Raw genomic sequence first — 71,683 nt, forward strand, 5'->3', positions numbered from 1 at the left:
CAGGTCGAGGCTGCTGCAACCCCGGAGAGGAACGGACGGGTCGGTTCCCCTTTATAACCCCGAAGAGCCGAGCGAACGCACGGCCCTTGTTCCGCGGTTTTTTCTTTTTTATATTTAAAAAAAAATTAAAATTTCAAAAATATATGTCGGTTTTGGAAAATTTCGAAAATATACCCCGGTCGCCCTATGGGGGCGACAGGGCTGAAATGTAATTTTTTTTCTTCAAATTTGCAACGAAGTCCCTGGAGAAAAAAAAGAGGGGGCCTGTCGCCCCCCAAGTGGGCGACAGGCCAGTGGGCCCGCCAGGAGGGCCGGTCGCCCCTCCTGCGGGCGACAGGGGGGCCACACTGGCCCGCCAGGAGGGCCGGTCGCCCCTCCTGCGGGCGACAGGGGGGCCTGTCGCCCCTCCACGGGCGACCGGGTCAGGCTCCCTATATAAGGCCTCCCCTCATTCCCTCCCCTCATTCCCTTCTCTCATTTGACGTCAAAAAATCCAAAAAAATCCAGAAAAAAGAGAGGGGTGAGAAGAAGGGAAGCGGCGAAGCTCTGCCGAATTCCGCACTTGTGATCTACCGGTAACTTTCGTATAAATTCGTTGATATTGTATAACAATTTAATTTAATTAGCAGATTAGCTGAATTAGATTTGGTGCTTTAGAACACTGGTTTAGTATTACAATTTGAGTACTATTACAGACTTTTTTAAATAAAATAATTATACATTAGAATAGAATTATGATAGTACCTTATTGATATTGCAGTATAAGACAATAGAATTATAACAGTACCTATATTTTCACGCATCGATTTGGTATACGATATGTGCATTGCTTAAATTATGGTTTGTTATTTGGCGCACCACACTATAGCGCCAATGTCTTCGTCAGGATCAACCTACATTCCGTGGAGCAAGTGTAAAGCCACCGTACCCAAAAGAATTAATGTGCCAATGTGGTTCTGCGGTTCGTTATGCAAGTTCATGCAATCTGAGGTTTTAGGAGATGACTACGGCATGAGGTTCTTTATGTGTGAGAACTACGAATATGATCCACCTAAGCGATATGGCAAAGACCGGGCCAAGGTAGCAGGATAACATACGCTATTTTTCTATATGACCTAACATTGAATTATGATTCTAACTTGTGTTGAACAAAGTCTCCTCCGCCTCTTTGTGATTTTATGCAGTGGTTCGACACCGTGCAGTCGCAGCAGGCAAAGGACATTGTGGAACAAAAAGCAAGATGGGCTGCAGAACGTTGGCGCCGAATGAAGCACGAGGAGCAGCAAGAGGAGAAGCGCAACAAAGAGCAAGAAGAGATCCGCAAGAGGATGGAGGAGGTGGATCGTAAGGCAGGCGGCCGAACGTGAAGCTGACAGGGAGAGAAAGCGAGAGAGGGCACGCCGTGCGAAGGAAGCCGGGTCCGAAGCAATTAGGAAGGGCAAATATCCTAGGTGCACTCAGTAGAGTAGTACCATGTAATCCCGGCATTTTACATTCCATAAGGCATGGTAGGTTTAGATGCAACGAGAAATTATCTTGTCGCGTGCACATGCCACTGTAATTAGTTGTTTATGTTTTAAGTTAAGAGCTTAACTCTGTGTGTTGTAGCCTTTACCATTAATTTGCAGTTGTAGCCGGGAGTCTATGAAATCTTTGAACTTTTTCTTAATATTTTCGGAGCTTTTGATGTCACTAGAATACTAAAAAACACACATTAATATAACGATAAGAATTAAGAACTAAGAAATACATCAGGGTCTGCTGCTAAAAAGCTCAGCACGGCGATCACAGGTTTCCCAAATGTCGCATTGTTTGCCCAGACATACGTGACAAAAGACGACAACCTAATAGCAGTGCTCTTCCAACATTTCAAAAAGATGTGACAACACGGCAACCACACCAGCTCACCTTCAAAGCAGTCTCTCTGGCGAGGACGACGGACCTGTCATTCTACAGCGAAGGTCTGTGGCGTGTAGTGGGGAAGGCGGCATCTAGGCGCGATCGACCGAGCGGCAGTAATGCAGTGCTGTGAGTCTGCATGCACAGAGATGCATCGAGTAGTGAAATTATGACGATTAGGCCGGTGCCCTGCAGTGTTCCGGGCGATGGGATATGTCGGGGCAGTGCAATAATCACGAGTGAGCGCTGTAAAGCGTGCAAGTGCTGAAGTCATGAGCAGTGAGACGTCGTGTCGTTGTTTAAAGTGGGAGGAGTGAGCGGTGTTGAGCGTGCGAGGGTACAAATCAAGAGCAACGAGAGGTCGTGTCCGTGTTTAAAGTGGTACGAGTGAGCGCTGTGGAGCGTGCGAATACTATAGGCTTTTCATGTTCATTTACACTCCACACTCCGGTTATCAGACCTTTGTGCGCCTATAAATACTCACCAATTTGTGAACTCCCAGCACCACTCAAACACCAAAGCTCATTGTATACCCAATGTCTGGAGGTGGGTCTAGCGGGAAGAATTACTATAGTTTTGGGAAAGGAAAAGGGGGAAGAAAGGGAGACCTCATAATATGGGAGGGGCCTCTTGTACCTGATTTCTTTCCGGAACCAGTGTTTGAGTTTCCGCCACCGCACAAGAGTGAATTTACCAATGAAACTCCTCTTCGACAATACGATAACCGTAGAGAACAGTGGCCAAAATGCAGACATGGTGAGGACTGCTTAGTGCAGATGTGCACCGACGGGATGGATGGCGGTCGGCGTTTCTTTAAATGTCCACACACATGGGTAATACTTGGTTGTTTCATTTCTTTATCTTCAATGAGACACCTTACCTGGAATTTGTTTTGCAGTCTTCCGATGCTCCAGAAAACTGTGGTTTTACTAGGTGGATAGATCCTGCACCAATTGATTCTGTTCAGGAGTTCATCGAGTACCTCCAGATAAAGATCTTTGATCTGGAATGTAAGGTGAACCATTATGAGGAAGTGAGCGAGGGTAACAAAGACGACGAAGTTGATGATACCAGCAATGCAGCCGGTTCACAGGATGAACCATGCACTATTTCTTACTGCAACTGCCCTTGTCACAAGAAGAAGGGCCATGCGCCTCCGGCACCACCGCCTGCACCACCTGCAATGGGTGGATACTGCGGAGAAGGCTCAACGCAGTTTGCTACGTGGGGGTACGGCTACTAGGACTACCCTAGTGCTAGTGACATGCTGCATCATTGTGTTTATTCTGTTTTTTTTAAATTACCTAAGGCATGTTAGGTTAGTCCGAAATCTGTTTACCGTAGTTTGCAACGGGTTCTGACATGCCACTGCATGTGTGATGTGTGTTTCATTATCGTTGTATTATGATGTAAAATTTGGTGGTTCACATTATTACTTCTCGTCACCCCTCTCTTTTTTTCTGAATTTTTAGTCTCAAATGACAAAGGGAATGGCGGCGAATGGTGGCCAGGGTTTAAGCAATAACGGAAGCAGCAGCAATTAGTGGATTCATGTTGAGTTCCTCGTGTCAAAAAAAAAAGAAATGGTTAAGGATAAAATCAACCAAGAAATTATTACTTCGAACTTCTAAGCTCTATTGGTAGAAGTAACTAATAAGTACAAATAAATGATAATCGAAATCGTCCGAATTGCTTCGAGATCTCGTTTTTAGTTTCTAATCATTATAGGTTTGTGAAATCTGCATCTAGCAGACATCCGCGCTGACAAAAAAGTTTATAGTTCGAAATCACATGAAAAGTAGTTTCTCTAGTGTCATCCTTTAGAAGCCGCATCGCCCACCAAAATTGACATCCGACACCTTCCGTAAATTTCATGATAATTCGAACTCGATTTCCAAATCCTTCTGCAAATATATCACAATAAATCTTCAGACGCTGGAGGAATTTTATGAAATTCAATAGGCTTTGTTGGCCAGGCTAAAACACAGGACCGTTGGGGGGGCGACTGGCCCCCCTCTTTTTTTTCTCCAGGGACTTCGTTGCAAATTTGAAGAAAAAAAAATTACATTTCAGCCATGTCGCCCCCATAGGGCGACCAGGGTATATTTTTGAAATTTTCCAAAACCGACATATATTTTTTTTAAATTTTAATTTTTTTTAAATATAAAAAAGAAAAAACCGCCCTTGTTCCTATAAAAAAAAACGCACGGCCCAGACAGGACGGCCCACGAAAGCAAGAACGGCCCAGACTACTGCCCAAGGGAGGCCACGGCACTCCTTTTTCGGATTGAGTGCCAAATCATCAGAAACTGTCTCGCTAGTGCTTTCAGTGCTTCTGGGTTTGCTGTCTACTGCTGTTCTCGCCTCAGAGCATACTTCACCTTTCAATCAGAGAGCTCCCAGTTGTTGATGGAAGGTTAATTTAAACTGTTTGAAAGGTATGCTCACTCAGAACTTGCTTGGCCCAACCTCTCTGATTTATTTTTTCCTTGCTTATTAAATTCTCATGTTCTCATCGGTCGACAACCACAAGCAAAGGTTCAACGCATTTGGCTTGTTACTCTTTAAAATAAATGTGTTCATTTTTTTCCCCCGTTTTTCCTTTGACGTATGTAATTCAGAACTTTTTTTTTGTAACAGACATGTCATTTTGGGGTTCTTGCATCAGCCTTCACTTCCTGGAGTTTTAGATCTATATATGTCACGTATAGAAGAAGCCATGCTCAACTTATTTTATTTTTAGATTAAAGTCCATCACCGGTCCCTAAACTTGTGTCGTTGTGTCATCCCGGTCCCTAAACTCACAAATCGACCGTTCAGGTCCTCAAACTTGTCCATCTGTGACATCTCGGTCCATAAACTTGTTCCACTGTATCATCCCGGACCCTAAACTAGAAAATCAAATGATTACGTCCTCAAATTTATTCAATCATGTCATTCTAGACCCTAAACTTGATTTTGAGTCTCATATGAGTCAAACAATACGATTTAAAATCTATATATCAAAAAATAATTCATAACTTTTTCATATAAACTTGAACGAAGATAAACTTTATGTCAAAATGGTAGCCCTCGGCGTAATCTATAATTTTGTAGTTTAAATATTTTTGAATTAAAACTGTTTAGGGTCTCAAAATATTGTTGTAAGTTTATAGATTTTGAAATTTAAAAGTTAAAATTAAATTTTGGGACTCTAAACAATTTTAATTCAAAAAAATTTCAACTATAAAGTTGTAGATCGTGTCGAGAGATACAATTTTGATATAAAGTTTGTCTTCATTCGAGTTCATATGGAAAAGTTATAAATTATTTTTTGATATAGAGGTTATAGATCGTCCGGTTTGGACTTAGATGAGACTCAAAACCAAATTTAGGGACTGAAATGACACGACTGTACAAGTTTGAGGATCTAAACAGATGGTTTATAAGTCTAGGGACCGGAATGACACGATCAAACAAGTTTGATGACCTAGATGATCGATTTACGAGTTCAGGGACCGGGATGACACAATCGAATAAGTTTAAGGACCGGTGACGCACTTTACTCTTATTTTTAAGAATAGAGTTTTCTTACTGTATAACTCAAAATTCGTTATGTTTTTGTAAGCTCTATAAGCCGATGGTCTTTTCCAATGATTTTCCATGAACAGGGCATATAATCAGAACTAAACAATGAATCATGAAGTGTCGGAAAACAATTATATTAGTCTAAATGCATTGATATATTTACAGTATCGTTCTGAGAGGTGATTTATTCTACATGGATATAGATAATATTGGATATCCATCCGTGTGCACATTTATTTCTTATAAGCAGTAGAATCCAGATCAGGAAAATTTAAGACGACAGAAAGTGGATACCTCCATTTTAGTATTCATTTGAAAAACAAGCAAGGATATCCATATAAATTTTTAGTGGATAAAAATATCAGCATAACTAAAATATCTTCGGTCTATTTTCCAACCTTCATTTGTTCATTGTATAAAATATAATTGTCAAAACAGAGATCATGCTATATATATCATTTCTTTGAATCTAATAAAGATGCATCCAGTAGCATTGAGATATCAAAACAATAGCTAGCTAGTGATATGGGAGGGTGCATATGCCAAAATGAATCCCAGGTTGTGATTTAGTGACTTTATTATCACAGAAATTGGATATGTTCACATTTATTTAAAAGTGCCTCAAGATTAGGTACAAGGATTCGAATACTAGAGTGAATAATCTAAACCAGAAACATATCTCATATATTTATCTGATAATGGTGTAAGATATCAAAACACACAGCAAGGGTGCATTGACATAATAAATAATAAATACACGGCCTAAGTCATGTCCCGGCCTCTATATAACCAGGGACAAACAAAGCAACAAGCATACTGGAACAGAACAGAACAATCCACAAGCACTCCAACATTGTTCTTCTCTCCAGATGGCCGTCGTCGTCAAGAGCAACGCAACGAGGGTGGCTTTGTGCGCTGCTCTTTGCATTCTTGTGATGGCGTCTTCAGCCCTCTCCAACCTCGTAGTGGGTATGTGTCTATCTGACTGCTCTCATGCTTTTCATGTGATGGCTTGTCTTGCTTCCAGGATGCATGGCTTGCTAATTGAGTGAGATCGATCGATGTGGGTTGGTCGCTTGAACTTTGCAGTCAAGACGGATTGTTTCCACATGGACCCATGCACTTTCAGGAAGTGCGCCGATGAGTGTCTGCACAGGGCCAGAACGGAAGACAAGCCCGTGAAGAATAGCTGCGACACGCCCAAGGAGTGCTGCTGCAGATACTACGAGTGGCATCCCTCTCCTCCGCCGCCGCACCACGCCGGAGTAGCTGCCGCCGCAGAGGGTGACGACGGTGGGTTCCTTGGTTGAGAAACCGGAGACGCCGAGGCTAGGATTTCATGGATGCAGCCGATATCCGAATGCAGAATGCTCTTGCGTGTAATGCGTTCCATGATATAGCATGTTTGTATCCAAATAAACCTAATGAAATAAATGTGTACTCTTTTTTCCTTTTATCCTTCTAGGTAGTGCTTATTTCACCCTCAAACTCCGTGCCGACGAATGTTTATCCATGGTTTTGCCTACGATAAGAAATTCCAGACGTGGTCACGGTCAACCTCCACCCTAAACCACCCCCCGCGCCCCCTCCACTCTTCCCCCGCCGCCCCATACGGCGGCGGCGGCCAGGTAGCAGCGGGAGGGTGGTGCGCAGGAGAGCAGCATCGGCGATTTTTTTAAATATTTTTAACAGGCATCACCGCAGGAGGGCATAAGTCAATGAAGAATATAAGTATTAGAAAATAATTTTAATGAGTATAAATATAAGTTTTTGGTTAAGTCAAGGTATCATATCTATAGCATGGTCTAGTGAGGATATTTATTCTATGGGAATACAGATAATATACTTTATATATACATATATAATTACATGTGGATACTTAAAGGTATTATATCTATAGCATGGTCTATGAGGAGATTTATTCTATGGGAATACAGATAATATACTTCATGTATACATAATTACATGTGCATATATACTTATTTTAATTTGGATATGGATTCGAAGTCAGATCATGATAAATTAATTCAGATATATCCATTGTAGAACCGCATACGAATACGAATATTCCTATTCATGTTTTAGAGGATATGAATATCAGATATTTCGAATATCTAGCCAATATCTATTTTGGATATGAGAGGGTGTTTATGGATGCAAGAATGAAATCCTCCCATGGCCTAATATCTGCCTCTGCCTCTATATAACCATGAGCACACAAAGCAATAAGCTGCATACTGCAACAGGATAGCTGCAAGTCATAACAATATTACGGCACTCGTCAAGTGCAACGCAGCTAAGACTTCGTGTGCTGCTCTTTGCATTGTTCTTGTGATAATGTGTTCGACCCTCTCAGCCTGCGAGGAAGGTATATACATCTAACTAACTTTGTACATTATACCATGCACTAGCACACACAAGAACCCATCACTGTCGGGTCCAAAACAGCATCACTATTGGTTCGGAGACTGTTGGATTAACCCACCACCGCCGGGTTTAAAACCGGCGGTGATGCCTTTTTCACAAAAAAATGAGCATGCTCCGCTCTGCCGGTGCCACCCACACTCGTGCCTCGCCCGCTCGCCAGCAGCCGTGCGAGCCACTCCCACCCGTGCATGCACTCGTCGGCGGCCGAGTGCGCCACCTGTCTACTCACGCTTTCCTGCGCCACACACACTCCGCGAGTGGAGGGGAGGTGACCGCAGGGAGGAAGAGGAGGAGGAGGAGGAGGGGCGTGGCAGAGAGGGGGAGAGCCGGTAGCGGCGACGAGGAGGAGGGGAGGCGGCGGGGAAGGGCAAGAGCTGGCGGCATCAGGAAGGAGGGTGAGGTGTGGCTGGGAGGAGCAGGAGGAGAAGGAGGGAGGAAGCGGCAAGGGAGAGGGAGAGGGAGGGGAGCCAGCGATGGGGAGGAGGGGGGAGTAGGAAGGGGAGGGGATATGTTGGGGAGAGGAGGTGGCGGGGAAGATAAGACCGAGCGAGAGAAATAGAATGAGAAGGTGAAGGGTATTGAGAGAGAAAGACAGTGAAATAGGGTAGCCATGGCATCACCGGCTGTTCGTAATACGAACCAGTTGTGACATCCACAATCACGGCCGGTTTCAAAGGAACCTGACGGTGATAGACTATAATACCACCGCCGGTTCGGCTCAAACCGGCGGTGATGGGGCATTTGCAATGATAGATTTGTAGTAGCGATGGCTCCATTCATATAGGGCTTAACTTACTAATACTAGGTGAGATGTGGATGGCATGCAGATGACACGCTATGTGATGTTTTGAACCCATGCACTTATGCAAAATGCTCCGAAGAATGTACCGCGAAGGGTCAAAAGAATAACAGAATTGTAGAGAAGGTGAGATGTGAGGATCATCTTAATCCTATGGAGTGTTGCTGCACATTTCGTCGCCGACAACTTCTGCCACAAGTCAACGGTGATGTTGGAATTGTTGCTTGCAAAAGAGGATGATAACGGATTGACTGGTTAAATAGTTTAGAAATGGATGCTGATGGCTAGATTCATTTCATGGATACAGCCAATACCAGAATCCTTACTTTACAAGCAACGCGTCCATGATTTGTTTCTGCCCAACTCTAATAAAATAATTGCATCTTTTTTTCCTGCTGGTGTTTCACTCCCAAAAATTCATGCAAGTAAAAAATATTGCATCCATCATTTATTTTACAACAAAAAAAAAATCAGAATACAGCAAATTTGATAATACAAGTCTAAGCAAACACCAATTATGATTCAATCAAGAACCATTCAAACACTACTCGCACGGGGCTATCACCACCGGTTCTAAAACTCCATCACTGCCGGTTTTGAACTCCGTTGGATTAGGGTCGACGGTGATGACCAGTTGGATCAGGGTCGACTGTGATGGAATGAGCCATCACCTTCGGGTTCATAAATGGCAGTCACTAATAGAAATTTGCTAATCTCTGCTATGACGATTTCCTAGTGATGTACAGAGATTGTGTCACAAAACATGGTCTATCAATGACAAAATTTAGGGGTACCCGTTAAAAAAAATAAAAACCACGATCACTAGGCCAACGGTTATTACATTGTCCACCATTAACTTGCAGTGTCACCAAAGATAATAGCCGAGTGTGTACTGTCGACAAGTCGAGCACTCTTGGTTGAGCATTCCCCGTTTTGCCAATGGCCAGTCAGTAACTCAATGGCTAACGGTAAATTGCCGATGGTTGAAAGTCGCCTACAGTTGATCAAGATGCCGACTAGATAAGAATTGTCAGCAGGATTTCTTACCACACACAATTTTCTTAACAGTTTGTTTAACCTGCTGGGAAATGTATTACCAATAGTACTTTAATGGATGGGGGGCTTAAGCATGGTTGGATACACATATACCCTGTTCGCTTACATAGCCGTTTAGCCCGTGTACACGCTACACAGTGATTTATTGTGTCCATTTAATCGGTTGTTTATCCAGTTTAATTACCATTTTGTCCATTTAAATGGCCATTTAGCCTGAATAAATAGCTAAATAGTAAGTGACCGTTTAGTTTGTTTAAACGTCACTACTATAAAAAAGTATTAACCGTGACCTTCAAAAATAGCCTTGAAGGCGAGCAGCAATTATAACCGCCTCGGATAATACTTTGATTAACCGAGGCGGTTACGAAAAACCGCCTTGCAAAATCTATCAATCGAGGTGAACGTTATTAGTAACCCGCCTCCAAAAATGGAGGCATTTTTGGAGGCGGACCTCCTAAATGGCCCGTCTCGGGGAAAAAGGCCGAGGCCCAAAAGATCCAGGAGTAGCCCGACAGGCCTGTTCAAGTATAAATTGGAAGTTAGGGTTTCCTTTTACATCGCGCCACAAATCCCTCCCTCAGCCTCTTCCACCACTGCCAGTGCGCCGCACCCTGCCTCTTCCTCGTCGCCGCGTTGGCCCCCTTGCCGCTGCGTCAGGCCTTCCTCGCCGCCGCCTCGAGCAGCTGCATCAGGCCTTCCTCGCCGCCGCCACGTCGAGCCTCCTCAGGGCTCGCAGATCTGGCCTCGGGGCTCGCAGATCTGGCCTCTGGCTAGAGGATCTAGTCGGATCAGCAGAAGAGTCGCAGATCTGGCCTCGGGGCTCGCAGATCTGGCCTCTGGCTAGAGGATCTAGTCGGATCAGCAGAAGAGCTACGGCGCCGGCAGCGGCCTCCCCTGTGGATGTGCTCGTCGGGCCTGTCCATGAGTTTTCCATATTTTTGTTTTTTCTACACGATTAACCGAGGCCGGCGCGCAACCGCCTCGGAAAACAGGTCATTTACTGTGACCTTGCCTCCGAGGCGGTTGCGAAAAATACCTCGGTTAATCATTTTTGCCCGTATCAATTAAGAATTGTGTAGTTGTGTGGGCCGACCTAATAGGTTATTTCATCAAACCTTGAATTTTGTATACTGTGTTAGAGCAAGACTAATGGTCTCAGACAGCTGCTGGCTGTAAAAGTGTCACATTGCCATGCATAGTGGTGGATCCCACTAGCATTTATTGGACAACAGTGAGAGCAGAAGGGCTTGCGCCAGTCACATTGCCATGCATAGTGGTGGATCCCACTAGCATTTATTGGACAACAGTGAGAGCAGAAGGGCTTGCGCCAGCTCCCAACGTGCGTTTCGCCGGCCACCCGCACCATTCTCTCTCCTGCATTCTCTCTCTTCCGAGTAGAATTTCGGTGGCTCTACACCAACCCATAATATCAGACCGACCCAGTGAAATCTGCTGTGGATAGCGTCCTCTACTAATCTGCACTCGATAGAGAAGATCTCGCGGGAGTACCCGCACGACGGTTCATTCCAGATTCCAGAACCATCACGAAACCGCCAGATCCGGCACGCCGCGAAGCAAGCAACCCAACCTGAGACGTGCTCGGCCGGGTGACGGAGCGCGACCAGGGTTCACCAAACCGGTGGGAACCGGTCTGGTTTGACCGGCTACCGGTCAAACCGGTCCGGTCCGGTTCCGGTTTGGTCCGGTATGAAACCGGTCCATATTCAAAATTCAAATTTGAATTCAAAAAAATGAAAAATTCTCAAAAAATCCTAAAAATACTTCAAGGTGCGACGAATCTAATGGTGTCAAATTTTCTCAAAAATTCGTTCATTTAGTATGGTTTGCGGAATTTAGAAGTTAAATCAAAAAAGAAAAAGAAAAAAAGCGACGGCCCATTAAGGCCCATCGTGCGGCAACGCGCTTTTTACCTCGCCCCTAGACACCCGCAGCCTCAGTCGCGCCTCCCTCATCCGCTCCCCCCTCATTCACTCCTGTCCGCCGCCAGAAAGCGCCGTCCGCCGCCCGACCCCGGCCAGCCGCTCGCGGAGCTCGGCTAACCGGTCTGCTCCACCGGTAAGCCGGACCGGTAGCAGATCTACCGGTCCCGACCGGTTAGCCGCCCGGGTAGGTCGGTTTACCGGCCCGGAGAGGCGGTAAACCGCCAACGAGCGGCGGTAAGCCGCGGGCAGGTAAGGTTTTTTTTGCCCTAGGATTTAGGTGTATTTAGATTATTTGTTTTATGATTTAGGTGTATGACTTAGGTATATTTAGAATGTAGGTAAAATTTATTTGTATTACATGATTTTTTGCACTATGTAGTTGGTTTTAGGTAGATTTGATTTAGGTGTATTAGATGATTTTTGACACTATGACTTAGGAGTTAGAATATTAGATGATATGTTTTTATTGTCCATGTATGCAGATAGACAATGGCAGGCAGAGATGTTGTATGGGAATACGGTGAAAATCTTTATCCCGGATGGCGATGCAACTATTGTCATACGCAGAAAGGAGGAGGTGGTGCGACTAGATTGAAACAAAATTTGGTTGGGCGCGGGGCAGAGGTGGTCCATTGTAGGAATGTGCCACCTGATGTGCGGGACTTCTTTCAGCGTGAGTTGGACAGGGCAAAGAAGGCAACTGCTGACCGGGCCCGAGAGAGGTAGAGACGGGAGAAGGCTGCAGCGGAGGGAAACTATCCCGGTGATGAAGAAGATGAGGAGGCTCAGGTGCAGCGTGCCATGGATCTATCGAGAGCGGAAGCAGAGTTCCGACGGGGGGTGGAACAGAGAGGAGGTGCATATGAGCGTGGAGGGGGTAGTGGTTCGACGAGGGGGAATGTTATGCAGTGGATGTTTCGAAGGTCCACTTCGCAGAGAGAGAGTCCTGTGGTGGAGGACTATAACTTGGCAGCTGGTGGGAGAAGAGGAATGACGCAACTAAGGATTGATACAGGCTCCTGGACGCAGAAGGGTAAGAATGCAAAGGAAGCTATTGGTAAAGCTTGGTCAAAGTTTTTCCATATTGCAGGAGTACCTGGAAGACAGGCTGACAGTCCATACTTTGTCAGCGCGGTCAGGGAGACACAGAAGTGGGGTAAGTCTCCTTTAATTGGAATGATACCTATGAGCTTACATTCTTGTATCTCATGATTTTCATATGGTTGCAGGTGAAGGTATCGCATCACCCACTGGATGGAATATTGATGGCAAGTACCTTGATCAGAACGAGCAAGACTTGAAGTTGAGGTACGTAAAGTTTCAGAAAGACTGGCCTTTATTTGGTGTCACGTTGATGTGTGATTCATGGACTGGCCCGACGAGAATGAGTGTCATCAACTTTTTGATATATTGCAATGGGGTCACGTGGTTCCATAAATCTATTGATGCGAGTGGAAGAACTCAAGATGCTGCATATTTGTTCAAGGTACTCACTAAACATGTTCCATTCACATTGAATATGTTACTAAATAATATGTCTTTGTTTGCAGGAGATTCGAAAGGTGCTAGAAGAGATTGGACCGGAGAATGTCGTGCACGTAGTCACTGACAACGGCTCGAACTACAAGAAAGCATGCAAGGAACTTCTAATTGAGGTGTATGAAGACATAGCTTGGACACCTTGTCTAGCACACACCGTCAAATTGATGTTGAAGGATATAGCTCGAAGGCCTAAACATGGTGTTATGATCAAGCAGTGCAAGCGAATTTCAAATTGGTTACACAATCATGGTCAGTTGAATACAATGATGAGAGACGCAATTGGTGGTGAGTTGGTCAAGTGGAATGCCACTCGATTTAGAACCAACTACATGTTCCTAGAGAGCATCTATCGGAAACGTGATCGTTTCATGCAGTGGATGACATCTACTGAGTTCCAACACAGCAAATGGCGAATACCGAAGATGGTACATTTACTCATGCAAGTTTTGCAAGTATGGAGTGGTGGGATGCATTGAAATATATCATCGACACGGTTCAACCAATATACAAGTTCCTCCGCTTCGCTGATCAGGACAAGAACCCGAACATTTGCAAAGTCGTGATGGTCTACCAGACTATGAAACAGGAGCTGCGGTCTTTCTTTGGAACAAATGTTTCCACACTGAAGGAGTATATTCAGGTGGTGGACGACAGGTTAGGTGATGTGTTCATAGGCACGTATGTGGGTCCAAGTAAGCACACACGAGTCATCTATTTTTAAACTCTATTGACCTGATGCTTATATGAAGTGATTTAAATTTTGCAGCTGCTGTCCTAAATCCGAGGTATGCATATACGATGGATCCAACTCAACAAATGTTTCGTGGACTCAAGGATACATTTCAGCGCATGACGGGTATCCAGAGCACCGTGCAGGTATTGCAGGAGTTTGACGTGTTTCGGCAGAAGGTTGGCGAGTATGGCAGTGAAATGACAATGCGGATGGCGATGGACCCAAAGACATCCCCATGTAAGAGTTACTCCGTACGACATTGTTGTTTTATCTATTCAAATATATTGCTTACATATTCGGTTGCACATGCAACGTCCTGGTGGATGATGTTCGGAATTGGAGTACCTTGCTATGAGGCTTGTTTCACAATGTTGTTCGTCCAGTGGATGCGAACGGAATTGGAGTACTTTTGCCTTGATGCATACAAAGGTTCGCACTCGGTTGTCGCACAAAAAACTTAACAAGCTTGTCTATGTCAACTACAACCTTCGTCTCCGACTTGAGGAGGTCCCCGGCCCACCGATGCATGAAGAAGGTGATTTCATTTGCCAGCTGACCCATCTTTCTTTCTATGATGAGAATAATCCGGTGCGGGAATGGATGGAATATGGTAGATCTAACCGGGCTCCAGTTCTGGACAAGAATGATGATGACGGCGACATCCCTCTCCCGTCCCATATTGTCATAGATCAAATAAACGTGTCAGATCTACGTGAGGCTACGGGGGATGATTCCATCAGCGATTGGGCACGTAAAAATGTGGATGACACTCATCTAGGGAAGATGAAGTTGCAGAAGGGGCCTACGAAGGGTCACTCGAAGCGTCCAAAAGGCAAAAGAACAACAAAGGTGAGCAGCGACACTGAGACTGATGATGACGAAGGTGAGCGTAGTCCTCCGTATCAAGAGTCCAAGGATAGCAGCTCGGCCGATGATGATAATGATAGTGACGGTGCTGATGCTGGTGGTGGTGCTGGTGGTGCTGCTAGTGGTAGTGGTGGTGCTCGTGGTGTTCATTTTACAGGTATACATTGCATATATAAATGCACACATATTTCTAATTATGAGTATTGATTACTAATTATGATATATGGTTGATTGTAGGGGAGACTCAGTTCACACATGCTACTCAGGACACCGACCATGGAGCACCGCAATCGCAGAGGAGAACAGGTGGACCGACGGACAACGACACTCCACAGTACTCTTCTTCCTCCTACAGCGATTTCAGGCACTCTTTTCACTACCCATTCCTGACATCAGCATGCAACCACCGACGAGATGAGTGTACGAATGGGAAGACCCCCATTTTTACACTATGTTAGTTCATGAATGGCAGACAACATCGGCGTGGACGGGCCAAACTTGGCAACACTATAAGACTGACCTTCTTAGAGTGCGAGGTATCGCTTTGATGTCCACCGCCGAATACCAAACCGCGTCACAAATGGGGGTCTTCCCATACCTACGTTGAACTTTTATTTCATGTGTATAAGTGTATGACTCCGTATTTATATGCACACTTATTACTATTGTATTTGTATGCATAATTATAAATTATTACTTTGGTATACCGGTACCGGAGGCCGACGGTTTGGCCGGTCCGATGGGAAATTAAAACCGTGAGCGCGACACGCCACCGACCAACAACAACAAAAGAAAAACGCACCCCTCCCTCCCGACCCGACGCGTCACCAAAAAAGACCACGAGCGCTCCCCCCATCCGTCCAGGGCCCGAGCCCGAGATATTTTCCGCCTCCGCTCGCCCACCTGTCCTCCCCCACCGACCCCGCGCCGAGCCGCCGCACGGGGGCACACGCCCACCGCCTCTTCCCTCCCCCTCCCCTCCCCTCCCCCACCCCGCCCGCTTTTAGCTAGCCGCACGCAAGCAAGGCCAGATTACACACAACTGGCCCACCTCCCGTCCACCCACCTCCTCCCCCGCGCACACACACCCATCGATCGAAAAAAAAAGGAAAAAGCTCACACCAAATCCACCCCCATCCCTTCCCCTCCGCCCCCGCCGCCGCCGCCGCGCAGATCCGCCGCCGCCATGGCGACCTCCCGCACCTCCTGGGCCGACGTCGCCGACGCCGAGCCCGCCCCGCCGCCTCCCGTCACCACCACCGCCCCCGCCCCCGCCCCGCCGCCTCCCGTCACCACCACCGCCCCCGCCCCCGCCCCGCCGCCTCCCGTCACCGCCCCCGCCCCCGCCCCCGCGGCCTCCAACGGCCCCGCCCGCTCCTCCTACGTCCCGCCCCACCTCCGCAACCGCTCCGCCTCCTCCCCGGCCCCGCCCTCCGCCGCGGCCCCGCCCTCCCGCCCCGCTCCCGGCGGCGGCTTCGGGGGCCGCCCCCGCGGCGGGCCCCGCTGGGACCGCGAGCCGGACCCCTTCGCCAACTCCGATCCCCTAGCCCCCGCCGACGCCGCCCCCGCCGACGGCGCCACCTTCGAGGACCAGCAGAACACGGGCATCAACTTCGACGCCTACGAGGACATCCCCGTCGAGACCTCGGGCCGCGACGTGCCCGCGCCCGTCGCCACCTTCGCCGAGATCGACCTCGGCGCCGCGCTCAACGACAACATCCGCCGCTGCCGCTACGTGCGCCCCACCCCCGTGCAGCGCCACGCCATCCCGATCTCCCTCGCGGGCCGGGACCTCATGGCCTGCGCGCAGACCGGGTCCGGCAAGACCGCCGCCTTCTGCTTCCCCATCATCAGCGGCATCATGAGGGGCCCGCCCGCGGGGAGGCCGCAGCGCGGCGGCATGGGGTCCAGGACGGCCTACCCGTCCGCGCTCATCCTGTCGCCCACCAGGGAGCTCTCCATGCAGGTTACCGTCTCCTCCTTGTTGTGATGGTGGTGTAGGAAGGATATGCTAAGCTAGTTTTCCCCAGATTCATCCGGGTTGCTGATGCTGTGTTCCGATTTTGTGGGCAGATTCATGAAGAGGCCAGGAAATTTTCGTACCAGACTGGTGTTAGGGTAGTTGTTGCATACGGAGGAGCGCCGATTCATCAGCAGGTCTGTTTCTTTCTTTTCGGTGGTGGATTTAACAGGATGATTTATGGATAGACTATCTATCTACACTCTTCTTTAATTAATAGCTCATTTGGTTAGGCTGAAGCTTGCCTGGCATAGCATACATTTGTCTAGACTAACCCTGGGTACAGAATTTTGAGATTTACATTGAAAAACTTGTGCTGCTATATTGAAAAACTCGTCAAGGCATGGATCATAGTAGTTCCCCGGACTTGTTATGACGCAAGATATTTTCCACCATATATTCTCTGGAATCGCTAAACTATCACCGCAACTTATTTCCTTGGATTCTATCGCATCCTAAAGTTGTATTCTGTCTTTGCAGTTAAGAGATCTTGAGAGGGGTGTTGACATTCTTGTGGCTACCCCTGGCCGTTTGGTTGACTTGTTGGAAAGGGCAAGAGTGTCATTGCAGTCAATTAGATACCTTGCCCTTGATGAGGCCGATAGAATGCTTGATATGGGTTTCGAACCACAAGTCAGAAGAATTGTTGAGCAAATGGACATGCCACCACCGGGTGTCCGGCAGACAATGCTGTTTAGTGCCACATTCCCAAAAGAAATCCAGGTTAGCTGTTGTTTCTTTGTTAACATTAGATGTTGAACCGAAACATCTTCTTAATATGATTCCCCGCTTCATGTACTCTGATGTTCTGATAAGAAATTTGTGGTCCTTGTTGTGCTTCTGTACTATTTCTTGTTACAGTATTTGCATGTTTGCATGTACTAAGAAATTCTGTGTGTGATTGAGTGTTGTGGGAACTTAGGCAAAGCAACTTGTTTGTAGTTTTGTGACCCGATGTGCTATATGGTTTCTTGTTAGTTTAATATGTTGTTTATGAATGTTGAATTGACGATCTGATACTGCCATACTTGTATAGCTGAAACTTTTCGTATGTTATCTAATTTTATATGCCTATTCTATTATTATGTTCAATCTACAAGCATTTCTATCATAGTATGGTATACGGTATACCATGATTATCTTGGCATTGTATATATGTGAATTTTTTTTATCCTTGTCTGCACTCAGCCCATGTTTTGATTGAAAACTTGAAAAGAAAAAAAAAATAGCATGTACATTGGATTATCCTTTGCTAGCCAGTACTTATTCCAAATTAGTTTTCTTCTTCAAACATCTTTTTTTTTTCTTGTTTGAACTTCTCTTTCCTGGAGATAATCATCGGGACTTGTTTAACTTTATCAAGCTGCTTGCTGTGCTGATTAATTGTATCTGCACTTGATATTTGAACTTCCTTGGATGTTTTTTATTTATTCTAATGGCAAAGTTGTTCCACTCTTACATTCGTAATGATATCGATATTACTCCAATGAATACAGAGAATGGCATCAGACTTCCTGGAGAACTACATCTTCCTGGCTGTTGGAAGAGTTGGGTCGAGTACTGAGTTGATTGTCCAGAGAATTGAATTTGTGCAGGAGGCAGATAAAAGAAGTCACCTGATGGACCTTCTACATGCACAAAGAGATACGGGAAAGGTAATGTTCGATCTAATTTTTTTTGTCCATGCTGTCAAATTAACTTTCCTGATATTTTTACTCATTTTCTTTTTTTCCCCTGCTGCAGCAAACCCTCACACTTGTCTTTGTGGAAACCAAAAGGGGTGCTGATTCATTGGAAAGCTGGTTGTGCATGAATGGGTTTCCAGCTACTTCTATCCATGGAGATAGGAATCAACAGGTTTGTTTTTGTCTGTACTCCCTCATGGTTCTTAAGGCGTCGCCTAGGCGACGTCAAGGCGCTCAGGGAGGCCAAGGCGTCGCCGACGCCCAGCCAGAAGAGAGGAAGAGTAAGGGTTAGGAGCGACCGGGAGATGAAAGGAGGAGCAAGAAGGTTACCAGAACTAGCAAGCGACGACCTCCGCCTTCCTCATCCTCGACGGCACCGGCGCCGGCGAGATCTGGCCCCCAAGAAACTAGGGAGGTGCAAGGACTTGAAGGGGGAGCGGCTGCGGTGCTCCATTTGAGCAGCTGGAGGGGACGCCGGGGTTCGTTGCTGCACGGTTCTGCTGCGGCTGCAGTCGATGTGCAGGGGAGCGCCGGCGGAAGGGAGGAGAGGAATGCGGGGCGGAAGGGAGGAGCGGCGGCACGGCTGCGAGGGAGAAGCGGCGCTGCTGCGAGGCAGCGAGGGAGAAGCGGCGGCAGTTCTGGATGTAGGGTTACGGGGGGTGGTCATGGGCTTGTTAGTGGGCTGGGCCTTACATTCTTCTTGGGCCTTTTCTCTTTTCTTTCTTCTTTTCTCATTTCTTTTCTCCTTTATACTGCTAATTATACTGCTAATATGCTGCTTTTACGTTGGTGTATGGCGTCGCCTCGCCTCGCCTAGGCGTCGCCTCGCCTCGCCTAGGCGTCGCCTAGGCGTCCAGAGGAGGTAGGGCGCCACACCTCGCCTCAATGCCTTAAGAACTATGTACTCCCTTCAGAACAGCTAGTTTTGTTCAGATCATTAAGTTACACTTGTTCAGTGCAGTACCACTGGGCAGTTAGTGCCACGAGTGAATATTATCTTGTTACTATTGCTACCTGATCTAATGGTGTGTCTGGCAACCTAAATAGGATTCTATTTGCAAATTTTTTTTATATACTTGTTTCAAGTCATTATGTGTGTTAGCAGTGGCTTTTCTATTCCTGATGCATTGATCTACTTTTTCTGACAGGAAAGAGAATATGCTCTGAGATCCTTCAAGAGTGGGCAGACTCCTATCTTGGTTGCTACAGATGTGGCAGCTCGGGGCCTTGACATTCCTCATGTTGCTCATGTTGTGAACTTTGATCTCCCCAATGATATTGACGACTACGTACACAGGATTGGAAGAACTGGGAGAGCAGGAAAAAGCGGCCTTGCAACTGCCTTCTTCAACGATAATAACTCATCAATGGCAAGATCTCTTGCTGAACTAATGCAAGAATCTAACCAGGAAGTACCTGCATGGCTCTCACGCTATGCAGCTCGCCCATCTTATGGTGGTGGTGGGGGAAGGAACAGACGGTCTGGAGGTGGGAGCCGCTTCGGTGGCAGTGACTTCCGCAATGACTCTTCCTCATTCGGCAAGGGGGGTTCTCGTGGAGGTGGCGACTACTATGGTGGAGGCAGCAGTGGTGGTTATGGTGGTTCCTCTTCATACGGTGGTGGTGGATATGGTGGAGCTGGGGCTCCTAGTGCTTGGGATTGATGTTATAGTCGCTCCCTAGTAGGGTTTGCCAAGTCTAGGCCACTTTTTACTCTAGTTCTCTTTAGGTATACATTTTTGGTAGGAGCTGTTTTACAGCCATAGTACAAGGTGAATGGCGTCATCCCCTTTTTTCTTCTGGTTACTACCCTGCAGTCTTATCTTGCCGATGTCCATTATGGAGAGGGTCTTGAGGATTTTCAAGCACACAAGAGATTCCTAGTTAGGAATAGGGGATTTCGACTTCTGAAATTCCTAGTTAGGGACAGTAGCTGGTGTTGTTGCTAGGCTGACAAGTAGTGCTTGAAGTGAAGTTTCTGCCTTTGCTTTTTCCTTTGTCTGTGTCTTATTCTGGTGGTCGGTTGTAAAGCTTGTGTTGAGGGGGCTTTTGCGGCTTGATTTTTGACCTGGATTCGAGTTTTGACACCCAGAGGTTGAAGAAGCGGTAGGATGGTAATAGTCCTTTAGATCCTGCTGTAATGTATATACTGTGAGGTGAGGCTGGATAGAATAAATTATGTAGGTTTAGAGGAAGAAGGGGAAGTTTATGTGTGATGGTTTCGTCTGAGATCTGTTATTGTGTATTGAGAATTTCTTTTGGATGGAGTTCAACTAATATTATCATTAACATCCAAATGCACTGTCCTGTACTATGATTTCCTGTATTTTTGTGCAATTATGTTACCTTGCTACACTCCTTTGAACTTTGGGTGCCTTTGTTACGATGTTTGTGTTGGTAAAGTGATGCCTAACCGTTACTGCACTGCTATACTAAGGATCAAACACTGCTGTGTTACGTCCATGTGTATGTGTTAATCAGATGGTTTGGGATATTGTTGTGTTCGATGGCCCCGATGGTCTGTCTTGGTGTTTTGCTAGTGAATCCGATATCTGCTGTCTAGGGATGTTTCCATAATTATATGTGATATGTGGCCATCAGGCTTGTATCTACAATTCCCGTGTAATTACTGATTGTGATTGAACATGAATGACCGCTAACTGCAAACGTCCAATTGCTGTGTCCATTTATGTGCTACCACTCCGTTATGATTTCCTTTTGTGAACCTAGAGTTTAGTTCCAGATACAGAGCTTGATTGGTTGGCTTCCAAATTTTGCCTTGGTTGGCTTCCAAATTTTGCTAGACAAGGTATGATAATAAAATTTGGCTACCAATTGATTCATATCTAAGAATTAGTTTTTTCAATGTTTGAGGCCAGAACCAGGGCAAGTTACTAGAAACCTTAAACTTTAGAACAAATATTAGTTATCATATTTTGGCATTAATCCAAATGAGTACTAATTCTTTTCCCCATAATTTGGCAATGCCTACAATTGGCATGCCTATAATTTGACTTTTCATGATTTTAGTTTGGCAAAACTTGGATCCAACCAATCAGACTCACATACGCAGCCACAGTAAAGGATGCCTTACTGTCAAAGTATTGGCCGGCGAGAGGATGAGAACACCTCATGTATTTTGGGGAATATATTTGGGTGGTGTTTGGTTCGTCCAATTTGCTCCGGAAACTGATTGCAGTGCAAACTCGTAATGTTGTTTCATGTTTGGTTGGAGTGATCCTTAAAGTCAAAAACGGATCCCGCTCGGCTTCTTTTAATTTCGTGATTGCGGTCAAATAAGTTCAGGCCTTCAGAGATCCATTGGAGCAGTGGATCGGAAGGGCGCAGCACGAAGTGGCCGTGTCCATGGAGAAACGCTCATCCGCACCAAAGAGCACCAAATCAGAGCGACACAGTAGCGACATATACTGTTAGGAGCCGAGGATAACAAGCGGTCCAACCAAAAAATTATTGTTATCAGGTCGTAGCATGCGCTTACATCCTCTGAACCAAATAACACCTCACTTTCTTCTCACCTGCCACTGAAGGTTATGCTGTTAACACTTCATTTACAGTACGGCGCTGCTAGAGTCCGGACGTGGGATACTCCATTGCAATATTAAGAATACGCTAAGGTAATATCAGAAATCACCTCTTGCAATATACGTAAACTTATGTAAAATTGACTATGATATCCGATTCCGTGATATGAAATCCCTACCGCAGCATGTATCTCATGCAACATCCACTCAGAATGGTAACATACAAAAATAATGTTTGCAATATTGACACTTACCTTTTGGGACATCCAAAATTATATGTTGCAATATAAAAATCACAAATTGAAAACATAAAAAAAAAACAATCACCCATTGCAAAAGCATAATTCATCTCTCGCAACATCCAAAAAGAATCTTTGCAACATCTTAACTCGGCACCCTACACTTGCAAGGTGGGGTGTGGCCAATCCACGCACGGCGCGGCATGCAAGGGCGGCCGTGGCCTCGCCGGCAGCGAGGGGCGGCGGAACGTCTGGGGCGCACGCATGGCTGCACGTGGACGCTATGAGGCGCACTAGTGGGGTTTGTGGGGGATGAGGACACTGCAAGACTCGGCAACGAGGATGTTCCATGGACGGCGACGGGCGAGCTCATCGCCGGTGAAGGCCTGCAAGGCGGCGAAACAGAGGGGTGAGGGCTCAAATCGGTCAAAGAGAATGAGGAAAAGCTATAGTCGCGAGGAATTAAGAGTGGTACACCGGAGGCGGCGGATTTGGCGGTGCCCCGCGAGGCCCCCTCTTGTGCCGGCGATGGCCACGGCGAGCATGGCATCATTGAGCGAGGCGTAGGCGAAGTGTTCGAGATTCCTGAGAACCAGAAATGTGCAAAGCAGGTACGGGAGGCGGCTCCCAGCAAAGCACCTGCAGCAGGAGCGGGAGGTGCGGTTCGGTAGGCCGACGTGGTCGGGCAAGGGCGTTGCGCCCCAGCATGGTAGGAGTAGGATCATGCGGGTGCGGGTGTGGATGACGGCGGCAACGGTGGTGCGATCCGTATCAATCTGGCGCGGTGATGGAGGTGGAGATGCATGGTGGATAAGCCGTGGGGCGTGCGGGCGGGCGGGCAGGCAGGCAGGGATTGGGGGGAGGTGGGTACGGGCGATGGTTGAGCTTGACAGGTGAGGGGAGAGAGGTGTGGAGATGGAGCAGAGGAAAGAGAGATGTGTAACCGTCAACATCGTTAAAGCTATATATATATGGATGTTGATGAGGTGGGTGGTTAGCTGTAAAATTATCCAATTCCCATGCCCTTTGGATATTGATCCGGTGGTCTAAATTAAAATTTTCATGGTTTGCACAAGAGATTGGTTTGCACCTGATATGTTATCATATATATGTGCTGGACAAAATCTTAGCAACCATCAACACCATTATATATATATATGTGTGTGTGTGACTTGACAAAATCCTACTGTAAGCACATGATGACCCTAGGGAAATTCTATTAGACATATAGGCATTTTCAGACATATTTTAATTTCAAAATTAAACATGTAAATAAACAATATTTCTATGACTATTGTGAGTGAAATAGAGCATGTGCAAGTGTTCAAAATTAACACAAAAATAAACAGAATGAAACACATGAGTTTCAAACTGTACCCCAAAGCGGGACCAGTGCCGGAGGCATTGGGTGCGCCGTCACCAGCTGGAATAGCGTCCATGCTATTCGACTGGACTTGCTTGAAGTAGTCGAACGATATCGATGCAGGACGATGTTCGCAGTGCAATCCCACGAACGGCCACCAGGAAGTAGACGAAGTAGTTGTTTTGGTCGCCAGGATGTAGTCGTTCAGGCCACCAAGAAGTAGAGGACGTAGTCGTTCGGGAGCCTTGCGAGCAGTTGCGCCAAGACGCTCTCCAAAAGCCTGATTGCCCCGCTATCCTGTGCAGGACCTTCAGCGGGCAATGGTTTCAAAGGCCTGCTCTCGCTAGGACTGTGCGCGCAGTGCTAGCGATGGAGATTGCAGAAAGCAGCAGAGAGAGAAGGGAGAGGTCTCTTAAGCAGGAGTACCTGAAGCAAGTGCTTGAGTGAGTGAGAATGAGAGGTGGAGGAGCTGGCTTATATAGGTGTGGAGGTGCCTCAGATTCAATGAACTTGGACGCTATAATGGGATTTGATGAGTGCAGTTATTGGTGAATCATTGTCATCACTGTTAACGTTTTATTGTCTCAGAATTATTGCATTCAACAACAAAACGCCGTGCCCGGCCCGGCGAGGCGAGCTAGCGCGTGCGTGGTTCACCAATCTCCTCTTACCAGCTTCTCAAGGAGTGTATATAAAGTCCACCATTTAAGTCAGTTGAGATCCTACTCAAATACTCATAGAGGATTAGACACTTGATTCCCTAGCATTTAATAGTGAGCTTTTAATTCTTAAATTGTAAATAAATGGGCCAAGACCATATATTCCAACAAATTCAACCAGCAATTCAGAGAGAGAAAAAATAAACCTGGATCCTAACAAGAAACCGCATGTTCCTAGCTAGGCTTGCGCTGATTCCAGGTCTGCAGGAGGGTTCTGCAGGAGGGTCTAAAGCCAGTGATTCAGTGAAGGTACATTTCCGGGTGACAATACATTCACGACTAATGTGTTGGAGAACAACAACATTACCGTACGTTTAGTCCATGCACAACGTGTTGTTACATCTTAATGTAACAAATAAAACAGTACAATATGCATGGCATGACGTTAAATATAATGGCTTCATGAAAGGTAGTTAAACTTAATTAAAAGATACTTTATTAATTTATCCTATTCCCAAAAATAAAAAAAATTGTATAAATATATTCTCTTATTAGGAATGTGATAATAACAATCTAGATCAACCTAAATGAACGGTTCACATATACTTCAGAGTACCGTAGCAAATTCTTGCTGATTTTGTGATAATTAAACTCAGATTATTAATTTGACAATTAACAGAAACTTAGAACCTGCAGATCATTTTATGCATACAAGTGATGCACGGCTGAAAGCCTGAAACAGCTCGTACCCGTTTCCAGGCCTATACTGGCCGGTTTTGCTCGTGCAACAGATCAGGGCCCCTAAAATTTAGGGGCTCCAAAATCAAGAATTAGGCTGTATACCATACCGTCGTGTTGTGGTTGGAACATTGGCTCATGAGCAACAGCATATATAAGCATTGGGTGCAAATGGACTACAATTAGTTTTGGGAGCTGTTTGGAATGTGATGATGTAGTGGAAAAAGATGAAAGAGCTTGAACCTTTAGGTTCAACTTCACGAACAACAAAACTAATTTCTCCAGTGGAAAAAGATGAAAGAGCTTGAAACCTTTAGGTTCAACTTCAAGAAAACTAAACTACTTCACAATCTTCGTCAAAAGATGAGCAGAGCTAATGGACAAGTAACACGAAAATAACATACTCCCATTGCAACAGCAAGAAAAACAAGACTTCAGCTCCGGAATAGCAAAAGTGCAAAACACAACTCAAACATCTATTAACAGGTACCAACCAATTTACCAGCATCTCACCCAGGGGCGGGCCCAAGATTTAGAATTTGGGTATTCAACATTTTCAAAGGATAAAAAAAAATTTGGCCGCCAATGTGCGTTGCGCAGTTTCCAAAGCCGCATGCCGCTCGCGTCTCATCGCCGGCTGTCGTCGCCTGCCGTACCGTTAGAGTTTGCTACCGCTGATCGGAAGTGGAAAAAACGCGGCTACACGGGAAGGAGAATTGGAATCGGGATGGATAGAGAGCTGGGTACTTGTAGTCGGTGCCAGTTAGGAGTCACGGTTGGACTTAGAGGAGGGGAAGTAAGCCATTTGAGCCCAAGAGGCAACATGAGATTGGAAAGTCTATTTTGTGATGTTAGATCATCTCCAAGATACACCCTAAAGACTATTCTAATTACGAATTTAGTATTTTTAGTGGAAAATCTCTCTCCAAAAGTTCTCTAAAACCAATCCCTCAAGGTAGCAACATCTATCCTAAATCATCTTTCTCTGTTCTCAGATCTGAAAATAAAAATCCACACCCTATCCCAAATACTTGCCATTTTAAAACCGGATCTTAGACCTTCATCCTTCAAACTCGTGAGTCACGTTTCCTAATATGTCGAAGTTCAAACAATAGGATATCCGGTATATGGAAACTGCCGTGGGTACACTATAATATATACATGACGAAATAATATTTAGGATGACCCTATAGGTAAGGATATATAGAGAGTTAGAGACTATGATATAAAAATACATAGAAAAGTTAGAGACTAAGATTTAAGAATTCTTTTAGAGATACTCTTATTTTCTATTTTTTTATACATATACATTTTGTATACTATGTATATATATTTTTTGTTCACAAAATTTTAGGTATTCAACTGAATACCCATGCATCAATAGCAGGCCCGCCCCTGATCTCACCGACTGCTCAAAGCAAAAGATACAACCACTCATCTCTCAACCAAACACTCGGAGATTTCGGCACTGAATCAAGAGCCATCTTCTATTTTCTGCGCACTTTGGCAGGCCCTGTTGTGCACTGGACGCCATTCCTTCTTTCTTCCTCTATGATCCTGCCAGCTGCTCCTTCCGAAGACCTCATTCTTGTTCTTCACTTTATTGTTCTTCTGGTGGGAGTGTCCGCTGCCGCTCTGTATCCTTCCTGATGTGTGACTTGGATCCTCCTCCTGGTACCTGTTATTGTTGGAGCCACCATATGAATTATTATACCTGTTGTTTGATGCATAGTGGTCGTTGCTCCAACTGTGCCAACTAGGCTCCTCCGGAGCAGCACCCCAACAGAAGTTGCTAGTACCCCATTTACTGGAAGATTCATTATTGTTCCCTCCCCAAGTTGCATTGGATCCTGGACTGGGTTCCCAGTTCCACTCATCCCAGTTTCCAGACTGATTCTGAGTACACATGTTGTCTGAATTATTATCCATGGCTGAATTATTATCCGAGTCAATTGGCAGCCGTACCTTATCAAGGTCAGCTACCAACTCAGGATCAACTTCGCAGTGGTGGTCGACCTCATCAATGTACATATCAGGGTCCGGCAGAGGAATGTCAGAATGTTGGCGATGATAGTTAGCCCAGAACCTTGTCTTTGCATTCTGGAAATTCTCAAAGGCTCCTGAATCATCCCACTGCTCAAGGTCATGGAATACCGAAACATACCGCTTGTTTTCGCAGAACCTCTGCCAGGAAATGTTGCCAACATAAGTGCAGAATTCCCTTTCCCATAGTGGTACCGGGCGGGGCTTGTGTCCTGCGTATGTGAAAACAAATGTTAGAATTTGATGGAGCCGTGTCATGGTAATGCAGGATGATACAGGATTCGCTAACCTACTGCGTTCAGCAAACTGTAATAAAAGGAAACATAAATAGATTGTCTTATAGCTAGATTCATCAATACCCTTCTGGGAAAATTTGGAAGATACCAAACTGAAGTTTTAGAGCAAGTTCACTATTCAGTAACCTGAAAGAGAAAAGACTTTTTATTTCAAATTATAGGTATGGGTAAGAAACTGAACAGTACCCCCAGAGCTGAAACTTTTTATAATCATACATGTGTACGACCGCAAAGAAAGACAAGTTCAGAAGCTATTATGTACCTATTCAAGGTTCCTTCTAAACAGATGTATATCTCAAAATAAGTTCATGTGTTAATCACATGGCAACATATAAAAGGATGCACATTTAATTGGCAGCATTAAATATAGAAGTTGGTCATGTGGCGCACTCTAATTACTGGAAGGGAATGTCATTTCAACTCTATGCTGACCTCTGCACCAAATAATTCTGATTTCATCAGTGAAATGGTGATGGCTGCCCTTTTGTTCTAAAAGGTTGATAAATAAATAGACAAATATACAACAAAACCTTCCACTATTACAAAAAACCGTTGACAACTACTCATATTAATGAAATAGCTAAATGGTATATCCAACCATGTTGTAAGAAATTCATGACAATGAGAAGTCTAAAACACTAAAACTGGAAAGTTCAAATGCAGTTCAAAGGAAGAAGATCGATAGGACAAAATATAAGATGCCCAAGAAAGAAAGACATGTTCTTCCAAGTCTATGTTCTGGTTTTATCTTCTGTGGTTGTTCTGTAACCTTATTTTGGTTCCAACACATAAGCAGGGCGCCTATCCTACCTGCTCTAAAAAAAAGGGTAATACCATAGTGGGCAAGGAACATTAAGTTTCTTTTCATGTATGAAGATTGTTGGAACCTTTATATATTCTTGGCTAAATTTACTATTAAGGCTTCCTGATATTTAATGGAGTTTGTGTGCCCTACAATTCTTATAAAATTTAATTTTTCTCCTACATGGCTTTCATTAGGCTTAGCAAGCGTACCGAGAGGCTACTTCATTTGGAATGGACTGTCAAGTAGGCGTTCTAGCAAAGTGCAGAAATGGACAAATCAAAGATGACGTGCGCACAAGGCATGAAGTGAGCCTCGAATGTTGTTCTACCTGCTCCAGAAAAAATAGGCAATGTAGAACCATAGTGGCAATGGCAAGGAACATGGGTGGAAGATCCAGCGTGGGGCAGGGGGGTTGGAGCCCCCGCTACCCCCATGCAGCTCATGGACTCCCCCCTCCCCCCCCCCCCCCCCAACAATTTTCAGCCATAGATGAAGAAGAAAAGGAGGAGAAAAAAGAAGAAGAGGGAGATAGAAGAAGGGGAAATGAGCACCCGGCCCCCTAGTTTAGGATCCTGCATCCGTCCCTGTTTCTCAAGAAGATGTATGCATCATTTATAGTTCATGGCTAAAGTAATAAGACTTCCTAATATTTAATAATGTAGTTTGTGTGCCAACTTGCAAACTAGTTATCGTGGGAGTATTCTCTGTTACTTTTTAGTTAAGAATAGTAATGAAAACCACCCTAACATTAAATCAAAACCATATCCCTAATCAAATTGTCAAACTTACTCCAGTCCTAAACCATATCTCAAGCAAATGTCATATTAGCTTAATCACATATAACCCAACTTACTCCAATCCTAAACCATATCTCAAGCAAATGTCATATTAGCTTAATCACATATAACCCAACATTGTATGATGACTTGCTTCTGAGCTCACCGCTATTTAGGTGTTTCTTTCATAAGTGAAGCTCACCATGATATGCCCTCACACATCACTCGAGCAGATATAAACTCATTAATTTGCGTGAGTGGTTTTCCACTTTATCTTCAATTCATATTAAAGAAGATCAAGCATGAAGGAGAAAGTTAGGCAATCAATTTATAGCAAGCTAAATTTGACAATTTCCTACATGATATAATCACTATGTCATTTAGTTATTGATAACAATTATTCATGCTAAGAATTAAAGGGAACATGTGTCGGTTTTCGAGAAGACCACAACTTTAAGGTATTATTGCTTGGGAAAAAAGATAGACACCATGTTTGGGACCAATGGTCATACCTCCATTGGCAGGAGTACAGACAAACCTAGGTTGTGTAATCAGGAAGGAGCTTGCGACTAGCCGTTTGGGCAAAGCACAAAAAGGACAAAGTAGTCAAAGATGGCGCACAAGGCGCAAATTGAGGCTTGAATCCAGAAGGTCCCAACCGTTGGATCTATGTAGAGCGTGAAGTGAACTGTTCTAATTGTGGCTAATAAGGATAGAGAAAAGTCCGTTTGACCCCCCTGAAATAGTCGCCGAGTTTAAAACACCCCCCGAACTCAAATACCAGAAATGTTGCATCCTTCACATCTTAATACTGGGCAAAACACCCCCCTGATACCGGTTTAGGGCGGTTTTGACTCTGGTCGCCGTCCACGTCAGCATGCCTTGTCACGTCATCTCCTTCACCTACCTCGATCGCGGCCGCCAGCCTCCCCTACCGCTCCCACCCGCTGTTGATATTGCAGCGCTGCGTTGGGCCTTATCACCGGCCAGTCGTGCGCGCCTCGCGGCCGCTGTGGCTGGCAGGGCCCCGCACAGCTCCTCGAGGACCTCCCAGCCGACACCGCGGTGCTCGCGACAGCAGTCACCGACGCGACCGTCGCCGTGGCCTCCAGCTCCGCGGCCGTCTCCTCCGGCCTGTCCTCCCTCTCCAACTTCGCCGCATCCACCCGCGTCGAGGCGGCGAGCACGGACACCGTCCCCAAGTCCCTCCCCTGCCTCCCATGGCGGCCACCGCCACCACCTCCGCCTCCAACCATTCCCATTCCCCTCCCGGCCTCCTGCAGCGCGTGCAGGAGATGCGCGCCCTTGGGTCGTCCTCGCGCACTGCACGACTGGCGGCGGAGGTGGGCACGAAGCAAGCGCCAGCGGTGCTGATTCCCACTGCCTAGAACTGCTCCACCATCCCGGCCGCCTTCCCCGACCCTCGGACTCGTGGGATTTTGGCCGCAGCTTCTCGTAGCCGGCATCGTCGCGCCGCCCCTGTTCTGCAGCACCATGGCCCGGCAACGAAGTCCTCTCCCCTCGCCAGAAATAGGCTTGGGGAGCATCAGACCAACCCCACATGCACGCCAGGGCCTTCAGCTAGGCCTTGGGACAGCCGGAGCAAGGAGCTCCGCGGTGGCCCGCTCGGCCACAGTTTGGCACGGCGACGTTGCCGCATTCCGGCCACGCTGCACGCGAAACGAGCTGGCAAGCGGCTCCGAGCACACCAGTATGCTCTCCAGACCCCGCTAGACCCTGCTAGACGGCGCTGTTCTGTATCGCCATGGTGCCGCGGCGCCGACAGTCACGTTCAGCCAAAACGGAGGCTAAATTGAGTAAGGGTAATGGAAGAGGAGGTGGTGATGATGCTAACCGAGGTCCCAATTGGAGTCCAGGGTGGCCCGAGTCAGTGGCCGGCAATGGTGGTGGCCGGATCTGAACAGAGGAGGTGAGAAGGGAGCTAGGAAGGGAGAGGAGCTCCATGCTCTCTTCCACCTCAGCCGCCGCAGTCGTCGGGGCGGCAGGCAGAGCGGAGCAGGCATGGGACCTACGCGGCAGACGGTGGAGCGGGGTGGGCGGCGGCGGCGCGGGCACCACTCATGCGCGGCGTCCCTGTGCAGGCGGTGGAGCGGCGCAGGCGGCGACGGGGCATGGAGAGCGTGGAGGTTATGTGGCTCTGGCATACAGGCCCCACTGCACGGTGGTGAGAGTGACGTGGCGAGGCAGGCTGACGTGGACAGCGACCAGAGTCAAAACCGCCCTAAACCGGTGTTGGGGGGTGTTTTGCCCGGTATTAAGATGTGAAGGATGCAACATTTCTGGTATTTGAGTTCAGGGGGGTGTTTTAAACTCGGTGGCTATTTCAGGGGGTCAAACGGACTGTTCTCATAAGGATATAAAATCATTAATTTGTGGGGGTGGTTTTTCCACTTTTTCTTCAACTCATATAAAGAAGATCAAGAATGAAAGAAAAACTTGGACAGTCAATTTATAGCATACCTGTGGCAGAACCGCCCGAATTAATCCGGCTCAAGTGCGCTAACCCTTTCCATAAAGGCAATACGGGTTAACACGCACTTCAAATGGAGTAATCCGGCAGTGCTGTCGGGTAAATCTCGAATAATCCACGTACGCGTCGATCGAAACCCAAAGCTTACATGCAACTCATATGAAGGTGAGTCCAGAGAGTACAACATTTCACAAATATATTACATTACCGAGTCTTAACTTAATTATTACAAATCAAGTTCGAAATCTCAGAAAGGTACGTGAAATTCAAATTTAAAGTAGTTTAGAGTTTAACTGCAGTGGAAATAAAGTGAGTTCTAAACGATGATACAAGATGTCATGATGAAGTCCGTACATGACATCATTCGGCATTGTCATCATTGTTCGGAGTCGGATCCCACTCCACCGACCAACCAGGAGGTAAAGTACACGGCCAAGTCAAGCTAGCTATCTGATCTTCAAATGTATCACCTGAAAACAAAGTTGAGCCACAAGTAAGGCTGAGTATACTAATACTCAGCAAGGCTTACCCGATTATGGGTATACTTAGCCCACTACCTAGACATGCAAGGCTTTTTGCTGGAGGGTTTGTTTCACCGAAAAGCAACTAAGAGTAAATCCTTAATTTCCGATTTTAGCTTCAAAATTCTAGTTCAATTAACCCTTCTAAGTGAGCATCTATCCAATAACATACATGGTGGAAAACAATTATTTTTCATCATTCAACCATATTCATCATCATCATTGTTCCACTTCTTACTCTATATGGCAAAAGGGTTAAGCAGTCTCAATAACCGCGAGAAACAGACGATTCGAATCGAATTTGTTAACCTGGCCAGATGGACCTAAACACACGCATGGGAACCGAGTCACCCACGCAACATTTTCCCTTTCCGGGTTGTGGATCAGGGTCACCATCCTCGACTACAGAGTACACAGACTCTGTACCCGCTGTAGCGAAAATGGCCTCTCATGCCATATTTCAATATAATGTTTTGGCGATTGATGACACACACAACACTTGGACTAATATGATTGTTAAGATGACCATTCTCAGGCTTTTATGTTCAAGTGATGACAAAGAGAAGATAGGCGTAGCTAGGCCCGAAGGGCCGCCCCTACGATGGTTCCGTTCGCGGGTCGAGGGGGAACCGCTCCTCGCGGGTCTCAGGGCAGCGCCCTGAAACCTCTTCGGTCGAAATGACAAGAATTGAAGAGACCGTGAAGAAATCCATGTCGAAAAGATCAAAACAAAGACAATTTGCTATCTTCGGTTAAACCAATGATGAGCAAATTGCACTCATCGGTGCAATGAACACAGAAGCTGCATGCTAGGGTTTGGCACCGGATTAACCGGCGTTGGGTGTTTTACACTCATCGGTGTAATGGACTTGGAGGCCGAAGAAGCAGCAGGAGTTTTACAGGCACCGGTTAAACCGGTGATGAAGGCAAAGTGAACGTCGGTGTAATTGTCCAGAGAGTTAGTTTTTCAGGAATCATGTGACAGTTACATTCACCGGTTAAACCAACGATACATCGGTTAATTGCCAGTACAACTAATGGCTAGTTTTTCAAGTGGGCAGATTACATTCACCAGTTGAACCGACGATGGCTATTGGAGGAGCGTCGGATTAACCGGCGTTACGAGTTTTTTCTGTTAGCTTACCTCCAACGGCTAGTTTGAGGGCTTAGGCTATATATATCCCACCCCACGCCTCATTTGGAGAGTGCTGGAGGTGCTGAAGCCTACTACACTTGAAGAACACCTCCAACCACCATAGAGCATCATTGTACATCATATAGGATTAAGCACACTTGTGAGAGTGCTTAGTGCTTGTAATAGGGATTAGTTCTTGCGAGAGCTCCCTTGAGAGAAGCCTTGTGAGAGTGCTTAGTGCTTGTAATCGTCGTGTGACCCTCTGACTTGGTGTGGAGAGGCAACAACACTTTGTGCGGGGAAGGAGACCCCTCTTGGTGAGAAGCTCCAATAGTGAAGACGGTGCCGTTGGTGCCGCTTTGAGAGAGACGGTGGTGGTGGCCTTGTCTTGGTGACTTGGCGCCACTTAGCCTTTGCTTGCCGGAAGCCTTGGTGGCGAACGCAAGACGGTGATCAAGCGAAGAGACTCGGCATCACACTTGTTCTTGTTGGACAAGTGGCCGTGGACATAGGGAGGGACTTGGTGTCCTAACCGAACCACGTTAAATCGTGTGTCTTGGTGTCTTCACGAGAGTTTGCATATTCTCTCCCTTACCTCTTTACTTACCATATTACGTTTCCGCATTTACTCTATCTTGTGTGCCTTTACTTTCCTAGTTAGTTTGATTAGGATTGGCTATGGGTTGCAAGTCTTTTGGGGTAAGTAGAGAGTAGCATAGATAAACCTTAGTCATAACTAGCATGTGTAGGACGTGTTAGGTTTATCTGATGTAAATAGATTGAGCCCTAGGTTAGAAAGCGATTAGCGACCCTATTCACCCCCTCCCCCTCTAGGGTCGGACACCCCAGTGATCCTTACACCCTCATGTGCGCGCATGAGAACAAGTTCAAAGAGGGTAAGAGTAAAGTCCACTCGCCAGGCCAATCAGGTACTTAAGCTTACCGATTACCATATTTCTCGGCATGTGGTTAGTACGTTTAAACGCTTAACCACTACCACACACTGCGGCCTTACATTTTTCACTAAACAGTCGGGGCATCAACCAGTACCATAGCCCCACCCATGGACCTTATGATTGCAGCATGTAGTAGACATTCAACTCCTATAAGCTCGCGAGTGACAGGAAATCACTCGACTTCTACCGAATCAGTAGCATAGCCATCTAGCGACCTACACATACTAGTATTCAAACATAGGTACCTAGGATTATGCAACTAAGGTTTCAGTCAACTCCTGTAAACTTAAATGCATAAGTATATAGAAACAATAAGTGGCATAAAGTTGAAAGTAATAGGTCATACTCCGGGGCTTACCTTCCTAAGCGTAGCTAGCCTTGGGCTCTTCCGAAACTTGGTTCGGGTCTTCAGTGGCTTCAGTTAGATTCACTTTTGCTTCACGCTGCTCACTCTCAGACTTCGACACTAGCTCGTACGTACCGTCAGCGAGAGTAGTCGAATCTACATGAAATGCATATGCGTGAGTTACTTTAGTGGTAACGATTTATTCTTTTCTTCACTATAGAGTTGTAGACCAACAAAACCCAACTTTGGAAACAACCATTCTCATAATCATTTACTGGGCAATCGTTTATCGAGTATTAACTAACATGATTTGGTTCATAAAGGAACCGGGGTGGTTTTCCAAAACGTTACTAAACCTTGCAACTCAAAATATTTTATTCACACTAGTTAACCATGTATAAATCAAAATCCATAGTTTCCTACACCTTCTCATGATGAAATTTTTACACAGAAAGCAATTCATGATAAGAGATCCAGCATAAAAATTTTAGTCTATTTCATGCAGCAGAAAACACATAAAAAATCTTTTACTTAGCCTCTGCTGAAAACAAGATGAATTTGTACAGGTCAAACGATGCAAGTGATAGTAATTAAATTCTAACTGAGTGTTGTCTACCTAAAGATGTGCTTGCCATCACTTTTTCACAATTAAACAAGCATTGTACAGGGCATGAAATGTAGTACAATTATAACTGCAGTAAACAAAAATAATTTCTACAGATAGTTCTACTGAGTTTCAGAGGTTCAAATTTTTCAGCAAGATACAGTTCTCAAATAATGAGTTTCAGAGGTTCAAATTTTTCAACAAGATACAGTTCTCAAATAACAGCTCTGGTAAAAATACCAGATTTTTCCATGCAAAGGAACTATTTTCCTTGATTTAGTGTAAATATCCATACTATTAATTAGTTGGACTAGTTCCACTTATCTAAAAATTCTCGAACTTTTTGTACAGTAACTAAACATCCCTTTAAAGATTCTGTAAAAGTTGGAGCTCATGAAACCAAGTTATATAACATGTACAGACAAAACTAATTAAACAAGACACAAAGCAAGATTTAAATAAACTGACAGCTACGCATGTCAAATGTCCACGAAACTTTTACACAAGGCTATGCATCTAACATGTAATACACTGACCAGAAATGGCCAATAGATCATGCATGTAACTTGAGATCTAATAAAAGCTACACTTTCTTTGTGTTTTAAATAGAGCAAAAACTATTGAGTAAAAGAAAAAGTGAATGTAATGAAAGTTGTAGATCTAGTCACAAGGAACTCACAACAGTTGATTTTTCATTTTTCAGATTTTTCTACGAATTTATATCGATTTTACAAATCCGCTGTTTCTGAAAACAAAAGAAAAAGAAAACGAAATCTTGCATCTAGGCCCCTGGAAAGATTTGAGCGATTGCAAATAGGTCCCTAGTCGGACTTGGAGCAGGGGCGGACTGTCCGGGCCGGATTCCGGCGAGGGGGCTCGCCGGCGGTGAGGGGAAAGGGGTTGGGGAGCACGAGGGCATCGAGGGCTACCTTGTGGGTGGCTTCGGGGTGGGCGGAGGTGGCCGGACGTGCGTCGCCCACGGGAGCAGCAGCTCACCGGCAATGGCGGCGGCGCTCCGGCGAGCTCCTGTGAGTGATGGCGATGGGGGCTGGGTCCGGGAGTACCAGTGGGAGGTGGGGAACGCGATTTGGTGGTCAGTTAGGGTAGAGAAGGCGTGGAGGGGAGAGCTCCACGGCGAGCCCGAGCTCTGGCGGCAACAATGGTGGTGGCGGGGTTTGTTCTGGGCACAAGGGAGGCTGGGGCTTGGTTCTTGGGCGAGAGGAGTGGAGAGTGAGGGGTGAGGGAGCTTCGGCTCGAAGAAAAGGGGAGGAACGTGGCGCTGGGAGTGGCATTGATGGCCAGTGGCGTCGCCACGGCGTTGTCGCCGAGCGCTCGTCGCGTGGTGGCGTGCTCGACGGAGCAGATGGTCAGCAGCGGGGCAGGCTCGACGGGGCATCATGGCCGGGCAGAGAGCAGGCGTGCGTGCGCAGCGAGCTGCGGTAGGCTAGCGCACCGCGGCGGCACAGCGAGCACTGCTCTGCTCGGCGCTCGAGTGCGGGGAGTGAAGGAAGAGAGAGATTGAGAGAGAGAGGAGAGAGTTGACTTTAATTTTTCTCAAAGTTTTCAATGGAACCTCGAAAAATTTTGAATACAAAAGTTGTTCAAAATTCAAAATCCTACAACTTTCATTTCAGGCACAAACTCATTTGAAGCCTACTTTAAAAGTTAATTATAAACTCTTGCAAATTTAAAATATTGTCCTAATCAAGTTTAAATTTAAATTTTTCTTCGACTTTTGTATATCAACTTGAAAATCCTTGAACATGAAATTTGCTAAACCTTTAAAACCCTACAACTTTGGTTTTAGGCAAAAGTTTATTTGAGCTATGGTTTAAAAAATATTTTCTAAGCATTTTTATTACAATTTGAAAGATTATTTAAATCTTTATTTGAAAACCATGATTCAAATGAATCGTCATTTCATGCGTGAATTTTTGCTTTGTCCCTAGACTTCAACTAGACCATTGTTGTTCATGACAGGAGGGTGATGTCTACAAAGTTTCATATACACATATACATTTATTGACAACAGTGAACTTTCATGTAGCCATGTAAATTTTTCTAGGTTCTTAATGCCTGATGTTACACTAATGATCTTATTTGGGTCATTTTGACACCTGGGGTGTCACAAAAACAAATTGGATACTTTCCTACATGATTGGATTCACTATGTCATTTAATTATTGATAACAATAAGTCATGTAAGGATAAAAGCAAACATTGTCTGTTTTCAAGAAGACAGTAAAGCTACGGTAAAGTTACGGACAAACTAAAGTTGCTTAATTGGGAAGGGACTTGTGACCACTAGCCGTTTTTGGCAAAGCGCAAAAAAGGACAAAGTAATCAAAGATGGCATGCAATATGTGAAGTGAGGCTTGAATCCGGAAGGCCCGACCGTTGGATCTACATAGAGCGCGAAACAAACCGTTCTAATTGTGGCCAACTAATTAAAAGAGGGAAACATTGAAAATACATCTTGACAAAGTGCAATGCATGATTTTAGAGATCTGTACTTCCATGTAACATCAAGATTGTTTTGTGTTAGCTGCATACATTAGCTTAGCACAGATGCACTTTGCAATACCCCAGTCCCTTCAAGATTCCTAGCTGTTTCCCAGGAGTGGCTACCTCCGATATATATATGTGCCACAGCCAGGACAAGGTAGTATTTCTCTGACACTTACTTAGTGTTGTAACACTGCGGTTTCAGCTAACAGTTTAGACAGATGAGAGAGCCGGAGGCAATAGGTTGCAGTTTCCATCAGCTACCCCTGATGTTGTTCAGGAAAAAAAAACAGCTACTCTGATCTAAAGCTCCAATCCGTGATCCAGCTCAGAAGAAAATTAAGAGCAGTAATGAAAACCACTATAACCTAGCTTAAAACCAAAACCATATCCCTAATTAAATGGTCAAACTTACTCCAATCCTAAACCATATCTCAAGCAAATGTCGTATTAGCTTATTCACACATATAACCCAACATTGTAGGATGACTTGCTTATGAGCTTACAGCTATTAGGTGTTTCATTCATAAGTGAAGCTCACCATGATATGCCCTCGCACAACACTCGAGCTAGGATATAAACTCATTAATTTGTGGAAGTGGTTTTCCAGTTTTTCTTCAATTCATATTAAAGAAGATCAAGCAGGAAAGAAAAACTTGGAAAGTCAATTTATACGGCATGCTAAATTGGACACTTTCCTATATGATTGGATCCACTATGTCATTTTATTATTGATAACAATTAGTCATGCTAAAATAAAAGCAAACATGTGTCTATTTTCAAGAAGACCGTGAAGTTACAGACAAACTAAAGTTGCTTAATCTGTTGGAAATAAATTTCAGTTAAGATATTTGTGATCTTCACTGTTAAGGAAAACGTTTAAACCACCAAAACGCGATTAAGGAAACCTAATGATAAAACCCTAATGGGCTGTGATCAGCAGGCCCATTAGGCTCGTTTCCAGAGGCTGGCCCCTAGCCCCACAGTGCCTATAAATATAAGGTCGTGGTTAGCACCTTAATCACCCATTCACGTCATTCTAAAACCCTAGCCACCGCTAGTCTGATCGCTAAAGGCACTGGAGGGGTTTGGAAGGCCAAGCACACTCGTTGGCGCCCGAAGGACGCCGATTCGCTGCTGCATCTTCTACACTGACAAGAACGCCTACTTCCTCTACGGATCAGGCGTAAATGGCCGCTGCTACTGCTAACGCTGGTATAATGATTACCATTTATTCCGCATTAGATTGATTTGTCATGAACTAGGTTATGTTAAGATCCTGAAGTAATGTGCCACAGATTTAAGTTTTGGCAATTCTGACAATCGGTATCATGAGCCATCTTAACCTAGTCATGCACGGTCAATTTTTGAGCCATGTTTATGCCTCTGTTTTCGTCGGTTTAAGATGCAAAACGTGCTGTGCAGATTAGATCTTATTGCACAGTTAAGTTTGATTCACGGTTTAGATGCAATTAGATCTTGCAGAATGGCTTTTATGTATTAATCATGTTTGATTAGATCTAAATCATGGTTAATTAAGTTTTTGATTACGAGATTAGATCTAATCTAATTCGGTTTAGGTCAAGTTTAAGATTAATCTTGATCTGTTAATGCTAAGTGTCTCGGATTAGATGCAAATCTTTAATGTTTATGCTAATTCATGGTTAAACCGAGACAAATTGATGATTAGCTATGCAATTAAGGTTAGGGTTTACTGCTACTTAATCTGTTCCCCAAATTAGATCCAAAATCATGAAATTAGATGCATCAGTGAGCATTAAGAAGGAGGGGAAAAGCAATTTTCAGATCGCATTAAGAAATCCCCAAATCTCGTGACTAACCCTAACCCTAACCCTAACCCTAAGATTGAATCTTACCTGGTGACCATGAGTTGGTTCACTGAGAATAAGCAAACACCGGCCGGCGCTCATGGCGCGGGGCCCGCACAGAGCCGCACCAGGCGGCGGCCGACCGAGACGCGTCAGGCGGCGGCCGCAGGCCCGTGCCCTCGCGGTGCGTGGCCGGCCGGCGCCCCTGCTAGCGCGACGCGCGCGCATCAGAGGGCCAAGGCGGTGCCCTGCAGGGCCCACGAGGCGGCGGCCGGTCCGAGCCGCAAGTGCGGCACGCGAGCAGCCTCCCACTGGGTTTCGGCAGCGGCTGCAGGCACCCGCGCAAGCGGCGCGTGGCCCTGGCTCCAGCTCGGCTCGCGCATGCGGCCGGCGGTGGCCGGGCTGCAGCGGCTGACGGCTGCGGGGCCCGCACGCGTGAGCAGCGGCCTGGACAGAGCAGCTGCGCATGAGGAGCGCCGCGCTCGCGATAGCGGCATGGCAGCTGTGTTGCGATGCGGCGGCTGCTGTCACACGAAGAAGGAAAGGGAGTGGAAGTGATTTAGGGTTCAGACATGTCTCCACTCTTTTATATGAAGCTATATTAGTTCGTGGCCCTCATACCACAATGGAAGGTCCAGATTTCACCGCATTAGGGTTTCGCGGGATGGGCCGGATTGGGCCGCATAGCAGCTTAACGGGCCGCGCAAAGAGGGGAATTTTTGGGCCGTTTTTGTTTTTGGTTCAAATTTATGTCTTTTAGCCCAGTTTAATGTTTAAAGTCTTTTCTATTACTGTTTCTTATGATTTAAGCTCAATTTTAATTGTTGTTATGTTTAAAGGCTTTAATTATTTCTGTTGCACTTATTATTACCAGCATTATGTTAATTAATTTCCATGAGTTATGTAAATGCTTTTAATTATGTTTTAATTGCATTTATTCGCCGAAAATTATGCTCATCCACCATAAGTAATTAAGATGCACTCTATTTAAATGGAACCATCGGGAAGTTTATTTAGAGCACTTGTAATTAATTCTGACCATCATTGATTTAATTATTAGTTTTAATGATAAATTTCGTTTGTTTTCCCCCATCGATGATGCAAATTGAAATTTATGTATGATTTTATTCAGACTATCGTAGGGTTAATATCATACTTCTTATGCGCATCTTAATTGTGAGTTTAATTAAATTGTGGTTCTCATGATTTTCAGTGAACACTGTGACGGGCTACCTGAAATCCATTGAGCCCCTGAATGGCACCAATTATCCAAGCTGGTATAAAGATGTTAATGTTGCCATTGCTGTGTGCGAGTATGATCTCGCCTTACGTCAAGACAAGCCAGCAGAGCCCGCTGATCCCAATGGTGATCGTACTGCCATTGAGAAGTGGGAGAGATCAGACAGGATGGCCAACATGATCATTAAGAACACGATCACTCCGGCCATCTGTGGTGCTATTCCTGATAAGGACCAGGGTGGTAATGATCTGAGCGCCAAGGCATACCATGCCAAGGTGGAGGAGAACTTTAAGAGTTCTTCCAAGACTTATGCTAGCACCGTGATCATGAAGATGCTGACCTCATAATATGATGGGCAAAGTGGAATCAGGGAGCACATTATGAGCATGTGTGACATGGCAAATAAGCTGAAGACACTGGATATGGCTATCTCTGATGGTTTTCTGGTGCACTTCATCATGACTTCTCTACCAGTACAGTACAGTCCCTTCAAAATAAGCTACAACACTCAGAAGGCAACTTGGAGCATGGCTGAGCTCATTAGCTAATGTGTTGAGGAAGAAGAAAGGCAGAAAGCTGAGAGGATGAAGGATGCTGTCAACATGGTCAGCGAGCGCTTTGGGCGTGTTAGCATGAGCAACACTCCTAAGCATCACGCTGAGTCTGGCAGCAGCAGGCAGCATAAGAGAAAGTTTAAGGGCCATAAGAGCAAGGCCGTGTCACATAAGAAGACCTCTAATGAGAGGCTGTGCAAGTTCTGCAAGTCACCTAAACATGAGCAGAAGGATTGCCATGGATTTAAGGAGTGGCTTAAGAACAAAGGTACAATTACTGATTATATATCTTTTATTGATGAATCATTCTTAGTGAATTTTACTCCTAATACTTGGTGGATTGACTCAAGTGCCACTGTGCACATTTCCAATTCACTGCAGGTATTCAGTTCGATCCGAACTATAAGAGAGGGGGAGCAAAGTCTAAGAGTGGCTGATGGCAATGAAGTGAAGGTTGAAGGCATTGGGAGCTTCAATTTGGAGTTACTAGGCGGCTTCAACCTTAGTTTGCATGATGTTCTTTATGTTCCCAGTTTGAAGAGAAACCTTATTTCTGTTTCGCGTTTAGATAAGTCGGGACATATTTGTGAGTTTGGCAACTCTGTGTGCAACCTTAAATTTCATAATTTAAGTGTGGGCCTTGGTCATTTGCAAGGCGATCTTTATTTGCTCTCTCTTGATAAAGTTTATTCTGTAATGAATGTGGATGATGTATCGCATAAGAGTAAGCGTGATGATGAGACTTCTTCGAAATTGTGGCATTGTCGTTTGGGCCACATTTTGAGGGGGAGAATTGAGTGTCTCATAAGAGAAGAGATACTCCGTTCATTAGATCTCTCAGACTTAGATCAACAATGTGTTGATTGTATTAAGGGGAAATTTGCTAAGACAATTAAGAAAGGAGCTACTCGGAGTTCGGGCCTATTAGAAATAATTCATACTGATATTTGTGGCCCGTTCCCAGTAAAGTCTGTTGATGGTTTTGACTCGTTCATTACTTTCACAGATGACTCCTCTCGTTATGGTTATATTTACCCCATTCGTGATCGATCCGAGTCATTAGATAAATTCAAAATATTCAAGGCTGAAGTGGAAAATCAGCATAATGTCACTATTAAATTAGTGAGATCGGATCGAGGTGGTGAATATTATGAGAGACATGCTCCATTCGGCCAAGTACCTGGACCATTCGCTAAGTATCTTGAAGAGAATGGTATAAAGGCCCAATATAGTATGCCGGGTGAACCACAGCAAAACGGAGTTGCTGAGCGTCGCAACCGTACACTAATGGACATGGTACGCAGCATGCTTAGTTATTCTACTTTGTCTATGGAGCTGTGGATGGAAGCATTAAAAACAGCTGCACACATACTTAATCGTGTTCCTTCCAAATCCGTGCCAAAAACACCTTATGAGTTGTGGTTTGGGAAGAAACCATCGCTTAATTATTTGCGTGTGTGGGGCTGTCCAGCCGAAGCTAAGTTATTTAATCCACAGCAAAAGAAATTAGATGATAAGACGGTGAGCTGCTATTTCATCGGATACCCTGATAAGTCTAAGGGATACCGATTCTACTGTCCTGATCGTTTCACTAAGTTCGTTGAGACCAGGCAGGCTGTATTCCTATAGGATGCAGGAATCAGTGGGAGCTTTCCGAGGAGGGAAATTAATCTTGAAGAAATACGGGCTGAGCTTCCCATCCCGGTGATTCAAGAAACAACAGTAACACCTCAGTTAATGCCGCTGTTCGTTCCTTCCGTTCAGAGTACACCATCTGTTCAGATTACGCCTCCTGTTCAGAGTACTAGCGCTGCTCCGCCTGTTGAAGTAGCTCCTGAGCCTGCGAGCGAACAACAAGCTGAGTAAATGGCGCCTAATGCTGAAGTTGAGAACCCTGTCGAGGTGCCTCAGACTGCACCTCAACCAGCACCTCAGCCTGTTGAACCATTAAGAAGATCACAGCGGGCTAGGAAACAGACAGTTTTCCCTGATTATGAGACATACTTAAGTGAAGACATGTATGATATTGGGAAAGCTGATGATCCTAACTCGTTTAGAGAGGCAGTATCATGTGAGAAATCTGCCAAATGGGTTGAGGCCATGGAAGAAGAGCTTAAGTCCATGAGTTCCAATGATGTTTGGGATCTGGTAGATATTCCTAATGGAGTCAAACCAGTAGGCTGTAAATGGGTCTACAAGACTAAACGTGATTCTAAAGGGAATGTCGAACGATTCAAAGCAAGGTTTGTAGCCAAAGGTTTTACACAAAAGGAAGGGGTTGATTATAATGAAACTTTCTCCCCTGTGTCTAAGAAAGATTCATTCAGAATCGTTATGGCGCTAGTAGCTCATTATGACTTAGAGCTACATCAGATGGATGTCAAAACTGCGTTCCTTAATGGTGACTTGGATGAGACTATTTTCATGGCACAACCGGAAGGTTTTGTTGTGAAGAACAAGGAACATTTAGGATGCAGACTTAAGAAATCTATTTACGGGCTTAAGCAAGCGTCAAGACAGTGGAACCTTAAATTCGATCAAGTGATTAAGAAATTCGGATTTAAGGAGAATGATGTGGATAATTGTATCTACACTAAGATAAAGGGTGGTAAATTTATAATTCTAGTGCTTTATGTGGATGATATCCTATTAGCAAGCAGCGATAAACGTATATTGCATGAGACAAAGGGATTTCTTTCATCCAATTTTGATATGAAAGATCTTGGTGAAGCCTCTTATGTTCTGGGCATTGAGATACACCGAGATAGGACCAAAGGAGTACTAGGATTGTCTCAAAAGGCATATATTGAGAAAATGCTTAAGAGATTTAATATGGATAAGAGTAAGGCCACACCTGTTCCATTAGCGAAGGACGATAAGTTTAGTGAAGCCCAATGTCCTAAAAACCAATTGGAATCAGATGAGATGAAGGACATACCTTATGCTTCAGCTGTCAGAAGCCTGATGTATGCACAAGTCTGTACGCATCCTGACTTGGCATTTGCTACCGGAATGTTTGGAAGATATCAGAAAAATACTGGAAAGGTCCACTAGGTTGGTGTCAAGAAGGCATTACGTTACTGCCAAGGCACTAAAGACTTCATGCTCACATACAGAAGATCAGATAACCTTGAAGTTGTGGGTTATACTGATGCTGACTTTGCTGGATGTGTGGATAGTAGAAAATCTACATCAGGATATTTCTACACATTAGCTGGTGGAGCTATATCATGGTAAAGCTCTAAGCAAAGTTTAGTTGCAGCGTCGACGATGCAAGCTGAGTTTGTGGCATGCTATGAAGCAACTGGACAGGCTGTTTGGCTTAAGAGTTTTATTCCGGGCCTCAAGGTAATTGACAACATTACGGAACCTATAACGTTATACTGCGATAATCAGTCTGCAGTATTCTTTTCGAGTAACAAGTCAAGTGGTGCTTCCAAACACATTGACCTTAAATATCGTGTTGTGAAAAAAAGATGCCAGGATCGAACCATTAAGATTGAGCACACAAAAACTAATTCTATGTTAGCGGATCCGCTCACTAAAGGCTTACCACCGAACGTGTTTAAGCAGCACGTTACTAATATGGGTTTGGTGGATAGTCTTTAGGTCATGGTTTAGGGCCATTATGACTCCTAACTAACGAATAAGTGTTCTACCGAGGTGTTTCAGTGAGACTGTGGGTAATGGGGTCCCAGTAGTGCATCAAGCTACTGACGACGCATTGGTCCGGTACTTTCTGTTTCTACTAAGGGTGAACATTAGTATGATACAAACATTAGCCTTAACCGTTCGATCAAGTGGGAGAATGTTGGAAATAAATTTCTGTTAAGATATTTGTGATCTTCACTGTTAAGGAAAGCGTTTAAACCACCAAAACGTGATTAAGGAAACCTAATGATAAAACCCTAATGGGCTATGATCAGCAGGCCCATTAGGCCCGTTTCCAGAGGCTGGCCCCCAGCCCCACAGTGCCTATAAATATAAGGTCGTGGTTAGCACCTTAATCACTCATTCACGTCATTCTAAAACCCTAGCCACCGCTAGTCTGATCGCTAAAGGCACCGGAGGGGTTTGGAAGGCCAAGCACGCTCGGTGGCGCCCGAAGGACGCCGATTCGCTGCTGCATCTTCTGCACCGACAAAAACGCCTACTTACTCTACGGATCAGGCGTAAATGGCCGCTGCTAACGCTGGTATAATAATTAGCATTTATTCCGCATTAGATTGATTTGTCATGAACTATATTATGTTAAGATCCTGAAGTAATGTGCCACTGATTTAAGTTTTGGCAATTCTGACATAATCAGGAAGGGACTTGCGACTAGCGGTTTTGGCAAAGCGCAAAAAGGACAAAGTAATCAAAGATGGCGCGCAAGGCGCAAAGTGAGGCTTGAATCCGGAAGGCCCCGACCGTTGGATCTACGCAGAGCTCGAAACGAACCGTTCTAATTGTGGCCAACTAAAAGAGGGAAACATTCAAAATACATCTTGAAAACAGTGCGCTGCATGCATGATTTTATAGATCTGTACTTCCATGTAACATCAAGATTGTGTTGTGTTAACCGCATATGTTAGCACAGCTGCACTTTGCAATACCCCAGTCCCCTCAAAATTATCCCAAGCTGTTTCCCCAAACACGAGTGGCTACCTAGCTCCAATATAAGCCATAGCCAGGCCAAGGTAGTATTTCTCTAACACTTATTGTTGTAACACTGCAATTCCAGCGAACAGTTTAGACAGACCAGAGAGCCCGAGACAAACTCACTACTACATATTCGGCCTTTTGTCCCGGTTTCAAACTGGCTTTTGTCCCGGTTTTGGAACCGGGACATGGCTTCCGGGACAAAAGCCTCGAGACTTTTTGTCCCGGGTGGCAGAACCGGGATAAAATGTGCCTGACGCTAAAAATTTTTTTACACTCCGCGGGATTTGATCCCAAGACCTCTTGCCTAGCGTATGGTTTCCTTGCCAACTCACCTAAGTAGTACATGTGACTCAGTATTGAATAATTTCCTTTTGAACTATTACGTGGAGGGACTTTTTGTCCGGGTTGGTAACACCAACCGGGACAAAAAGGTGTCTTTTGTCCCGGGTGGAGCCACCAACCGGGACAAAAGACTTTTGTCCCGGTTGGTGGCTCCACCCAGGACAAAAGGCCCCTATCCCCCGCTGGTCCAGCTAGCCGTTGGACCCGGGACAAAAGTCACCTTTTGTCCCAGACCCAAAGGCAGCCGGAACAAATGACCTGGAATAATGACCTGTTCTATAGTAGTGACTCTAAAGCTCGAATCAGTGATCATCAGCTCATCAGAAAATCTCCCCACAAGAATCAAGAAGAGAACGCCGAGGTCGAACAAGATGGAAACCGATCGTGAACCAGATTACGGGATGATAGAACCCAGAAACCAAATCCGTCGGAACATGGGGCTGAGATCAGCGAAAGGCATATCCGTCCGTACCGTGAGCATTCGGAGGGAGAGGAGGACGCCAAGGGCGGTCGGGCAGCTGCCTCCTCGCACAACGCGACCGATTCCGAACCCCCCATCGAGATCGAGAAGAGGAGAGGACGACGACGACGATGACCCAGCCGGTCCCCAACTCGACGATTCGCCGAAGCTCCCGAGCGGCAAGGGCGGCACCGAGCCACAAGGCAGAGGCCAAGAACGAGCTGGCTCCTGATGCGGCTAGGAATAATCCATCGCCGCGGCGAGATCGGGTCGGTGGCCCGCCTCCTGTGCTCGTGACGGTGCCTTCTCCGGGAGTGTATATCAACAAAACCGAGAGCGGAAAGGACAAGCAGACAGCTGCGAGAGTGCGCGAGGCACGAGGAACGAGAGAGAGAGATAGACGACGACGCCAAGGCAAGTGATGAAACCGCCGCTGAGCTAATCTGAAACGTGTGCTGCCTAACAAAGCAAGCAAGGGGATCTTTTGGGGCCAGGCCCGTTGAGGCCCATGATGTACTTGGGCCAGGAATATGTAGTAGCCTTTTCTTAATTGTTTATAAGAGGATTTGCATTAATTGTCATGAGACCTTGCTCAAAAAAAAAATTCTCATGAGACGTGTTAGAAACAAGATTCTAGAAATTCCTATAAAATCAGAAATATCCTGTCACCAATCCAATATATTCTAATTATCGCAATCATTGGATTTATTTATTTATTTCAAAAAAATTATCCACCTCTACAATAGATTATTAGAATAGTCCGAGGTAACTCTCTCAATCTATATCAAAATTAACCACCTCTACCATTCCCTAATATTCATATAATTTTCACATATTCCATTATGAAAAAATAACTTGAAATACAATATAAATTTGCACTTTAGTTATCACAACCGCAAACGGAAGCAACTATGTTGTAATGTGCCTCTGTATGGTTGTTCGACAGATGAAAGATAAGTAGGTCACTTGGGGATACTACGCGACCGGGGCGAGCTTCATGCCTCGTGACGTGTTGGATTTAAATTTCTAGATATGTTCGGCACGGCACGTCAAGTCTTTTATCAAACTCAAGCACAGCACGCCAACGTGTCTTCATGCCGCACCAGCCCAAATATGGCCCTCCAGATACTTGCAGTCAGCTTGTGTACTCATCGTAACAAGAAAGATGATCACAACTAACCTACCATGTGTATATATTGCTACTGGTATCACAACTAGCCTGCTGGTTGTTTCTGCCTGCTACGACTACCAAGGAGCATTTGATCTACGGTGATGAACTAATGAGCATTTGATTTACAGTGATGACTTCTAGAAAAGGTTACGGTGATGAACTGGTATGGCGAGAGTAATGAGACTTGGCTGGATTCTATATGCATCGAAGGAGAAACATTACTATTGCCCATATGCATACATGGAATCTCAATTAGAAAACACATAAATATCAGGGGCGGAGCTGCATGTAGCTGTCGGGGTCGCGCGACCCCGACGGAATTTGCCAAAATCAATGGAAAACTACTGTTTAGCATTATCCATTCATGTAGCCGACCCCAGCGATTAATGCATCTGACCCCGGCGGCTTTCTCGTCTGGCTTCGCCCCTGACAAATATGTCTGGCAAAAAAATTACATAATTATTTTGAATCAATATTTCTTTAGTGACAGGCTATTTTGGTGCCGTATTAGCCCAAGCACGGCTAAAAATGCGGGTCATGTCATACAAACCATTGTGCTGAAATTCTAGATACAACACGGCCCTCAAATTGGTGTCATGCCGGCACGGCTCAGAAGGTTTCGTTCGGTACTTCGAGTAGTGATAAAAGATTGTGCCGTAGACCATTCAGAAATGATACGGCCAAGTCCCAGCTCTATCGCCCGTATGCATTTTTGTAACGGCGACAACATGGTGAAGCTGCCCATTCGGCCGCAAGGCAAGTTGCACGTGCAACTGCCGTGTGGATCTCTGGTCTCGGTCTGGTTTTTCTCTCTCTCAAAACTATATAGACGTAGACACTCATAAATATGCACGCATACTCTCCATTACTGAATAAATTTAATAATTTGATACAACCTCCATTCATAAATATATGAGATCAGAGCTACTTGATGGACCATAAAGAAGAGAACTACTTGATGGACGGTAAAAAGTTATAATATGAAATACATACCTCTTATTCACGTCTTACTATATATTTCACGTCTTACTAGCAGCCATGGTCTTCACAATTTATCTTTGGATATTATTTTTCATGTGCATAATTTGTAGAGAAAACAAGAAAATTTATTATTCATTGATGCAAAATTAATATTTTTCTGATGATTTATATTTCCATAATAACTGAAAATTGACGACCTCGTAAAATGTGAATAATAAAAAAGTTCTAATTTTGACTACTACCAATATATCCATATTTAAGTTTGTGTGAATTTTCTGCAGGAATAAAAAGGTAAAAATAACGTATGTTAAGATTATTTATACATTGTATATAGGCGTTCACGCTATCATTAGCAAAGAAAGAATATTTATTGATTACATTGAAGCATTTATACCGTTTTGTTTGCACCCAGCGACAATCACACAAATATTAAGAGTCACACACGTGTGACTGACAGCCAAATCATCATACAAGGCCTAATAACTCTCTTTTATTGCGGAATAATTTTTTTATTCTGAAACAATTTTTTTGTATTGCTGGAATAATTAAAAAATTGTTTCATAACAAAAATTATTTTGAAATAAATGTGACTGGATTACACATGAGGACTAGTTTGTTAGACCGATTTAAGCCAAAACACGAAATTTGGAGTGGATGGCATCGGCAGTCACGCGGGTTACAGCAATCGCACCCCAACCCCCCCCCCCCCCTCCCCCGCGTACAGTGACAATCATGCCATCACAAAAACTTTGCAGTATCGGGTTGGGAACCACCAGGGCTATGCATCGCCCGCGCTTCAAAATATAAATCCGTCGCCTGAAAGAATTTAAATAGACCGCGGGGTGATTTCAGTCCAGGTAGCGTGAAAGCCTATTAAGCAAAAATAGCTGGCACTGATGGAAGATGTTGATGTCATAGCCCATGTGCCCGTGTGTCTACCGTTGTGCATGTTGTGCAAATTAGGTGCCGGGCTGCCTACGCTATCACTACTACATAAATCTTAACCGAGGCGGTCAAAAGGCATTATCTGAGGCAGTTTTCGCAGCCGCCTCGGAGCCAACGTCACGGTTAATCGTGACATTAACCGAGATGGTTTTTTTGCCCCCTCGGTTAATCAATTAAAAAAATAAAAAAAGAAAAACCCGTGACGAGCCCGCTGAGCCCATCACAGGCTTGCCAAGCCCATCTGGCCTACGCAGCTAGCCGCCGCGCCGGCCGCCCGCCGCGCCGCCACTGCGCGCGCTCGAGGCCACCCGCCACGCCTCTGGTGCGACGCTCGGAGCCACCCGCCGCACCGCTTGGGGTCGCGCCGCTCGGAGCCACCCGCCGCAGCGCTTGGGGCTTCCGCTGTCGCGAGGGGCCGCGCCACAAGCGGCCACCGCCGCCGCGCCGCTCGGGGGCCACCCGCGTCGCGCCACTCGGAGCCTCCCGCCGCACCACTTGAGGCCGCCCCTGTCGCGAGGGGCCGCACCGCGCGGGGCACCGCCGCCATGCCGCTCGGTGGCCACCCACGTCGCGGCGCTCAGAGCCCCCTGCCGCGCCGCTTGGGCCCGCCCGCCGGGAGGCTCGGCGCCGCTCAGAGCATAGGTAAATAAAATTAGCTAAATTCTCATTTAGCTAGTCAGTTGGCTATGATTGCTTCTCTATTTTGTGGTACTCTCCAACAGTCTAGCTATCCATTTATTCAACTCTCCACACACATAGACACTGGCATGTGGGTCCCACGCGTCATCCCTCTCCCTCTCATCCCCGCCCCCATCTCCATGGATGGCTCCCTCCCTTCCGCGCCGAGCCGTGCCTCTAGCAACCAGCGCCGCCTCCCGCTCCTCGCGCAGCTCGCCGGGCACTCACGCACTCGCCCCGCCCGCCATCTCCGCCGTGCAGGATGCCTAGGCACTCGCGCGCTAGCCCCGCTGGCCGTCACCGCCGCGGCCCCGCCTGCCATTGCCACCGCGGCCTCACCCGCCGTCCGCCGTCGCCCAGGAGCGCGCCGCGGCCCTGCCCGCCATCGCTACCGCGGCCTCGCGGCAGAGGGGTTGGGCGTGTTGGGGAGGGGGTGGCACGCCGAAGGGGGCGGGAGGGAGCTTGGAGGAGGCGGGGACGGCGGCGAGGTGGGAGCGCGCGTCACGCAAGGATGGGGGAGGGTGGGATAGCGAGATCGATGGGTGAGGTATTTTTAGCTGCCAAGTTTTCTGGGATCCTACTCAGATACATTAGCTAGCGTGATAGCTAGTCTGTTGGATAATTTTTTTAGAGATTTTTTTGTCTTTTACCTAATCAGATCCATTTGGCTAACCTCTTGGAGATGCTATTAGATATAGTGTTCAATATGTTCTAGGGAAAAAGTCGGCAACGACTTCCGTTCTTGCAATAGTGCCTGCAGTATTGGGTGGATTATTCGCCCTTACACTAATTGTCCTTTGGGTTTGGCGGAAGAAGTGGTGACCAAGAAAAATGTTACTTTTCGGTAAGTCCGCTTGATATTGCAGATTTGCAGTAATACGAATCCAAATATCTTGTTCTAGTAATCTTTATTAGACTACAATGGATGCAGTAAATGTAGTAGAAGACATTGAAAGAGTTTTGAGTCTATATTTATCGGCCTATCACGCTTCAGTCAGCAACAAACAACTTCGATGAAAAGAACTAACTTGGTGAAGGAGGATTCGGTGCTGTTTATTATAAGGTATGTCGTCACTCATTTGCAAAACTATATAAGATATTTATTTTGATACAATTCCAAACTGCTCTGGATGTGTTGGGAATAGTCTCATCTTGCTTGTGAAGAGTGAAGTAGCACAACTTATAAGTGTGAGAGAGTGCTCACTCATTGGACTAGTCTTTTGGGGGGAGATAGTCTAAAGATGTGAGGGGGAGATGTTAGGAATAGTCCCACTTTGCTTGTGGAGATGGAGAGTAGAGTAGCATAACTTATAAGTATTTTGCTTGTGGAGATGGAGAGTAGAGTAGCATAACTTATAAGTGTGAGAGAGTGCTCACTCATTGAACTACTCTTTTAAGGTGAGATGGCTCAAGTATCACTTTGTTGTTGCTGTTTATATTGGGCTGGCTTGTGTGAAGTAGCACAAAAGATTCGGAGCCGGTGCACTTTGTGTTGAGTGTGACCAGAAATGAAACCGCCGGCGAGTCTGTAATGTGAGCTGCCGACCTTAGCCTGGTGCTATTTTGTGCCATGCCCGTCCAGGCCCATGATCTGAATATCTATCTAGGCAGTCGCTATTCCTAGTTGCATTCGCATATAGAAACTTTCATCTACCCCCTTCACTTCTTCCTCCGACCTTTGCCCCTTCGTCCATTGCCTCGGCCGGCGGCTCCCGCCGCCCCACCCCGTCCTGCCGACCCCAGCCTCTTCTTGCCCCACCACCGCCCTCCGCCCACCGGGAGTCAAGCCCCAACCGGGAGGGGGCGCTCTTACGCCGCCTTGTCTCCACCGCCGGCCGAATCGCCAGCACTACCGCCCCCGACATCCCCTATATACCCGCCGTCCAAGGAAGCTTGAATCCCCAAAAACCTAAAACCCTAACTCCGCTACCTCGACCACCACCTAGGCCGGCGCCCCCCACCTTCCACCCCTCGCCAGCGGCCGCTTCTCCCGAAACCGTAAACTCGGCGGCGTGCCGGCAGCCGGAGCTCGTTCGACTAGAGGTGGGCCGCGGGTGGGCCTTCTGTGACGAATCGCATCCCACCGGCGCGATACTTCTAACATTTGTGTTCATTCCAGTCTCTTGTTGTCGTGGCCGCGAGATACATGCGGCTACTGGTGCTGGAAAATAGGCTCATGGAGAGGTCCATTTCAGAAATCCCAAAGTAAGAGTGCACGACAAACTTTAGTCCTACATTGCTAGTTCAAGTTGGTGAAAGCCAACTTAAATAGAAGAGCTCCCTCCTGCGTCGGAAAGGAACAAAGGGGAAGTGTTGGGCCGATTTACACAACGCGCGCACATTCGCATAAGTTTTCATGTGATGAACCACGTGACCTGTGCCTTGCGATGTAGCGAGCAGCCAAGCCAAGTTGGTGTGAATCTTTTGCCATCCGCATATTAAATCAAATGACAACAGTCATTAGACGTGATTATTGTGCAATCAACATCATAATCCTGAGTTTATTGAGCAATATTAATTCGAGTTAATTGGGTGATCACTACTGCAATTAAGTGGTGTTTTCATAGCACAATTGTTCAGCTGTGAGCTGCCCTATCGCCTATAAGAAGAACCTGGAGACATCCAGTAAAAACTCGAACTCAAAACCTCCCCTTTTTCCTCTCTCATTTTGCTGCTGGTGATTTGTGTTGTGGTACTGAGCTGCTGATTCTGGCCGGCTCTTCTCCTGGGCGTGCACCGAGGAGAAGAGTGAGCGGTATCTCCGAGCCATTGCCATCGTGAAGCCCACACGCGGGATGACAATAAGGTTTCTGGGCAGCGCAGTTGCGCGACCGCTTGAGCCCGATTGACTACGTTCTGCGCTGCTGCGATCTGCACTGTATCATCTCTTCACGAGGATGGAGCGCTGATCTATAAGTGTAATGGATTTTTACATGAGTTTGTTTCCGCTCGTTTTGCTTTGTCAGTTAACCAATCTGTTTGAAATAGCAGTAGCATTGTTGATTGTATTTTGGCTCAAAATGAAATCTGGTCTATTTAAACGCATATTTCCAACTATTGGACGTGCTGAGCTGTCGCAGAACACAGCTACGCAGGCCGAAACTTGCAGCCGCACGGCCCACGATTAACGTAGCTTCGGCAATTTTTTTAATTGGCCAGTTCCTTTCTTTGTTTTTTCATTGTGTAAATCCCTTGTATGCTACTGGTTAAAGTCTTAATCCCGTGGAAGTCACTGCAAAAACTCAATTCCAGTGTCTGTAAAATTGGATCCCGCGACAGTCATCGCGGGAGTTAATCTGGTCCCGGGGGAGCTCCACGAACGAGGAATCCCACCAGAACCGATTGGTGAGGGAGATCGAGGAAAAAGATGAAGGCTTATATAGCCGTGGCGTGGCGGGCAGTAAAGAGGCTCCTGCTACTAATTGATTGTTTTTTGTGAACGAACTGATTGATTTGCCGTTTTCACTTCACCTGTCCGAGCAATTTTCGCTTCTAACGAGCCATCGAATCTTGTGAAGTGGCAGCCACAATCGGACACATGCAAGCCGAGCGCGCACGTCGGTCGTCGGTGGCGCAAGGCGGGTGGTGCCTCAAATTGCCATTGGGTACCAACTACCTTTGTCCAAATCCATACCCATTGTATTTTAGTAGGGTATGGATTACCCATCTCAACAGATATAGGTAGGGTATATATGAATAATACATGTTTTACCCACGTACCCGTTAGTTAGTTCTTTTTTATTCTCCTATATTCTTTTTTTTCTCCACGTATATGTGTACCTACACTGTTTTGCATATAGTAGCTGCTGGTTATACCAAGTCATCTCCAACAAAATTCAGTCAATTTTGATAATTTTTTATAGTGTGAACGCGAGGTTTATTTTCAGGATCTTGATTTTTACGTGGGGTCCACGTGTAGGTCTAGTCACACTGCTTTGCACAGAGTAACTGCCGGTCATATTGAGTTAAAAAAATAAAAAGAAAAAACATGCCGGCTCGCCCGCTGTGGGCTGCTGCTCTTGCCTGGCAAGGCCGCCGGCACTGCGCACTGGCTGCCCGGCCGCATGCCGTCATAGAGAGGAGGAGGCCGCAGGGAAGAGGAGGAGGGAACGGCAAGGGACGAAGGGAGGAGGAGGAGGACGACGCAGGAGAGTAGGGGAATGGCAAGTGAGAGGTGAGAGGAGGTGGCTGTGGGAGAGGAGGGCAGCGGGGGAGAGGAGGGAGAAGGCCGTGGGGGAGAAGGGAAGGTGAGGGAGAAGCAGCAGCAGGGAAGAGGGGAGAATAGATGCGCATAGTACATATCAACGCCGGTTGCTACTAAAGTTGATCCATTGAATAGAGGACAAATTAGAGTTTTTTATTTGTGATTTAGTTTATAAATTAGATAGACTTCAGCTAACCGACTTGACTTGGTATGGTCTTACTTTTAAATTAAAGATGCAAATGTACCTATCCATCACATGAAGTTTAGCAATAATTTTCCAAGAAAGAATTGTCCTCATCAGCCTAACCACACACAGTTAACTTTGGCATCATCTCATAGCCACTGGAATATTTCATATTATCTCGGGTGTAGTCTCTCAAAATCAACAACACACGCACTACAAACCACTGGAATCTCCTTCGTTACAATGCTGATCATTGTTACATCCAACTGCCCTTGACAAGCACGTCAACACTACTATACACAATATGCCACCTTTCATGAGAGACTTCGTCAGTTCTACAGAGCATCCACTAGAAAATGCCGCTGCTGCTGCCCCCACGACCTTCTCGGTTGCTACGTACTAATGTTGATATATTGAATAGAGGACAAGTTAGAGTTTTTTGTTTGTGATTTAATTTATAAATTAGATAGACTTCGGCTAATCGACTTGACTTGGTATGGTCTTACTTTTAAATTAAAGATGCAAACATACCTATCCATCACTTGAGGTTTAGCAACAATTTTCAAAGAAAGAATTGTCCTCATCAGCCTCTATGACGACCACAAGCAGTTATCTTTGGCATCATCTCATAACCACTGGAATATTTGATATTATCTCGGGTGTAGTCTCTCAAAAATCAACAACACACGCACTACGAACCATAGGAATCGCCTTCCCTACAACGCTGATTGTTACATCCAACTGCCCTTGACCAGCACATCAACTCCAATATACACAGTAGGCCAGCTTTGATGAGAGTTCGTCAGTTCTACAGCAGAGCATCCACTAGAAACTGCCGCCACCGCTGCCCCCACGACCTTCTCGGTTGCTACCAATGTGGATCATTGAATAGAGGACAAGTTAGAGTTTTTCATTTGTGATATAATTTATAACTTAGATAGACTTCCACCGCTACAAAAAAGAATTTTACGCGTAGATAAAAATATATTTTTAGGGGCGCATGCGATACCCGCCTCTAGTTCCCACAACTCAAAATCAGATTTGTAGGGGCGGGTAACATGCCTGTCCCTACAAATGATTTGTAGGGGCGGGTGTTCAAAACATAAAAAATTTAAAAAAACTCGAAAACAGAAAAATAAAAAAGAAAAAATATGTCTGCTAACCAGCCACCAAAACAAGCCCATATCCTATTGAGATTAATTTTTTTAAAGAGATATGTACACTTGCGTAAACCAGGATTCAAACCAAAACAAGCCCCTATTCTATTGAGGTACAATTTTCTTAACGAGATATGTACACTTGCGTAAACCAGGATTCGAATTGCATATCTCAAGCCTCACGCATACCTTCCTTACCACCACACTACATAATCAGTTGTGACTCTATAGAGTATGGTATTTATTTATCTCTAGAATTGATTTGTAGGGATGGTTGACGCTATCACCCACCCCTAAAAATATGTTTCTAGGGCGGATGATGCCACAACCCGCCTCTAATTTTTTTTTCTATTTTATCCAAAATTCACTTAAATCTCTACATATAGTGAAACAAATAAAAAAAATGAAACTTATACACTATGATTATTTGTGAACTATATATAGAAATAAAAATAATATGCCAACTATGTTTCATTGTATATATAAGTTAAGACAATAGAAATCTTAAAGTATAACTTGAATTATATGAGATACTATATAGTTATAGCTATTAGAGAATTTATAATAACTTTTTGACCATTAAGTGACCTCAGATGAAAAGTTATCAACTACAAAGTTTTAGATCTCGTTATTTTCTACAATTTTGATATAAAGTTTGACTTCATCCGAGGTCATATGAAAAAATATGAATTTTTTGGCATAAGACTATTTGTAAAGACGGGTCATGCCATCATCCACCCTCTAAAAATACATTTTTACAGCCACCGCCGCTGCCCCCACGACTAGGGATGCAAGTTATATTTATTTTGGGTCATTGGGTCAACCCAAAACTTTGATAAAATGAACTATGATGGTATTGTGCGTAATTAATTTAGGAGGAGTAATGAACTAGGATGGCATGCCATCGTAATTATTTAGTTTACCTATAAAACACTATTGGATACCCACTTGCATCCCCACCCACGTTCTCAGTTGCTACTGATGTTGATCCACTGAATAGAGGACAAGATAGAGTTCTTTGTTTGTGATTTAATTTATAAATTAGATAGACTTCGGCTAATCGACTTGACATGGTATGGTCTTACTTTTAAATTAAAGATGCAAACATACCTATCCATCACTTGAGGTTTAGCAACAATTTTCAAAGAAAGAATTGTCCTCATCAGCCTCTATGACGACCAGAAGCAGTTATCTTTGGCATCATCTCATAACCACTGGAATATTTGATATTATCTCGGGTGTAGTCTCTCAAAAATCAACAACACACGCACTACGAACCATAGGAATCGCCTTCCCTACAACGCTGATTGTTACATCCAACTGCCCATGACCAGAACATCAACTCCAATATACACAGTAGGCCAGCTTTGATGAGAGTTCGTCAGTTCTACAGCAGAGCATCCACTAGAAACTGCCGCCACCGCTGCCCCCACGACCTTCTCGGTTGCTACCAATGTGGATCATTGAATAGAGGACAAGTTAGAGTTTTTCATTTGTGATATAATTTATAAATTAGATAGACTTCCACCGCTACAAAAAAAGCATTTTACGCGTGGATAAAAATATATTTTTAGGGGCGCATGCAATACCAGCCTCTAGTTCCCAGAACTCAAAATCATATTTGTAGGGGTGGGTAACATGCCTGTCCCTACAAATGATTTGTAGGGGCGGGTGTTCAAAACATAAAAAAATTAAAAAAAACTTGAAAACAGAAAAATAAAAAAGAAAAAATATGTCTGCTAACCAGCCACCAAAACAAGCCCATATCCTATTGAGATATATTTTTTTAACGAGATATGTACACTTGCGTAAACCCCACCAAAACAAGCCCCTGTTCTATTGAGGTACAATTTTCTTAACGAGATATGTACACTTGCGTAAACCAGGATTCGAACTGCATATCTCAAGCCTCACGCATACCTTCCTTACCACCACACTACATAATTAGTTGTGACTCTATAGAGTATGCTATTTATTTATCTCTAGAATTGATTTGTAGGGACGATTGACGTTATCACCCACCCCTAAAAATATGTTTCTAGGGCGGATGATGCCACAACCCACCTCTAAAAATATTTTTCTATTTTATCCAAAATTCACTTAAATCTCTACATATAGTGAAACAAATAAAAAAGATGAAACTTCTACATACGGTGTGCCATATAATTTAATTTAAGAATATTTTGCTTGTCTGCAACTAACAATTATTCGTTGCCCATTCTATAACAAGCCCATATTTTACACCTACGTTCCAAATTCACGTGGGACCTCGATTAGCAGCCGGTCCGTTTATTATAAATTACAAAGTTAATAAGCATGGGTTAGCAAACCGTACTCTCTTGTTCAGTTTGTAGCAAAGTTAATAAGCATGGGTTAACTCAGTTGCCGACTATATATATATTGAGCTACATCAATCATTAGGGCTAGCCTCTGGCGACAAGGCGTTCCACTACTCACTTGAGGTTAGTGCTTCCATCATATCCTTGCCATCCTTTTTCTCGTTTGATTCTAGTGCCTACTAGTATAGATGAGCTCCTTGTAATTAATGATCATGCAATCTTCAAGCATACCAAATATTATCACCACTGACATCGATCGGTGCAACAACAACTTGTATTATGAAAGAAAATGGATATGCAGTGGTGAATTGTATGGTATTAGGAGAGGTTAGTTCCCAAGGTTATATGGAAATTGGGGGCTCCTACTTTTTTCTGCAAATCAAAATTGGGGACAACAAGCAGGAGAAACTGAGGTTAGGACTTTAGAAGGATTTGGTGTTGCTCATCATATTTTACAAGAGATACTTGCTTCTAGATCTGATCATCTTATAGCTTGCCTCTGTTAATAGCACTTCGCCGGTGTCTTTACTTTATTTTGCCGAGGGCGTTTTGGCACACCGCAAAGCTTTGCCGAGTGCCCGAAAAAGGCACTAGGCAAAGCCTGCTTCGCCGTCACAGCTGTCGTTGTGTGGGGTACCGTTTGCCGAGTGTAATTAGGGCTTTGCCGAGTGTTTGGGACACTCGGCAAAAAGCTTGTTAGAGCTGACCACTCACGGAGTAGACAACCATTGTGCGAAGTCCCAGCCATGGCCGCGAAGAATTCACCATGTTGCTAAATGGCTAACAGATCAACATAACTAGTCAGGTTGGTGCGCTACGCGCGCCTATACCAAAAACATTGACCTAAAATATTAATGGAAAGATATTATCTGCTACTATGTTCGAAGCAATATCGTATTGATGTATGGAGTTAAATCTAAAAATTACAGTAAAGCGGCATAGTAGTTTAGAGTATGAGAGCGCGCCAATCTCAAGCATTCTATTATAGAGGTAGAGATAATTTTTCTTTAGGAATTCGTTATTTTTTGTGTCAGCAGGTATAGTTTAATTACTTTAGTAGAAAAAAAAGTAAGACTAGAAATGAACGAACAGTTCAATTATATTTTGTGAGTTTACGAAGGGAAACCGAAACTCAAAAAGTAGTAGAACTACCATATGTAAATGTAGTTTACAAAGTTTAGTTATTATTTTTATATGTAGAATGTAGTTAAATATATTTTGAATTATCAAATAATGGAAGGAAGATAATTTTTTAAGATAAAAGGACTTACTTAATAGAACTGTGGGCCCCACGTGGGCCCGTCTGAATAGTACGTGGGTCCCACCTGAATAGGATGTGGGACCCGCATGAACAGTGCGTGGGTCCCACATGGGGCCAGGAATCGCTCCGATTCTTAGAGCTTTAGGATATGTACTCAATGTGTGTGGATGCATCGGTGCGGTGCCAAACGCATGGGCTTCCATTATCCCGTCCATAATTCTTTTAAATAGAGTAATAATGCTTTATTAGCGAGTAGCCAAGTATCAATTCAATTGCCCTTATTAAATACTTATTTGGGCTTGGAAAATGTAACGTGTACTTTTCATGAAAACAAGATTTGGTGGAACAGCCAAATAGAAATTGCAGCTTTACTCTTTAATGTTTGTTACAGCAGCATTAATACAGGGAATCAGAAACCAAGAATATAGAAACTATTACCCACGAAACCTGTAACAGCGGCCGGATATATATATATATATATATATATATTTATATATATATGGAGCATAATATCCTGGAGCTTATACTTGACGGGAAGGAGGAGCCGACATGTGTGCCGTTGCATATTCTAGTTGATATTACAGCAAAATTTTCTAACAGGCGAGTAATTGGTCATGGTGGTTTTGGAGTGGTTTACAAGGTAACTAATGCAACTCATTTTCTCAGTTCAAGTCAAAATTTGATACAAAAACTCAAGAACGTGCTAACAAGATAAATTAATTAAACAGGGATATCTTCGAAATGGTATTGTGGCTGTCAAAAAATCCTCGAGCATGCCTGCAACCCAAGAGGAGGAATTTGATCGGGAGGTTAAAAACATGTTGAGAGTTAAGCACGAAAATATAATACGGTTTCTAGGCTATTGTTCCAATACATACAAGATCTATATAGAACATGAAGGGAAGCTAACTCAAGCCCATGTATTAAACACCATGCTCTGTTTTGAGTTTGCAAGTCATGGCAACCTAAGAAAGCATATTAACGGTATGATTACCGTCCCTGAGATGAGTAAAATTCCTCACTTGTTTCATCATTTTCTTTCTTTGCACTTCTTATTATTTTACTTTATAATTGTGTATGCAGGTGATGATTCAGGCCTTGAATGGCCTACACGGTATAAAATAATTAAAGGAGTTTGTGAAGGTTTGTATTATCTTCACAGAAGCCAAATAATTCATAGGGATCTTAAGCCTGAAAATATACTGTTAGATGAACACTACAACCCAAAAATTGCGGATTTTGGTTTATCAAAAACCCTTGAAGATGGAGCGTCGAAAGCTATAACTAAAAGCAATACCGCATCTGAGTAAGCTATGCATCCAGTGACCTTATTGTTTATCTGACCTTTTACGGAACTTCCTTCAATCCGATGTGCAAACTCTTATAACTATACATCATCGTCGTACTTTTATGCAGATGGTACATTGCTCCAGAATTCAGAAGTGACGGTGTGGAATCATACGAGTATGACATATACAGTCTTGGTATTATAATCACTGAGATTATCACTGGATCGAGAGAAAAACCAAATGTAGAAAATGTAAGCATCTCATTTATGCCACCTTGACATTTGTTCTAAAACTGTGCCAAGATTTTGCCTTTGCATACAAGCACTCGTTCCCTCCAAAAAAACATATATCACTCTAGGTAGTTTTTAAGATAGATTAATGCTGTCAGAAATTTATCTACCCCTAACTGTTGAAGTGATTCCATTTTGTTTGCCAAGGTATAATTAGGGGGAACAATGCAACCTTCCCCAGCTAATTAAAGATTCATTACCCACGCTGCCTACCGAATGGAATTTTAGGAGTATAGATGTGGCAACAGTACTATAAGAGGGATATGATGGAGTTAATACTGATGGCAGTACTAACAGATATCCAATAGCTAGAATGACATGTTTTGTAAGACAATTAAGTCCTACTTAAGGAGAAATGTTTTTTGAGAGTAAGATATTAAGCATCACTTATTCTACCATTATATTTGTCGCATTGTGCCAAAATTTTGCGTTTATACACAGTGATGCAGGCATCTTTAGTCCCACAAATGCTGCAGAGTTGCTCAAAATTTGATCAGAATAATGGTGTTATGTTAGTTTATTTCATCAGCTGTAAGTTTGACCGTAACGAATACGGCAAAAAAAGAGAGTGCATCTCTTCTAATCAGGACCAATAGAGACTGTTGGAAATAAACTCACCTTTCAAATTAAAAAAATTAAAATAATATACAAACACGCTAAACCTATTTATTGATCAGGGTGCAAAATTCACCCTAACCAGACACCTCCTTTTTTTACATTAAGAAATGTCCCGGCCTTGAACACTCTCAAGAGAATGTCTACAGCCAATTGAGGGACCTGGCCCTTGAATTACAAGAGTTCTTAGACTTTATACCTTAAATGAGGAATTTCACAAAAATAAGAGAAACTAATAAAGAACAAAGAAAGAAAGCAAGAAGGCTGAGCTTCAATCTTCTTCTTCTTCGTTTCCCCTTCAACTTTGCAATATCTTCATACAACACCAATCCATCACATCTCTCTGTCTGCTTAAAAACTTGATGTCCAGATCATCTGTGCTTGTCATATCTCTTCATGTCAACCTCCGCCTAACACATGGGTGTGAGGGATATCGACATTGCCTCCAAGAAGGGAATGGCACCAAAAGATGTCACCAATGCTGACGTCGGTGCAATATTGATGACTAGCAAGGATTCCCTCAAATGGTTTCCCGTTACACCCAGCTTCAACATGGACCTATACTATAGGTAGGGTAGGGCATCGACAAAGCCTCCATGAAGGAAAGCGGTGCCATTGCCAGCCGGCGTGAGGCTGAACTGGGATTTCTTCGAAGCCACATCCAATCCGCATATCTGCACTAGCTGGCCAGACCTCAATAAGGCCGCTGCCCAGCATTTCGCCGATCAGACTCGAGCGGTGTGCCCAACATCAGCGGTCCCCTGTCGAGGGCCGATGAGCCTCAGCACCACCTCCACCCGTGAGCCATAGCTGCCGCCCCCATCCCACCGATGGATCCGCCTCCCCCGCCTCGCTGCATGTTGCCACCTAGTGGCACTGAGGCCGCGCGGGAAGGGAGTTGACGAGTTGGGGAGGGGGGGCTTTCGCTGTAGGTGGCCTGCCGCTGAGTTGTCATGGCAAATCACGCATCCCCCGCCCGCGTGCCGAGCCCGAACGTGGCCGCCGCCATGCGCCGCGTGGCCTTCTCGTATGTCATGCGCCACCGTATTCTCGTCCGCGCCGAGGATGTTGGTGCCTCCTCTCCCCACTGGCTGCGCGGTAGCAGCAGGAATTGGTAGAAATCACCACGCCGCCACCATCGCAGCTTCCACACGGGCCTCCGGCAGCCAGCTTCGATAGCAGCATAGGTGGCGGCGCTAGGGTTTCCCCTCGGGATGGCTGAGGACATGGAGGACGAGGGATGGAAGAAAAATCGCCCGGCCGCCACCTTCATCGAGCCCGTGCATGCTTCCGGCAAAGCTCTCCAGCGGTGGCGCGGTGCTGGGAGTGAAGGGGGTGAGCTGTGGGGCGGCGGCGGCGGTTCCGCCCGTGTCGCCCTTGGGGGCGACGCGAGGGATGAAACAACGCAGGGGCTGATCACCAAACACCTCTGCTGATATCATTTACTCCCCTTTGATCTTGGATGTACAACAGCACAAAGCTTGGCCATCATTAGTTGCTACTTTTTCCTTCATTAGGGTTCCGACCATAGATTCAGTAAATGGATCTCATGGTTTTCATCATTTTCACAACCTGGGGACCGCAAAATGTATTGAAAAAGTATGAACAAATTATTTGCCATCACAGCAAACCTATGAGTTTAATGATTACAGATCAGGTGTTTTAATCATGCAAATAATTATTAATGTTTGCTAATCCTTTGCATATCGACTTTGCAGGTAAGTAGATATTGGATGCAGAGGGTTAGGACAGCACTTTTATATCAAGTGGAGACATGTACAAAAATTGCAGTGCGATGTGTGAATCCACAAAGAAAGGGGAGACCGAAGATAAAGGATATTGTAGAAGACCTGAATAAAATGGAAACTCAAATGTTGAGCCAGGTATATATATTTGCTAACATCTACATACATATATGTTTCTATCTTTATCGGGTATTCTGTTAATAACTAGAGCGGTCCTGAGGCTGACATTGGTAAATTTTGGAGGTCAGCTGGTCATCTGGAAAAGAAATATTGCCTCTGAAAAATATTAATAAGAATAAATGATGACTTTAAAAAATTAAATATAAATAAATATCTGCTGTGTAACCTAATAAGATTCACTCTCCAATCTCCATGAGGATTATGTAACATCTATCAGGGTAGGTTCAATGGTAGTGAAATTAACAATATCAGGCCTGCTATTATTAAAGTTTGTTAATGGCGGATGGATTGTGTTGCATGCATTTTTCTCCCTGTTGTATAGGCAGAAACGTACAAAATTAATTTTCTGCAAATGAACCACTGCACTCCATGATATATGAAAATAAATTGCTTAGATATGTAATTATATCAACACACATGGCTCTATATGTTTCGTGGAGTATGGATTAAAGTTGTCATAAATATCGCCTATATCGATCTTGTATTTCTTGTGTGTATGTGTAACAGGGTCTCGATGCCATAGCTTTAAACTCGAGTGGAAAGTTAAGCTCCCTCCATGTTCCAGGTAAAGTAGTTACCTAGTTCCAGTCCAGCAGCAGGTACATATCTGAGGACACCAATACAATACAAAATGATTAACGATGGACGACTTTTGTCTCAGAGAGGGGGCCACTAGATGTAGTCATTGTGTACGCATTTGACTGCTCCGACTCGACCTCGGCCTGGTACACTGTGGATGATGGAGTCTTTTGGATGGTGCAAGAGAAGCTCACCCACTTTGTCGACAGCTGCCTTGGTTACATCTACGTCATGCTGACCAGTAACACATACACGTGTGACATGAAACCAGTTGACTCAGGTGAGACAAAGGCAACTGGCTACACGAGCTTCGCCAGGAACAGGACGACCTGCAAGAAAGACATGGCTTCCGGCCTTGCCGAGGCGCATAAAATGATTGGCTACCGGGGTTCGTACCAAAACGGCATCATCTTATTCTTCTCGGATGGGCTGATAAACAAGGGAGACTTCTTTGATGGAACTGAGAATTTCACCTCCAAAGTGCCTGTGCACACGTTTACTCTCGGTGGGGATGCAAATAACCAGGTGCGTATTTATTGTATATATACTGATCGAGAATATATATAAAACAATTCAGTAAAAAGCATGATTATTGATGGCTTATCAATATATAATTTTGATGTATATATGCTAGTGTCTCCTTGAAATTGCTGCAAATTCGCCGGGAGGGAAGTTTCACACGGCCCCTGTGCCAGACAGACCGAATCTGTCACCAACTTTCTCAAGGCTACTTGATAGCATCCTTGGCGGCACCACGATGGTCGACGACGCAAAGCCTCCTAAACCCAGTTCATCAGGTGTTTGCACATAATAAAATCTTTCAAGTTTTGGTCACTGTTCAGTGCTAGTCGTCATGCATCAAGAACATATACATACATACATACATACATATTAATGCGATTTTCCACACTGATCGATTTTCAGCACGGGGGCCATTGGACGTGGTGATTGTGTACGCCTTTGACTGCACAAACTCTACCCCAGCCTGGTACACGGTTGATGGCGGGGTGTTTTGGTTGGTGCAAGAGAAGCTTACCCAGTATGCTGACAGCTGCCTCGGTTACATCTACGTCATGTCGACCCCTAACACGTACACATGCGACATGAAACCAGTTGACTCAGCAGAAACTAAGGCAACCGGATACAAATCGTTTGCAAGACGCAGGATGACGTGCACGAAATATATGGCATCCGGTCTCGTTGAAGCGCATAAAATGATTGGCAACCGTGGGTCGTACCAAAACGGCATCATCTTGTTCTTCTCTGATGGTTTGATAAACACGGGAGACTTCTTTGACGGAACTGAGAGCTTCATCTCCAAAGTGCCTGTGCACACATTCACTCTTGGCGGCGACGCATATAACCATGTATGTATCTGTATCTCTATATCCGTTATATTAAGCTACTCCGATCCAGTCAAAATATATAATTATGCATGGCTTATTAATTAAATCATTATTGAACCTAATATGCTAGGGTCTCCAAGCCATTGCCGCAAATTCACCGGGTGGGACATTCAATCCCGTTCCCATTCCGGAGATACCACAGCTGTCGGCGCCCTTCAAGAAACTATTGGACGGCCTCCTCAGAGGCGCCATGAGGGACTGAATTTGTTTGACAGCTTGCATTGCTTGGGTCATTTCCTATAAATTTGAGTCAAAGTTTTGGACAAAGTTTGAGTCAAACATTGGGAATATAAATTATAAATAAATTTTAAGTTATTGAGTTTGAAAAGTGAAAATTATACGAATAAGTTTGTCTTAAAAAATATTTTCATAACAATATACATATATCAATTTTCAACAAATATTTTTATAAAAATAAGCAGTCAAAGTTATGCTTTGAAGACCGTGTCGCTGTTCTAAACGTCATCTATTTCCTATATTGGAGGGAGTATATGCACGCACGGACTCCATTTCCATATATCATCACTGTTCATGTACCTTTAATTGCAAATCTAATAATATATAACCGAGTGTTAGTACCCAATAATAAATCATTTAAATTTATGAATCTATTAGCTACTACTTGTCGTTTCTATTGTGTGTGTACTGTGTGTGTAGGGTTGGTCTATTCAGCTCGCAGCGAGCTAAATAAGAATCCAGCGCACCTTAAAGTACACCATCAAAGTCATCCTCAAGGGAGGGCAGACTCACCTTTCTTCCCTACATGTTCGTACCGGTCATAATTTGGTCCGGCACTAAAGGTAGTGTAGAGTCATTTTAGTACCGGATCCGAATTTGAAGGCCCCTGGAATCATTTTAGTACCGGACCAAGACAGGTGATGTTTTGGTCTGGTACTAAATAGTACTCCACATATTACTTAAAAAAAAGCATCTCACATCCAATCACATGTGACGCTTAGATGGGATGAAGCATCTCACATCCAATCACATGTGACACTTAGATGGGATGATAAGAAAGCTATGCACGAGACTGGAGATCTTAGATTTTGAATCCTTGTGACCACGCATGCGCATTTACCCGGGTTTTCATTCTTTATAAGAGCAGGGTTAGCCGGCTTCACAGATGGGCACCACCGTGCCGCTGCCCCGGTGTTGCTGATGTTTTAAATATTATTCAACACACTACAATTAGAATAGACAATATATATAGGGCTGGTCTATTCAGACCGCGGTGAGCTGAACAACAGTACGCAGGCTGGGGCGCCGCCAGACCTCCGGCCAGCTAAATTTACTCCGCGACGCGGGTAGTAAACTCCGGCATCCCAGGTATTTAATGCAGACTTGATCAGTGAGCCACATATTTCGCATCACGGATGTGTTTTAATGTACATTTGACTGCCTCGCGCGGTCATAACAATATTTGATTGGTCTAAGGACGAGTCACTCTCTGTCGCGGAAGTTCCTTTACTATGTAACGTTGTATAAAGGGAGTAAAAAGGTGTCGCGTTAAAACAAAATGAAAGGCAAAACTAAAACTTAAATGTGTCTACGTGGAGGTGTAGTGGAACTAAAAGGCTACCCCTTCCGGTTCCCTTGCGTGGCTCTGACCAGGAAGTAATAAAAATGTGGGCGTAAAAACTTAGCGCAAAAAAAAAAAGAAAAACGGTTACATGAGTGGTGCCACCAGCAAGTGTCAGCAACATTTCTCCAGGGAGCAATGTACACATGGATTTCGGCTCTAGACAGCAGTCGGGTAGTAAATTTCTAACACAAGCATCAACCACGCGAGTTAGTTCAAGATTGCTATCAACATAAATATTGGACAAAAGTTGATTTGAGTATTGGATTAGGGAGAAAAACGGGTCTAAAGCTTAGCAAAAGGTCGAAGTATACTATGCATACTTAATTAATGGTAATGACAAGCTAAGGCCCATGATTAAAAATTAATACCGGGGTGTTACATCTGGCACACAGTCCCATTGTCACACCCGGTTTTAATAACAAAACCGAATACATAACTATATGTATGCCAGAATCAAGTTTTATATATATAGAGACATTATAAGTAAATAATCAGGAACAGTATCATAAAAAAGAGAATTAAAACAATTATAAGACTATCAGAGTTATACAGCTTATCATGAAAACGAAGGCTTCAAACTTCATAGGCAATCGATTGGGGGTCGCGTGCGTCTAGAACTCAGCATCATCTTCAAAAGACTTTATACACTTCTCCTTCTGAGCAGCAGTAAGCACGGGTGAGTACACTTATGGTTGGTACTCAGCAAGGCCATAAGAAATAACCAGAATATGAATTAAGTCCATCTTTAAGTTAAATTAATCATGTGAGGGTCCAAACCGCTCTTGACGGTGAGCACAGCTGATATATCAGTTTTACGCTCTGCAGAAGTTGTATGCTTTCACCCCAATTCTGCGGTACCTCAGAAGACGAAGCTTCCTTCACCCGCTCCATCAATTCTCAAACCCAGTTACTTAGCCAAGACCAGAGCCATATGGTATTGTGGTTGTACGGTTTTCTCGGGTGGTTCTCCATGTTCCAATTAAATCATAATACTCTTGTAAATAAGTATAGATAGAAGTATGGTTAGGGTCACTTGCCTTTCTTCAATGAAAAGCTACTTTTACTGCTCTTCACCTCATTCTCACTTGGAGAACTTGATCTTCAACTTCAAACATCGATCCTTCTACTCGAAGCAATCATGGAGCAAACATACAAAGCAAACAACAAGCGCATCTAAGAATAATACGCCAAAACAAAAGAAGGCCTTTAAAAGAGCATACTAAAGATAGGACTAAAGGATAGGGCTCGCTGCTATGGTTACGAGAGCGCAAGAAATGCTGAAAACAGAACTACAGTTGAAAAGATACAACTATTGGAAGATTTGTATTATTATAAAAGAAAACAAAAGAACAATAAGATTTATCTATTTTATTTGGGAAACAGATGTTAAGGATATTTGAAAGAAATATCCTAAGTTATGATTAACACATATTGAACTTTTATTTACAAAAGCGAAGTAGAACTTAGTCCAAATTTTATTTGATTATCTATGTGCAATTTACTAATCAAATGATTAATTAAAAAGAAACTTGTGACAACATCTAAACGCACAACTTTATATGATTCTTGTTGAACTAACAAATTAATTAAATTATAAACACATTTGAGTTGATATTAATCAAGTTAATATTAATTATGAAAACCGGAGCGAACATCTAATTAGTTTTTAATTAGAAAGACTAGATGAGAGAATATTAATCAAATTAAATTTATATTTAATTTTAAAACAAGAACTATGATAAAACAACGCTGCAACACGATAGCTTACGCTAAAACAAAGCTAACGCAACAAGAACGGATCGAAACGGAGCTAAAACGTGGAAACTATAGGAGAAACAAGGCTTTGGGGCTTATTTGTAAGAGTTTGAAAGAACAAGGACTTTGGGTGAAGAAACAGAGGGTCTAAACAAGATTAAACCTTAACTTCAGGGGCTAGCCTGCAAAACTGTAGCTACGGGACAGCAGGTTCAATTTTGTAAAAGCGCAGGGGCTAAAACAAAAGAAAAAGGTCTGGTTTGTAAATATTTTTGAACTAATATGAACTACGAGTTGATTTCCCAAAAACAGAGGGGGTCTTTGGCAAAACATTAGAGGGTTGACTCTAGTCAAATCTGATCGTGGCCGCTGGATCTTGATCGAATGGCTCAGAGCGGATCGGGCGGAGGGGGCGGCAGCGCACGCCGGCAAGCTCGCCGGACTTCGCCCAAACGGCGGTCCGGGCCTTGGTTTGGCTCAGTTTTGGGCTTGGGAGAGCAAGGGGGCGATGGGGATCAAGATGGCTGGGTTCTGGCAGCGAGGAGACATGGCGAAAGGCATGCTCGACGGCGAGACGGCGAGGCAGACTGACGACGACCGATTGCGCGCGAGAGGAGTCGAGAGAGAAAGGGAAAAGGGACCGGCGAGCACTCTCACCACGATGCGGAGCTCTAGTGGTAGCTGTCAGTGTTGTAGAAACGGCGGAGCGGTGGATCGGCAGCGGCACCGAGTGAAAGCATCTAGGCCCCTAATTCGAGTTTTGGTAATTAATGACAACGGTTTGTGGACTAACGATTTCAGTTGAGATAATGAGTATAGGTTGATCCACGGATGAAAGAGATTTGATTGTGAGCGTATGGAGTTTTGGAGATGATGAGCAAAGCTCGGGCTCAAGGCAAAGGTATAAAATAGGGCTTTTGTATTTTACCGGTCACAAGGCGTTTAGTGGATGAAAAGTGACCGGATTTGTTGGATAGATAGCCGTACTATTAAGAGGGGTTGTGTACTCATGCTTGACGGGTCTTTAGTGCCATTTTTCTCAAAATGTCTAGTTGCATGCATGGGGGCTAACGGCGTTTTGAAAAGATTTGAAAAAGACTAGTTTGAAAGCTGACTGAGTAACGGCGGACAGTCCGCACCAGAGGGGCGGACAGTCCGCGGACCATTCCAGAGAGCTTGCAGAGTCTCTGGTGGGCTCGCGGACGGTCCGGCCCAGGTGGGCGGATGGTCCGCCACTGTTTTTCAAATGTGTACTAGAAAGGGTGTCTGTCTGGTGTGAGCTTCAAAGTTGAACGGCGGACAGTCCGCCCATGGGGCGCGGACGGTCCGCCGGCTAATCTCAGGTTTGTACCAGAGAGGATGTTTCTCTGGTTTGGGCTCAAAAGTTAAACAGCGGACGGTCCGCTCCTGGGGCGCGGACGGTCCGCAGGCTAATCTCAAAATTGTTCCAGAGACGATGTTAGTCTCTGGTGGGTTGGAATTCTTAACTGCGGACGGTCTGCCACTGGGGCGCGGACGGTCCGCCAGGGCTTAACGGCTAGTTCTGACATGCATTTATTGCACTCTGACTCACTGGTTTTTAACGGCGGACAGTCCTGTTTTTGAAACGCGGACGGTCCGCGACTTCGCAGAAAAGAGTGTAACGGCTAGTTTTTTGAGGGATGTCTATATATACCCAATGCCCGGCCATTGCTAGTCTCTCTTGGCCATTTGGACAGCATTCTTGACACATTAGAGCTAAGGCATCCCTCTCTCACACACACTTGCTTAGAGATTGCATTCTTGAGAGTGTGAGAGCTTCCTAGTGCATTGCATGAAGAGTTTGAGCTTTGTGGCATTAGGGAAACTTCAAGCAAGCGTCATCAACTTGTTACTCTTGGGAGTTGCCGCTCCCTAGATGGCTTGGAGAAGAGGATTTCGTGGAGCACCTCCAAGGAGATTGTTGAGGAGCCCCGATTTCGGTTGTGAGAGGTTTTGTGCTCATCTCACCGGAGTGGTGAAGAGCAACTCTAGTGGAATCGAGGTGTGGAGTGGTTTTTTGATTCAAGCCGGCTCAAGATCAAGAGGTTCTTGATAGAGGAGCGGTTGATTCTTGGAATCCACCTCAACGTGGATTAGGGGTGACCGGCAAGTCATCGACACCACGGGATAATTTCTTGTGTCAAGCTTGGTTACTTCTCTTGCTCACTTTAATACTTGCTTTTACTTTGAGCAATTTACTTTACTAGAGCTTGACTTGTCTCTTGTCACCTTAGGTTGCAAACCCATCTAGAGATAGTAATAGCATGACATAGGGCTTTTCCTTTGTTTCTAATTAAATTTCTCTAGTGTTGTTGGCTTTAGTTTTTAAACCGCCTATTCACCCCCCTCTAGTCGGTGTTCTTGATCCTACAAGTGGTACCAGAGCTAAGTACTCCATTAATTGCGGATTTAACCATCTTGGAGTAGAACAATGACTAGTGATCATGGGATTCATGTTGGGAAGCCACCGTTCTTTGATGGGAACAATTATGATTATTGGAAGACTAGGATGTCGGCTCATCTCAAAGCCATGAGTAGAAAGCTATGGAGAGTAGTAAGTGATGGATATGTCATTTTGGACCCAAAGAGTTTGACACCCCTAGATGAGGAAAATGAGACACTAAATGATCAAGGGGTTAATGTGCTCTTTAGTGCTCTTGATGTGAATGAAT

At 44.8% G+C, this 71,683-nt stretch overlaps 4 protein-coding genes and 1 long non-coding RNA gene across 5 annotated transcripts; 4 read left to right on the plus strand and 1 right to left on the minus strand.

Annotated features, from left to right (window-relative positions):
• The first annotated feature begins 6,285 nt into the window (after nt 1–6,285).
• Nucleotides 6,286–6,920, plus strand: LOC120646349. Its single transcript, XM_039922955.1, has 2 exons — nt 6,286–6,435; nt 6,556–6,920. The coding sequence occupies exons 1-2, from the start codon at nt 6,336–6,338 to the stop codon at nt 6,774–6,776; spliced, it is 321 nt and encodes a 106-aa protein (XP_039778889.1). The 5' UTR covers nt 6,286–6,335; the 3' UTR covers nt 6,777–6,920.
• Nucleotides 6,921–7,367: 447 nt separating this feature from the next.
• Nucleotides 7,368–8,932, plus strand: LOC120645810. Its single transcript, XM_039922547.1, has 3 exons — nt 7,368–7,417; nt 7,713–7,834; nt 8,721–8,932. The coding sequence occupies exons 1-3, from the start codon at nt 7,368–7,370 to the stop codon at nt 8,930–8,932; spliced, it is 384 nt and encodes a 127-aa protein (XP_039778481.1).
• Nucleotides 8,933–16,004: 7,072 nt separating this feature from the next.
• On the plus strand, nt 16,005–20,864 carry LOC120644838 (DEAD-box ATP-dependent RNA helicase 52C-like). Its single transcript, XM_039921572.1, has 6 exons — nt 16,005–16,799; nt 16,907–16,990; nt 17,334–17,576; nt 18,350–18,508; nt 18,597–18,710; nt 19,687–20,864. The coding sequence occupies exons 1-6, from the start codon at nt 16,020–16,022 to the stop codon at nt 20,200–20,202; spliced, it is 1,896 nt and encodes a 631-aa protein (XP_039777506.1). The 5' UTR covers nt 16,005–16,019; the 3' UTR covers nt 20,203–20,864.
• Nucleotides 20,865–22,242: 1,378 nt separating this feature from the next.
• LOC120646350 lies at nt 22,243–23,162 on the minus strand. The gene is made up of 2 exons (XR_005664399.1): nt 22,795–23,162; nt 22,243–22,705 (listed from the first exon to the last, which is right to left on the minus strand). It is a non-coding gene; the product is annotated as an uncharacterized LOC120646350 (long non-coding RNA).
• A 36,405-nt stretch (nt 23,163–59,567) lies between these two features.
• Nucleotides 59,568–65,988, plus strand: LOC120644841. Its single transcript, XM_039921574.1, has 10 exons — nt 59,568–60,189; nt 60,278–60,533; nt 60,633–60,855; nt 60,966–61,089; nt 63,462–63,626; nt 64,176–64,233; nt 64,330–64,772; nt 64,882–65,044; nt 65,172–65,614; nt 65,724–65,988. The coding sequence occupies exons 1-10, from the start codon at nt 60,049–60,051 to the stop codon at nt 65,853–65,855; spliced, it is 2,148 nt and encodes a 715-aa protein (XP_039777508.1). The 5' UTR covers nt 59,568–60,048; the 3' UTR covers nt 65,856–65,988.
• Nucleotides 65,989–71,683: the final 5,695 nt, after the last annotated feature.

Source organism: Panicum virgatum, chromosome 8K (genome assembly GCF_016808335.1).
Source record: "Panicum virgatum strain AP13 chromosome 8K, P.virgatum_v5, whole genome shotgun sequence".
NCBI classification, from domain to species: domain Eukaryota; kingdom Viridiplantae; phylum Streptophyta; class Magnoliopsida; order Poales; family Poaceae; genus Panicum; species Panicum virgatum.

Bases quoted from the DNA above. Each gene is read 5' to 3' on its own strand.
- LOC120646349 (XM_039922955.1), top strand. From the start codon at position 6,336: ATGGCCGTCGTCGTCAAGAGCAACGCAACGAGGGTGGCTTTGTGCGCT. The intron at 6,436-6,555 runs GTATGTGTCTAT...TGAACTTTGCAG, and splicing joins CCTCTCCAACCTCGTAGTGG to TCAAGACGGATTGTTTCCAC.
- LOC120645810 (XM_039922547.1), top strand. From the start codon at position 7,368: ATGGTCTATGAGGAGATTTATTCTATGGGAATACAGATAATATACTTC. The intron at 7,418-7,712 runs GTATACATAATT...ATACTGCAACAG, and splicing joins ATACAGATAATATACTTCAT to GATAGCTGCAAGTCATAACA. The intron at 7,835-8,720 runs GTATATACATCT...GATGGCATGCAG, and splicing joins CCTCTCAGCCTGCGAGGAAG to ATGACACGCTATGTGATGTT.
- LOC120644838 (XM_039921572.1), top strand. From the start codon at position 16,020: ATGGCGACCTCCCGCACCTCCTGGGCCGACGTCGCCGACGCCGAGCCC. The intron at 16,800-16,906 runs GTTACCGTCTCC...TTTTGTGGGCAG, and splicing joins CCAGGGAGCTCTCCATGCAG to ATTCATGAAGAGGCCAGGAA. The intron at 16,991-17,333 runs GTCTGTTTCTTT...CTGTCTTTGCAG, and splicing joins GAGCGCCGATTCATCAGCAG to TTAAGAGATCTTGAGAGGGG.
- LOC120644841 (XM_039921574.1), top strand. From the start codon at position 60,049: ATGGAGCATAATATCCTGGAGCTTATACTTGACGGGAAGGAGGAGCCG. The intron at 63,627-64,175 runs GTATATATATTT...TATGTGTAACAG, and splicing joins AAACTCAAATGTTGAGCCAG to GGTCTCGATGCCATAGCTTT. The intron at 64,234-64,329 runs GTAAAGTAGTTA...CTTTTGTCTCAG, and splicing joins AAGCTCCCTCCATGTTCCAG to AGAGGGGGCCACTAGATGTA.